Source organism: Schistocerca serialis, chromosome 1 (genome assembly GCF_023864345.2).
Source record: "Schistocerca serialis cubense isolate TAMUIC-IGC-003099 chromosome 1, iqSchSeri2.2, whole genome shotgun sequence".
NCBI classification, from domain to species: Eukaryota; Metazoa; Arthropoda; class Insecta; order Orthoptera; family Acrididae; genus Schistocerca; species Schistocerca serialis.
This window is the reverse complement of record NC_064638.1, coordinates 623,135,717-623,207,805: the sequence shown is the minus strand read 5'-3', so window position 1 is coordinate 623,207,805 and position 72,089 is coordinate 623,135,717.

The following is a 72,089-nucleotide window of genomic DNA, read 5'->3' as shown; positions in this document are numbered from 1 at the left end:
CGCCGCGGAATTTCCTCGCTGCTCCAGGCCAACCGACCAACTGCCCAGGACAGGAAACGGTGAAAGGATCACATATACGTCGGCCGATGAGACGACCAACCGAACGACCAACCAATGGTCGTCCCGCTCCAATATCCCTCCATTGGACAGTTCATGTGTCGCCAGCGGTCGGCGAGCACTGGCTGTCGGCGCCTCACCGGCTCTCTGTCCCCGACTTCACTGCTGCTGCGTCCCGGCTGCACTGCTAGCCAGTCTTCAACTGACTGCCAGACACACGACGACTCGCAAATACTATCGGTCGCTCCAGAGATGGTACGACAGTGCACTTATCGATACGCGCTGCTGCTGCCGCTCATGGGCAAGTAAGGCAGGAAGTTAGTGACGCCGGTAAGTGGAATAAGAAAACGAGGTGGCAGTACCGTAATAGATGATGACAAACAATAAATTGGATAAACGCGAGCCGTGTACGGCTTATATTGTTCGGCCAGCATTTCGCTCAGTGTAACCACTCAGAAGGTTCCATTGACAATAGCCTGAGAATCCTTCATAACGCACCTAAGGGTTTATTACTCAATACACTTGAGGAAATGGATATTTATGCACATCTGAACAATAAACCAGTATTGCTGTTGAACGAAAAGCTTTATTTAGAGAAAGATACTTTTTTGAACTTTTTGACGATTTACTTTAGGATTGCTGCAGCCTTTTCGTTATACTTTCATACTAAAATCGAGAGTTTAGTGATAGTTAACATTGGCAACAATAGTAGCTAAGAAGATTATGACTGTACGTACTACTATACCATAGTTATACACATGGATGGCCACTCCAATCTTTTTACTGTTAATGAAATACTAAGCAGTTTACTAATATATATATATATATATATATATATATATATATATATGTATGTATATATATATGTGTGTGTGTGTGTGTGTGTGTGTGTGTGTGTGTGTGTGTATATACTATAGAATTTGGCCAAATGTTTCCTCTAACAGTTATTTGCTATTTTACTGATATAACTGACACGTATTTTACAGATAATAATAGTGCTTTTTTCACGCGTTTACTGTCGCCAGTTGCTGTGGCGACAACTTTCATTTTATTGTTATTTTTAGATAACTTCACTTTCACTTGATATTGCGCATATTATTGTATGGTCAATGTATTATTTCATTATAAGAATATTCGTTAGTATTAAATCATACACAGACAGTAATGTGCAATCCATGCAAATGATCACTTAATCGGTTTATTCTGAGCGCTGGAGCCATATTGTGGCAGTCAGTCTTCGCTACTATCTTCGCTACAACTGTCAGCCACCAATGAGATGAGTGTGCAAGATTAAGAGAAGGACACGTGTTGTTCTCGGGGCGTGTTGGAATGCAGATCTTGCCAAATTCTTGCACATGAAACCACATACGAGTTGTGTTCAAAAAGTAACGAAAATTTTGCAATTTAGCCGTTTTATTAGTCTGTGTTGAAAACATGTCTCGAATCTGTCTGTACTGTGTTAGACACAACAGATATTTGTTTTCAGTTTTCAAAAATGTTACATGTTATAGAATTTTAGAATTTGTATTAAATTTTGCTATAAGAACGGAACAGAGTGAAGCAAAGTTTCGGAAATGTTAAGTGCTGCTGTTGTCGAGTCTTCTGTGAGAACAGCAACAGTTTACTTGAGGGCATAAGCGCTTCGAGGAAGCCCCTAAAGACGTTGAAAAGTGAAAGATTATTGGGAACGATGGGCGAAACACAGTCAGAGCGGTTGCTGATGTTGTCGGCATACAAACTGGCTCAGGACATGAGACTTTTTCTAAGTTTTAGGTATAAAAAGTATGTCGATAAGATCTTTTCCACTACTACTGAATTTCGAACAAAAACAGCGGCGAATTAATGTCACAGATTGAGAACTACTGACGTGTGTCATAAAACACGATGAAACATGGGTTGCCGGATAGCACATAGGAACGAAGGCTCAATCGTTCCAGCGGAGGCATTCTGGATCGCTGCGATCAAGTAAAGCGAGACAAGTACCGCAAAATGTGAAAGTTAAGTAAGCTGTGTTCTTCGATTTTAACAGCATAGTACTCCGTGAGTTCTTGCCATAATGTCGAACGATCAATAAGGAGTGCTACTTACAACTTCAACGCTGTTTGCGTGAAGCAATACAAACAAAAGACGCTCGGATAAGTGACGAAACAAACAACGGGTTTTGCATCACTAAACTGCACCTGCTCACACTTTTTTGCTTGTTCGTGAGTTTTTGGCCAAGACAGTACTGTAATGATGCCCCAGCCTCCACGTTCGCCAGACATGGCCCCAATGTGGCTTTTTTCAAGTTTCCAAAAATTAAGAAAATTAAACGGCCGTTTATTTACAAACAAACATGATATAAACGCATCGCTGAGAGAGCTACAGGCTATCCCAGGTATCGAGTTCCAGAAGCGTTTCAGTAATTATAAAAGAAAAAGTTATCGTAAGTTTATACTATCTAAAGGGGACTGCTTTGAAGGGAATAACACTGATGTACATGAATAAAGCAACTGTTCTTTTCCAAAAACGAAATTAGACGTTATTTTGTTAATAGATCGAAAATCATGATAAATCTATTGGTTGAAACACCATTGTTTCTCATCTACAGGTTGGACCACTGTTTTTCTTCATCTGTTTCTACAGCTATGGTAATTGGCTCGTTAAGAAGAATCCAAAGACGGTACCGATTCTTTAGAGACATGAAGTCAGTACTTCCTTAGACTGAAAGAACTAATGTACATATTACCAAATAATTTCATCGTCACTTACATTTTCCTGAGTCCATTATTGGTACCATCTGTGCCTTGACCACATATGTACTAACAAGAACATAAATTATACGGAATATCCGTGGTGCAAGGCAAGGTTGGTTGATAAAAGAAAGGTAGACGGAGAACAAACAGCTGCATACAACAAGCCAAGATCATTACAAGGATCCCTTTAAAGCTTATCATATCAAGAATCGTTTAGTGGCGTGACCCCAGAACTGAAATACAAGCCCTAAACCATGGGGTAAAGCGGTTAGTAATGAGTAGAACAACAGAACGGAGGGTGCATGACGCTGCGACGAATTGAAATTGCTCATTTCGCCGATTCAACTATAGGTAAAGAAATGTGTCTACAGAAAGTAACTTTGTTCACAGATGACTTATCCCGTCACATCACTTTCAAAGATACCCAATGCCATTAAGCGTTTGATATGTAATGGCTTCGAGAGTCCGTATGTTTGCAGGCTCTATTGTACGATTTCGTCTTTGATGTGGACGCTTCGCATAAGTACACAAAATGGTTCAAATGGCTCTGAGCACTATGGGACTCAATATCTGAGGTCATCAGTCCCCTAGAACTTAGAACTACTTAAACCTAACTAACCTAAAGACATCACACACATCTGGGCCCGAGGCAGTACTTCATGTACATTGCAACAATTTCGTATGTCTATCAGATGGTTTCTGTAACATAAATGACCTTTTTGCTCAAGAAAATGATTCATCTAGTTGCATAAAAAGTTCTCGGTTTACGTGCCGCGTCAAATTTGGATAAAATCCCAAGCTTTCGATGACTGCCTCAGTCATCTTCGTCAGGGGTAAAACTGACCGATTTATCTAGTTGTTCATCGCCGTTCATGTTAACAAATGATTCAACTATTACACTATGAGGCTGAGTTATAGGAGGGTAAGTCATAAAACAAGTCGCAAATTGTGATAGAGACATCAGGGCTGTGTGTACCAGCCTGCAATTTATTTTTCTGTTCATCACACTCCCCGTGTAAACTTAAGTATCCCATCGCTAGAAAAACGTTAAAAGCCTGCATCGTAAATTTCTTGCCGCAGCGTTCGCATCTAACGAGTTAACCCTCGGGATATAATCGGTTTATTTGGTTCCCTGATTTGCTGCAACCCGCAAGACCGATGTGCCCTGTGGAAAACGAAATTACCCTACAAGTTGAAACAATGTGCCATCACTGGATAATCAGGGCGCTCAGGACGCTCAGGACGCTCCTTGTTTGTGTTTTTTTTTTTTTTTTTTGTCCTCCGCTGAATTCCTAAATCGAATTCAACAAATATTTCCCTGAAATACAGGTCTAACCGTACTCTGGACGAATTTCGCTACGGACGTGCTCTGCATACAGTCTCTCTGCTCACAAAAATCACCTTGTCCTAGGCGAGTACAAACTCATAGCATATATACCATCTTGATCTGACTGCAATGTAAATGAAGTTCTATGTATCGGCTACCTTCCACGTGACATATGCTGACAGTGGACAATTGAAATGCAGCATATTGTGATGTTACATATACAGGTCAGACGGGAAGAAAGTTCGGAACCCGCTTTAGAGAACACATTAACGATTCCAGCTTGAAGTCGGCACTAAGCGCACTTTTGCGCGAAACACGTCACCGACATCCGAAATAAGATGCAAATACTACGTTTCGAAAGCACGGGCAACACCCTTGCGTTTTAGAAGTCGAGATTTACCGTGCCCTAGAAAGATTCCCTGATTCTACCTTGGATCCGCAGACAGATCTGCAACACAAGGGTCTTGTGGCGAATTCTGGCTCTATAAATAGATAGGCATTATACCTATAGCTCACAACGCTCTTATCACACCTTTTTAGTTTCCTAGACTAGCCGTTTACGTCTGTCAACAATTACAGCAGTGTAACTGTGAACGAGGGAATTTGTACTACCACTCGGACTTTACTAATATTTTAAATTTTAAAATAGCCACTTTCAGTATTTTATAAATTGTATTTTTGAAAGAGAGGTTTTATTAAAATGTTGCCTTTTAATTGTCCACTTCCAATACTTTTATAATTGGGACTCAATCTTTTAACATACTTTTTATGTAGTTGGCACACGTTCAGCTCCCCCCCCCCCCCCCCCCCCCCCACCCTCCGCCTTCCACCGCTGTCATTCACGCCCTCTATAGCGCCGGTTTTGCTGGCATCGCCTCATCTCCTCTGACGCACCTGTAAACATCTTCCCCATTGCATAGCCGGCCGCGGTGGCCTTGCGGTTCTAGGCACTACAGTCCGGAACCGCAGGACTGCTACGGTCGCAGGTTCGAATCCTGCCTCGGGCATGGATGTGTGTGATGTCCTTAGGTTAGTTAGGTTTAAGTAGTTCTAAGTTCTAGGGGACTGATGACCTAAGATGCTAAGTCCCATAGTGCTCAGAGCCATTTGAACCATTTTGAACGCATTGCATAGCGGTCAGTACCGCCTTGCCTGCTGGCACTCAACTTCCTTCTCGCTTGTGGCGCGCGGTAAGGCTGTTCTGGTGTATTGGGTTCAGAGTTTCTCTCGATACATTACTAGTTTACAGGTTGGCTTGATCCGTTTAGTTTTTATCCGAATTTAATTTTTATAGGTTCTGCTGCTTCTTTCGTTTTAAATAAGTTCTACCGGTTTTAGCGTGGTGATTGTTTACACTATGACGCGAATGATGGGGAGTGGCTCTAAGGAAGTTACCTTTCGGCGATGACGTATTAAAAAGAAACTTAGAGAGTACCCTTCAAGCACGGCTCTCAAATACTACTTTTCAATATACGTTTGTTCTTTACACCAATGTTTAGGATTCTTCGTAAAAGAACTTTTCCTTATTATTTATACACGTCACATTCCAGTGGGGCGAAAACGGTCGTGACTTTTTACAAAAAGTATTCTACGGCTAAAGCGGATTATTTATTTTAAAAAACCTCGTCAAGAAGGTCCACCAGGATAGCACACCTTCCTCTTCGAAGTGCCGGACTAACCTCACTCGTCTTTTCGAATTTCATTATCTTGTTCTTTAACCATTTAATGACATCGGGCCTCTCCTCATACCTTTCAGTCGGCAATAGTCTCTCAAACCAGCACTGTAGTTGCTGCCTGTTTCATAAAATTTTCACTGACACTGCACGGTCTCTCTTTTCGATAACCATGCTGTTCACTCATGTTAGGTCTTGTCAAATGTCAGCGTAGATGTCATATCGTCTTACAGACAGTGTGCAGCGCCATATTTCCACCTGGTGGCCAAAATTGGAGCTATTTCCTCCCTCCCCCCCCCCCCCCCCCCCGCGTAAATAGGCTCCACGTTAACGCAATAGCGTATCTGCCAAAATTCGCTGCCAATCATAGCTCTCACTGAACAGCCGTAGGCAGCTGAACTTTAATTAAAACCAACAGGTACTTATACTGTGGCCCTGGACACGGTACTACCAGGCCACAGGCCGTCATAAAATAAGGCAATAAACACTGACTTCACGAACATAGTCTTTCGATAGTGTACGTTAAATTGGAGTTTACAAAAATTGTTGTTTTCTGCAGTCTGTCAGGCCCGTGACCTCCTCACACTGACAGGGAAACGGTTGCCAAAACCTGTGTTTATCACAGACCACTACAAGTGAGAGGCGTTGCGGAGTGCCATCCGGGGCGGCCAGCTGCCGGCTGCCGGCGGCCGGGGTCTTTGGCCAGAGCCGCAGATTTATGTGCGACCGCGCGCCGTGTTAAATTGCACGCAGCGCCGATTGGCGACTGGCGGCAGCAGCGGCAGCAGCGCCAGCGCCTTGACGCATGGCTTTTAATAAATCGGAGCGGGAACGGCCTGCGCCGGCCGGCTGACGGATGGCCGCCCGGGCGGCCAGCGGCCGCGCCGACACTCGTTCGTCGCGACGCTCCTCGCCTGCTGCAACATGGATTCGTCACTGCAGCTGCCGGACTGTTTGAAGAGTCTAAATATCAAAACGTTCTCAACGCCGTTTTTTCACAGGACAGGTTTTCAGTGCTACTGTGCACACTGTACTCTGTTGCTGCGGGTCCCTGGACTGATTCCAAGCACTAAATCAAAGAGAGAAAATGTTTCATTCTTTCTTACTTGGCGCATGGTCACTGTGAGGTGCACGCTGTCCCTTGAAGTTACGAGTGCCTTACGTCAACGTGTCCTCCATTCAGCTTTTCACTACGTTTCCGATAAGACTCGGACGGTTTGAAGAGATACAGTCTGTCAAGTAAGAGTTTGGTTGGCATTACGCATTAAACGATACTACCTTAGTCCTTTCACAACCCAACGGATGGAACCATTGTCCATCATGCAATGTCCATAAAGCATATTTGATGGTGTTTCTCAAAATTTGGTTTCGGCAATTTGCACGTGTTTACCGACAATTTCGATGCACGAGAGATGTCACAGATTTATCGAACATTTTTTATGCAGACTACCAAACGTTAGTTCATCGACAATAATGAAGACTTGATACTGAAGCATCGCAGAAGGCTTTGCAGCGACTGGAAATGGAAATTTTGGAAATTTGTGGTAAGGTACTATGGGACCAATCTGCTGAGGTCATCGGTCCCTATTCAACTGGAAGAAAAGAGAAAGGTTCACAGGTACTGGATTGGTCCTCACAGTCACCTATTGAAAACGTGTTGTCTTACATCAAAAGGAAGTTCCAAGGGAAGTAGATATTTACTTTTAAACAGCTGTCAGCGTAAATTCGACGCATGTGGATGTCTCTTCCTCGTGAACACATGGAAACCTTGGATTCAAGTATGTCTCGGAGACGCCAGGCAATTATCGACGCTCCGTGTGACTGAACGTACTATTGTAATTGCATTTTTCCGTTGTTCGTATGTGATGTATGTATATCTTTCAGTTTGTTGTCAAATGCATTTTTCTGACTAACCCGACGACCATCTTATTAACAGACTGTAACACATAGGTTTCTGGTGAGTACGCACAGCTTTTTTAGCTGCGACAGAGACTTTTTAGTAATAGAAAAGCGACGAAAAATGAAATTTACCCAAGATCATTGAGGAAGCTGAAGTTATGACTTCGTCGATTTTATGGATGCTGCTGGAACACTGTTGTCAATCCAAGCGTGTAAGATTTCCCATTGCGCTATCTTCAAAGCATCTCATCTTCATCCACCTCAAATTGCTATTATAAATTCTTACCCTGAAATAGAAGAATGGGAAAATCTATTCCAAAGAGGACACACTACGTATGATTTATGCCATGCCGTACTTCATCTAAGTGACCAGGTATGTTTATTAGTTGCAAAACACAGAGAAGTGTTGACAATGCTGCCATTTCTTCCTCAACGTAACAGAGCGCCCTACAGTAGATCCTACATAAATAGGGTTGTTTAAGAAACACTACTCAGTACTGAGAGAATTTTTCTTAAATTTGATTTTGCTATTCTCTTGTAAAATAATTAAAAGGTAGGAGAAATGGTTATTTGTTGGCTACAGTTCTACTAGTTAAAAATTATTGCTGTTATTTCTGTACTTGCATTATCACAAGGAGAGAGAAAGAGAGAGGGAGGGGAGGGGGCAAGGAGAGAGACAACATTTTTAGTCTCCGTTCTTACGTCAAATGCGAGTTTATTGGTAGTGGAGCACAAACTCGGGTTGAAACCAATAGTGCAAAATACAAACAATTTGTGTTTATTTATTTATCAGGTTCCGTGTAGTCATGACAACAAAAGCTGTTTAGCCATAGAACGAGTGAGTATAAAGTTTGAAGAATGCTGGCTAGAACCTTTATGAGTGAAAAGAAAGAAAGTAAGTATTAATTGAGTGTACCAATAAATAAACCACTGGTATTTTATACTCACGGAGGACAATGATTTTCGCCTGACGAGTCACTGGCAAATAACATAGCTAGACTATACTTTGACCATACTTGGTAATAAGTGCAACAGTACAGTACAGTACAGTAGAGAAGGCAACCGAAAGAAATATGCAATGAAACGAACAGATACCGCACTTTCATTCAAAGACAATGGTCTTCAATTCAAAAAATGTTCCCTTGAACTTTGCTAAACAGCGGAACATGGTTCGTAATAGGGTATACTTTGCAACGTACTCCCATGGCGGCCACAAGGACGGTAAGGAGTTCCTGTGGTAGGGCGTTCCACTCCTCCACCAGCGCTGTTAATAACTGCTGGACGGTCTTCGGTGCACGTGGACCTGCTGCAGTACAATTCCCCAACGCGTCCCACACGTGCTCGTTCCCAGGGCTCCTCCTGCGCATGCGCTGTTCGATGGTGTCGCTAATTGGCATCCACAACAATGTCAGGGCCGAATTCATCCCTGGAAAGACGCACATGGGAAAGGAGCACAGTGTCTCGATAACGTTGACTGGTGAATTCACCATGTTCTAAGGATTGGAGGCCATGCATCATTACGCCTCCCCACACCATAACCTCTGGTACACCACACATATTACACAGAGCAATACGTACCCTAATATGAGTCACGGATGATCCATGTACTACAGGGTCGATACAGGTATACATAAAACTATTCCCTGTAAATACATCACAGAAAAACGAACGCTTCAACCACATAACAGATCTTATTTATTCTGAATGTTCTGTGAAGCAGTATCGCCTGTGGTGTACTTATGCATTATATCGGCAACAACATGGAAACGAAATGCGTTCATCGAGATCAAGGATGGAAAGGTATTTCTTTGAGATATTGACTGCCTGTTACAGTCATCGCTTGGGTGAAAGCGAAAATTAGAAAACAACTTTGATTAACGAATCCTAGTGAACAGACAAGAAATAAACTTAACGAAGTAAAACTAAAGCTTAGTGTCTCTTCATTACGTATGGATAAAATCACATAGTAAAAGCTGGAGGATTCAAGACACTTGAGTTTGTTATGAACTGCTGCCTGTTTGGCATGGGTATGTGTAGAAAATCGGTGTGCGAATTCAGGACAGGGTTTACTCTTTCGTAAGACCACAGCGAGAAGTCCACTTGACACATGTCGGGCTCCGTTGGCCTAAATGTCCGACTTTTTCACTGTCTGCTGCTACATTCGACACGACATAATGCAAATTTATTATTTCTGGACATATTTCACCAATATCACTTCATGTCGTTTTATCTCAATGATTTCTACCGAAATGATTTTATTCATTTCAGTGAAAATAAGTTAATTTTTATATACTCCTAAGGCAAGCTTAGACTTGGTGCTCCAACAAATCTGTTCCTCCAGCGATGTTATTCCCTCACATCCCGCGTGATAACCCCCGTTTATAATATCTGAATACAATAGAAGAAAAAGTCAGGGATAAGAGGTGGATCTGGATACGTGATCTGATAGCTTACTTTAAGGTCGCTCCTTATGCTAAGCAGAAGTTTGCATTTCAACTTCCGACCTGTCGCAAATTTTCATTTATAACAACGTATTCCTTTCAGAGAGTGTATGAACTCATTCAGGCTCTGAGATTTAATCACATTGAAACTAGAAATCGCTTAAAACTTGCCATTTAATTCACGATACATTTGTAGTACAATAATTAATCCTGCGATCGCCGTAATTTATCTGTGTTTGATGTATTTCTAGTGTTGTAGTAATGCCTTCAATATCAATCGGATGCCTTGTAATAAGGACTCTTCAGGTCGAGAAGTGAACCCCGTAATCTCACTCACTATTACCGTAAAGCCACACTCGTAACTTACCTACTGAGCATTAATTTTAGCTCTTGAAGCACAGGTACTCGACCTCACCCACGACCGACTTGGTAATAACCTCGCAGTTTGGCTGTTCAAGCTGTAACTCTATGTTCACGCCAATGCCCGTAATCGCTAGCGCTACAGACGCACTGCCGAAGTCAAAGCGAACAGTGTTTCCATGGGAAAAGCGTGACATGTAGAAACAAGCATAGCTCCGCAATACGGGGAGGACGTTCAACCACATTTGTTACACGTTTTACTTACTGGCAGGAAATAAATGCTACGGGGGTAAAGCAGCAGCCGAATGGGTGGAAACTGTAGGAGAAAGAAGACGATGTGTAACGACAAGACAAAATAAATATTCGTGCAGAAACTACAGAAGTCGTTAGGTGACTGTTTACCGTCGCGATGACGCCAAATTTCAGTTTTAGTTGAACAGAACGAAGATAACATTGTAGAACCTGAAGCTTCCTGAAATTTAAACTGTGTGCCGTATAGGGGGCCGATCTCAGAATGTTATGTTTTGTTGACAATGCTATTACCGATTGAGTTACCCAGTCACGAATCACTACGACACCTCAGAGGTTCAATTCAGAAACTCTCTCATTTTCTAAACACCACAGATTTTCTGCATAGCTTGCGGGACCAGCACTACAGGAGGAAATGATATTGCGGAGAACTGGCTTAGCCTTAGCCTAGGACATCGTTTGTAAATTAGGAGATGCAAAGCTGTGATGGTGGGACACTACCCATTCCAGGATAACTCAGGCAGTAAGAGCACTACCACCGAAGGCAAGGTCCCGGGATCGAGTCCTGGTCCGGTACACAGGCTGTCAGAAAGCTTCCGAAACAGCACATATCCCACTGTAAAGTGAAATACTTGTTCCCTGGGTCTTTCTAGAAAGAATTCGTCTTGTAAAAAAACCGCTTTCCGTGCCATTATGTTATGACATATCACTTCAAAAATGGTTCAAATGGCTCTGAGTACTATGGGACTCAACTGCTGAGGTCATTAGTCCCCTAGAACTTAGAACTAGTTAAACCTAACTAACCTAAGGACATCACAAACATCCATGCCCGAGGCAGGATTCGAACCTGCAACCGTAGCGGTCTTGCGGTTCCAGACTGCAGCGCCTTTAACCGCACGGCCACTTCGGCCGGCGACATATCACTCATAACACTATACACATACCTAAACATACACAGTTATAAAATGTTCATGATCGATGACAGTGATCCGAACTTTCAGGGACAATGTAGAAGGGACGTATGCTCTATCAGACCAAAAGTATCCGGACGCCTATTACAGGAAATATGATCTGTGGAAAAAACGACATTTTTGTCTATGGAGTGCGTCACTGATACTTACGTAAAATTTTTTTTGTTTACTCATAGACACAATCACATCTTCATGACACAGTCATAACCGGTTTCGGCCATACAATGACCATCTTCAGATGCTAAAACAATACAAAAGAAAATTTATATTAAAACCTAAAAACAAGTGCAATATTTAACCACGCTTATTAGTGATCTAACTAAATTTATGCGAAATACATAACGTTCATACCTAAAGGCAGCATACACTGAAAACAGGTTCGTGCATTGTCAAACTAGCTATAAAATGTAAAACACCGGTCTTATATAGATATAAAAATTTTTTAGATTTTGTTCGCCCTCTCTGCGCTAGACGCGTGCGTCCTCTATAAGATAGTCTTAATTTTTCAAAAGTCTAAACTATACAATTTTATTATTAATTTTTAGGTCAAATGTACAATCTTAGACATAAAAACTGACCGCCGGCCGGCCGCCACAGAGACTAAGTCCTAGTTGTTCACTTAAGGTGGCCAATGAAACTGACCGCCCCTGACAACTTTAAGTCCGGCCATCTGCACAATCTGGCAACACTGTAAGATGTGGAAGTGTCACGAGGAAGTGTTGTCTACTTCTTAGATATTGTCCGATTGTGTTGGCCCGTGGTATAGTTGTAATCGACGTGCATTCTAAACTTACGGTCGTCTGTTCGCGTCCAACTGCATTATTCTTTTTTTTACCACATTTCGGCCCTCGTCTAAAGTTATGAGTTTGATTTAACATCAAAGATAAATCGCTTCACGTTCTACCCATCAGCAATAACAAGTACTTCCACAAACAATTCCGCAGGACAGCTCGTGGCTGCGTCGCGATGAGAACAGCTTACGCTCGAGCGTTTCCTCGCGCTGCAGCGGCTACCGGCCACCGGCCAGACGCCACGCGCCGCCTGAAATCCGGCGCCGCCCAGGTGAACGTGGCGCGACGCTGTCATTGTATGTATCAACTATCATTTTCGAATTTGAAGTTCTATTTATCATCTTACAGTTATGCATCGGATTTTGCATACATGAAAATCGTGAACTACTGTCAAGAATTGTAAAATTGAGTCGCAAGTGGAAAAAGGTGTAACATCAGCAACACAACATTTACTTTTGGTATAACAGAGGGGTGAATGCAGAGGAGGCAGCTAGTAAGATTTGAACTGTGTGTGGAACGAGTGCTTTTCGGAAAAATACCCCAGAAGAAGATATTCTTGTTTCAACAAAGATCGTTCTGGCATGAGTGATTTTCCACATTAAGGAAGTCTCGACTGCCGATATATGTGATGGATTACCATTTAACCATCATGCGACATTTGCATTCAACATGCAAAGTTCAGAAGTCTGGTTCAAATTGGCTCTGAGCACTATGGGACTTAACTTGTGAGGTCATCAGTCCCCTAGAACTTAGAACTACTTAAACCTAACTAACCTAAGGACATCACACACATCCATTCCCGAGGCAGGATTCGAACCTGCGACTGTAGCGGTCGCCCGGTTCCAAACTGTAGCGCCTAGAACCGCTCGTACACTCTGGCCGGCAGAAGTCTAGTGTAGGGGTACTGCATGCTCTAATTCGAAACAACAAAAATTAACCGAGTGACTATTATTGAACGTCATCAGGTCGCTCATTGAACATTCCTATGCATTACTGTTAGTGGTGACGAGTTATGATGCCTTTATCGTTAACTTCCTAAGAGGAAATGAAAGGCTGAGCCCCACCAAAAGACGTAAACTCGAGCAAAGGGTACTGTGAACATAATATTTTACATCTGATAGTGTTTTGGGCTACAATTCTGCCCCAAGGCGTGTGTACATAACAGCTGGAATTTGTAGCCAACAGCTGAAACACGTTTCGATCGCAGTGTAAGAAAATCGACCGACAAAACTACAACCCCTGTGCTACTGCATGATAAAGCACTCTGTTGATTTGAGAAACAAAACGATCCAGGAGATTGTTAGGAAAGTCGTCTCTCAGGCACTTGTATTGATAGGGAAGTCCTCTCTCTAGCACTTGTCCCTCTTGTCTTAAACTCGTAAAATTTTACCTTTCCCGCTCTTGATCGATGAACGTCAAGACAATTTATTTCTAGACGAAAATAATCTTCAAACTACACTGGTTTAATGACATCGTTAGAACCAGTAGGTTTCTGCAGGCGTTGAATTTGTAAACTACTTTAGCATTGTCAGATTGTTTTAGAAATCGTGAAAGAAAATTCTTCTGCTGATTAATTTCTCTTTGATGATTACTGTTGCGTTCAGTAAACTAACGGACAGAAACATCACGACGGCAGTCTATCTTAATAAAGCATTAAGTATCTGTAAGACGATTGAGCCTATTTTAACACGAATTAGAAGCATATTACCAACTTTTGACTTCGAAAATATCTGTATTTACTTCATTTCCTGTACCATTCGCAAGTATTATGAAAATGTGGCAGTTCATAGACAAAATTATTTGTTCACAACAACAAAAAATGTCAGCAGAAAACAAAAGTGTCATTATGAATTTGGCAGTACCGTAAGGGTTATTAAAGTAGCAAGACGAATTATGCTCGAGCGTTGTCTTACGATACCCTTATTGAGTTTGTATCTGCCTGCTTGTAGCTCTGCTACAAAAGAATTAAAAATCTGGTTTTCAGCGAGTCTCGAAAGGCAAACAAAGGCAACGTATACCTGACAGGCAAGCACGTTACCTCTGAGCTAGCGAACAGAGGAGGGGAGGGGGGGTGTTTGACTTACTTATTGAGCCATTAGCCGCTCTGGCAGATAAATCGCAACATAAGAGACGAGAGTAGTTTTATCCCCCGTGTGGAACGACTTTCATTGACTCAAAAGCATTAACTGATATCCTTATGTCATATTTCAAGACAATATCACATTATTCAATTGAAATGACACGATATTATCAAGTGAATTTAGCAGGTTAGTTCTGTGCCATCAAGGAAGTAACTCGTAGGTCACAGAGTTGCCAAACATATTCTGCTCTGTTGCCAAGTTTCAGTATACTGCCAGGAAGGTTACCAGCTGATGTGTTCTGTGAGTGACCTCAGAAGCGAATATAGCTTCGTCTCAAAGTTGCAGGTGGCAAGGGCCGCAATATCTTCATTATTTGTCAATGAGTCTTATTCGCTTTTCTGTAAGTAGGTTTAGGGGCTAGAGTGTAATTACTTGTAATAAATCGATGCGCTGAGTGCAAACTAAATGTCATAAATTAATAACTGGGACAATTATTTGTGTTTTACTGTCTTAACCGGGCCGAAACCTTGAAAGCGTATTTACCAGACGCGATTCACAATTTTGAAGCTTCTCCAATGGTTGAATTGACAACGTATCTTTGCTGTACAATATTGTTATTGAGATCACTGTCATTGGCACATCCGCCAGAAGACAGGCATGGCCTGGCTTTTTGTTGTCAGATTTTCTGACGGATATTCTGTCTTTTCTCGAAACATGGAGACTTAAGGTGAATTCGAATATTCGATATGGCGAAAATTTGATGTTTCTGTTCTTCCAGCTCTAACATTCAAAAAAACAGTTACAATAAGCGGCAGAGAAACGCGTGTGAACCAACAATTAATAATGCAGTCATAATTAGTGGAATCTTACAAATTCCATCTGTCATCTGATAATTGTGAAAAACTACTTTTTTCATCTGCACAGGACCGCATATGAACTCAAGCGTTTCATAGGATTCCTATACTTAATTTCGTTGTGATCGTTTTCAATGACGGCAGGGGAGGAGCAAAGCCATCTGACTTGAAACATACTTTACCGATGGGATTTGAATCTTGCAGTAGCACGTCCAGTGAGGTATCAAGAATGTGAGCACTCACTCATTGCTGTAGTATAGGCTAGGGCAGAAAGAAGCAGGTTTCCGACAAAGTAAACGATGAGAGTCACTGTCTCTGGCACTTATTAAAGAGGGATTGTTCAGAAAATTACAACTATATCTAATAAAATTAGTAGGCTGATGCAGCTCCAGTCCGACACCATCACTGAATTGCCAAACGTTTTCCGAATAGCACTTAAGATAAAAATGTGTGTGTGTGTGTGTGTGTGTGTCTGTGTGTGTGTGTGTGTGTGTGTGTGTGTGTGTGTCTGTTCTTTCGGCAATGTCCGAAAGAACAGACACACACACACACACACACACACACACACACACACACACACACACACATTATTATATGAAGTGCTATTCGGAAAACGTTTGGCAACTCAGTGATAGTGCCGGACTGGAGCTGCATCAGGTCTTCACGGGTCATCGAAAGTTTTCAGTGCTAGACGCACGTCACCGTCCGAACCCTCGCGGGAATACAGTGTGGCCGCGAGCGAGTGGAGTAATGGATGAGGGGGAGGGGAGGGGGGGAAGAGAGGGCGGGAGGTACCGTGCATGTGCACCAGACACTACGAATCGAAATAGCCAGCCTAGTTAATCAGTTAAATATCGAAGGACAGATGTCCAGGGTGTCATGGGCGTTAAAATAGAACAACGGCGTCAGATCAAAATTTGTGGCTGACCAGGTTCGAACCCGGATCCGTAATGTCTTTTCTTTCGGACATGTCAGAAAGAACAGACACCACATATATATCCATATTCAGGGCGTTTCAGGAAAAATAGTAGATATTTTAGCAGGTGGTAATACAAACGAATTGCATAAAAATTCCAAATAAATGCGTCCACTTTTAATTGAGTACATAGATACAGCTGTTAGTACGTAAACCTAACAAACTCAACGGAAAAGCAAATGAGGACGTTCAAAGCTGATTTTCAAAAATTCACCCACCAACTTCAATGAACATTTGACTTCTCTTTATAACACCACGTGTAGCTCTTCTGAGGTTATCTTTGCGTTATTTTATGAGGGCTGCACTATTCATAAACCGAACGATCAAATCGGCTCTTGGGTTTACTTTTTCTCTGTAGACTTCGCCTTTAACCATCCCTGCAGGCAGAATTCCAAAGAGATAAGGTCCGGGGACCTTGGTGGAGAAGAAAAGTGCCCGTATCTACTGATCCATCTTCCGGGAAATGTTAGGATTGGATAATGTGTCACCTGACGACTAGAATGTGCAGGAGCCCCGTCATGCTGGAGGAACATACGCATTCCTGTAGCCAAAGGAACCTCTTCCAATAACGTTGGAAGCTCATTTTCAAGGAAGTGTAGACAACTGGGTCCTGTAAGGACCAACATACGAAACGAAAATGAATTGAACCCAGCTATATGTACTCAATAAAAATTTGACACATGTTATATTGCATTTTTTTCTGCAATTTGTTTACACTACCACCTCCCACAGTATTTACTATTCTTCCTGAAACATCCGGTATAATTATTCAGGTCTCGACGGGCTATCGAAAGTTTTCAGTGCCAGACGCACGTCATCGTCCGAACCCTGGCGGGAATACGAAGAGCGTGTGTATAGAGAGGTGCTCCAGAGAGGTTGGCTGCTGTGCCCCGATAGTGCCCACCGTCGGAGGTTCGGGTCCTCCCTCGGGCATGGGTGTGTGTGTGTTGTCCTTAGCGTAAGTTAGTTTAAGTTAGATTAAGTAGTGAGTAAGCTTAGGGACCGATGACCTAAGCAGCTTGGTCCCATAAGATCTTACTACAAATTTACAAAATTTTTAATCCAAAATACTGCATCTCGGTTCTTAAAATAGTCCAATAGGTGAGCACTGGTTAGATGTAACTGAAACGAGACTCCAACTCGGATTGTGGTTAAAGGCGAATCCCAAGCGCATGGCTACGAACAATTGGGAGCGGAAACTTAATGTCATCGGAGCCTTGTTGAAGGACCACGACATGCGATCGTTAGACCGACTGAAGAAAGTTCAGTTTATAAATACATACATAGTTAGCAAAATATATCATGTCGCAGCAGTCTTACTGATACCGCAGGTCACCGCACATACAATATTAGCTGCAGCGTGTTGGTGTGTATGCAAACAAAATATCTTCAAAGTATCCTTCCACACGGCGACTTTGTAGAGTCAAAACGGAGGACTTGGAATTAAAGACGTTAAATCTAGATGTGACGCACTGTTTTTAACTCGTGCTTTTAAAGTAATACATGCCACTGAGACAGGCTTCACGAAACTTCTGTTCATCTCGTTAGATCCTGGGGATAGGAACGCTCCTGTTAATGTAGCACATATAGATGCCAGACTAGATTACGTCGAAAAGTACTATGTCGATTGCAGCTGTATAAGATCTCCACCAGCACGAACTAACACTACAACCGTCAATGATTATATTACCAGTCATCGTCTTTACAACCCAATTCAGGTAAATTAACCTACTAAAAACTGGATGAACGTCTGCATTTTTCTTTTCCGATAGCGCCTACGCTAAGAATCTGGTGTCCTATTATGCTTCAGAACCCAAAACTGTTTATTTTTTTGCTTCATACTAAAACAAAAGCTATGATATGAGAAGAGGAAATGACTTATATGCTTCTCGTGTTTTGTTTTCTCACTTCATACTAAAGTCCCTAAGCTTACACACTACTTAACCTAAATTATCCTAAGGACAAACACACACACCCGTGCCCGAGGGAGGACTCGAACCTCCTCCGGGACCAGCCGCACAGACCATGACTGCAGCGCCCGTAGACCACTCGGCTAATCCAGAGGCGCACTGTTATCTCGTTACTTTATATATTTATATTTAAATAACGTATTTGAAATAAGCACATTGTATTAGTATTTTCCATAGTGTTTAAGAATTCAGGCCCTGTCATAGATGAGTGATCTAGATTCAACAGTCCGATTAAGAATGTGGTTTACCCAGTCAGTCATATGATGAGAGCCGTAGTCGGATAATCACATAAGACTGACCGGCTGAATCCGATTAGAACGATCTGGTATCGAAATGAAATTGCAGAAATCGAAAAATTTGAACGTCTGAGTTGCAACAATGCTGCGGACATAATTCCTTTGATGGATTAACATTTAGCAACTGTCTAAGAAAAAGTGAGAAATATGTCTACTAGCAGCAATGCAACGTAATTATAACCCATATTTATGTGATGGAAATATTGAATCGAACAATACATATCTATTTCAGTGGCGGGAAGATACGCCATATCGGATTTGCTGATGACATAATAATAATAATAATAATAATAATAATAATAATCCCATGTGGCAGATAGGGGAAAGCCTCCCACATATGGGTGGTACCGAGGAAATCAAATACTTGAGGTGAACCAAATACTAACACAATCCTGAACGGCTACTCAATCCGCTGAACTCAAAATCCAGACACGTCTGAGTGAAAATCACCGGTACTCTGGTCACCGTCTGTTAGCTCAATGAGCTCGGCTGAAAATATTTGTTTCCAAAGGCTTCAACAACCTCTGGTCGTGTCTGGTCCTGGTATCACACAGGCCAAACCAATGAAATACAAGCAAACACAAACTGTGCAAGCAAAGTCAACTTTACCCCAGGTGGTACACAATCCACCCGTCGACAGGCGGCAGCTGGATTTTCGGATTCTGGGGAGTCCAGCCTAGCACGGCAGAGAATATCGGAGATCTCCGGTAAATTCCCTACAAGCAGAAAACATGCATTTGAAAACTAAACATCGGTACATTGATTCAAACACGAAAACTAAATAATCTCACATAAGAAATCGACCGACAAATAATTCTCATCCTTGCTCTTCAAGAACCACGACTAACTGACAATGAAACATTGCATTACGGAAACTATCGCATCTTCAAGAGCAAAACACAACAAAACGTAGCGAAATGCGCATCAATCTTCGGCATGGCATTTCTCGAACACAGATTTACAGCAACTCTGTCAAAGAAATCACACCCATCAACAATCGACTTATGACTATGCTCATTCGGAGCCCCAATTAAAAATATACACTCATCAATGCACATGCCCCCATCAACATCTAAAATAAGAAAAACACCGAAAATGTCGAAAAATTCTGGAACACACTCGCAAAAACTATGAGCAAAATTCACCAAGATGTCGTGAAAATACTAATGGGAGACTTCCACTCTGTATTGGGGACAGAAAAAACCTATAGAAAAATCGTTGGTACAAATTAAACACACTGAAACACTTACACCAACGGCACACGTCTCACTGACATTTGCCAACAATTCAACCTCAAAATGAAGTCTACCCACTTTATGAAAACACCAGTTCTTAGGTAACATGCTAGGCTACCAGGTCCAAGCTGCTTTCGTTCGCCTTTCGAGACTCGCTGAAAATCTGATTTTTAATTCTTTTGCAGCAGAGCCACAAGCAGGCAGATACAAACACAATAAGGTAATCGTAAGACAACGCTCGATTAAAATTCGTCTTGCTACTTTTAGTACCTCTTAGTGTCAGAGCAAAAACCTTACGGTACTGCCAAATTCATAATGCCACTTTTGTTTTCTGGTGACATATTTTTTGTCGTTGTGAATACATAATTTTATCTATTAACTGCCACATTTTCATAATACTTGCGAATGATGCAGGACATGAAGTAAATACAGACATTTTCGAAGTCAAAAGTCGGTAACATGCTACTACTTCGTGTTAAAATAGGCTCAATTGTCTTACAGATACTTAATACTTTATTACGGTAGACTGCCGTCGTGGTAATTCCGTAATAAGCTGAATTTGTATTAGTACAGTGAATATTTTAACTGAGTTTTCCATTAGTTTACTGAACGCAACAGTAATCATCAAAGAGAAATTAATCAGCAGCAGAATTTCCTTTAACGATATCCAAAACAGTCGGACAGTGCTAAAGTAGTTCACAAATTCTACGCCTGTAGAAACCTATTGGTTCTAACGATGTCCTTAAACCAGTGTAGTTTGAAGAGTATTTTCGACTAGAAATGAATTGTCCTGACGGTCGATCGATCAAGAGCGGGAGAGGTAAAATTTTACGACTTTTTGACGAGAAGGACAATTTGAAATGAAATGGCTCTGAGCACTATGGGACTTAACATCTATGGTCATCAGTCCCCTAGAACTTAGAACTACTTAAACCTAACTAACCTAAGGACATCACAAAACACCCAGTCATCAAAAGGCAGAGAAAATCCCTGACTCCGCCGGGAATCGAACCCGGGAACGCGGGCGCGGGACGCGAGAACGCTACCGCATGACCACGAGCTGCGGATGAGAGGGACAAATGCTTGAGAGAGGAATTCCCTATCAATACAAGTGCCTGAGAGACGACTTTCCAATCAATCTCCTGGATCGTTTTGTTTCTCAAATCAACAGAGTGCGTTATCACGCAGTAGCACAGGTAGTTTTGTCGGTAGATTTTCTTACATTGCGACCGAAAGGTGTCTCAGTTGTTGGCAACAAATTCCAGCTTTGATGCACTCACCCCTTGGGGCGGAATTCGTAGCCCAAAACACTTTTTTGGAGCTATCAGATGTAAAATATTATGTTCACACTACCCTTTGCTTGAGTTTACATCTTTTGGTGGGCCTCAGCCTTTCATTTCTTCTTTGGAAGCTTACAATAAAGGCATCATAACTCGTCACCACTAACAATAATGCATAGTAATTATTAATGAAAGCCCTGATGACGCTCAATAATAGTCACTCCGTTGATTTTTGTTGTTTCGAATTAGAGTATGCAGTACTCCTACACCAGACTTCTGAACTTTGCCTGTTGAATGCAAATGTCCCATGATGGTTAAATGGTAATCCATCACATATATCAGCAGTCGTGACTTAATGTGGAAAATCATTCATGCCAAAACGATCTTTGTTGAAACAAGAATATCTACTTCTGGGGTATTTTTCCCAAAATCACTCGTTCCACACACAGTTCAAATCTTTCTAGCTGCCTCCTCTGCATTAACCCTTCTGTTATACCAAAAGTAAATATTGTATTGCAGATGTTAGACGTTTTTTCCACTTGCGACTCAATTTTACAATTCTTGACAGTAGTTCACGATTTTCATGTATGCAAAATCCGATGCATAACCGTAAGATGATAAATAGAACTTCAAATTCGAAAATGACAGTTGATACATACACTGACAGCGACGCGCCGCGTTCACCTGGGCGGCGCCGGATTTCAGGCGGCGTGTGGCGTCTGGCCGGTGGCCGGTAGCCGCTACAGCGCGAGGAAACGCTCGAGCGTAAGCTGTAGGCCGGTTCCCACTAGAGCGCGGCAGCGCGGCGTGCGGAAACGGCAGCGGCAAGAGTTTTCCGCGTTGACGCGGCGGCTCGCGGAATTGGCGTTCCCACCTGGAAGCGGCAGACGTTAGCGGTAGCCAATGACGGACAGCCACTGAGGTACGGGGCAGGACCCACTGAAACGCGCGGTGCGTTTGATTAACTATATCTTACACCTACATGAAGGAAAGACGAAGTTGGGTGAAGACATACCAATTTTTCATTTTCTGTACGATGTACTCTTTCACATATTTCATTATTCATGTTTTCTCATTTCACCATGAACAGATTTCATGACTACCGTTCACGATTGTTCACTATCTCCTAACACATTGAAACAATGTACGGCAAAAGAAATTATTCAGATAGTTAAGCGAGACAAAAATTTAAAATGTGATACGGTAGCAGGTACACGAAACAGTAAGAACACAAAGGCTAGGTGGAAGGGATGAAAGTGGAAGCCACCTGATAGAACTTCCCACAGAGCATAATGTAATCATCGCCAGCACCTTGCTTAAGAATCACGAAAGAATAATATATATTTCGAACAGTTTTCGAAACCAGATTTTAAATTGTAAAGCATTTCCTGGTGCAGACGCAAGCCTGACTGAAGACTGTCAATAGCAACAAAAGCGTTCTGAAAAAGAAAATTTGTTCACGCCGAATATAAATTCTAATGGTTGGATACTATTTTACAAAGGTATTTGTGTGGAGTGCAGCCTTTTACGTAAGTGAAACGTGGACGATGAACAGTTCTGTCAAGAAGACAATGGACGCTTTCAAAACGTGGTGATCCATAAGAATGCTGAACATTAGATACGACGATCGTGTGACTAAAGAAGAGGTACAGAATTAAATAGAGGAGGAAGAGGAAATTACGGCACAACTTTGACAACAATAGGGGTTAGTTGACAGGACGTATTATGGGGCGTCAAAGAGTGAGGACAAAGGGGTTGGGTGATACTATTCTGATAATAATCATCTGTTGAAATACTATTCTACTATTTTATCTATTAATGTAAGCAGTGAATTTACTCTTCCATGCACTCCTCCACAAAACATTTAAACCAAAACTGAAATCAGCTGAACACCAAATCTTTCAACCACTGTCTGACAACTACTGGATTCAGTTTCAACTTTCTATAACTATCACCGGCTAGCCACACACACATACAGATGTAAGGAGAACGAAAATAAACAAACATTAGTTTTCAGCATATAATTCTGCAGTTTGGCAACATGTACATAAACAAACCAGACAGGAAGGGACATGAGGTGAACACACGGTAGTTACGACTTCAAATCAGAGTTTTCGGTAAAACGTCTACTGCTAGTGACAGAAGAAAAAAGAGCGAACATGAAAATGCGCTTATGTTCCATAATCTAAGTTTTAGTTCAACCTCCAGCATGTGACCAGGTGAGGGGAAACGTATATGTCCGCCAAAAACTCGATTCACTGTAAGTAATCAGTCATTCACGTAAAAAAAGATGTGAACTGTTTTATAATCTGCAAGTATCATTCTAGATTCCACGAAGATGCCTTAAAGTAAAAGGCGAAACGCGTCTTCAATCAGTGAAGTACACTGGATAAAGAAAAAAAAGTTTTTTACTTACCAAAGGGAATAATCAATAGCTGTAGATATTGAAAGTCCCCTTTAAACAATTTATACAAGACTGTGCTTAACCTGACACACAATATTTTGTTAGCGCAACGCAATCTGACTTTCAAAATTCCCTACAAAATAATGGCCCTGACTAACATTAAACTATACCTTTCACAAATCACTAAATCACTTACCTCACAATAATCTTCGTTTCTCCCACTACTGCAATACAGCAAGCGAATCGGGAATGACAGGGCACAATTTTGCGAATACTGTAGACTCAGGTTTTGGGTTCTCGCCGTTTTCTCAAATAAGTCAAGACACATTTTCTGCATGTCAAAATGTCAATGTTGCCGGTGCAAATTCACTGCCGAAAAGCACTGAGGAACATGTTTCAGACACCAGTGCATTGTTATTACAGTTAATGCAACAAATGGGACAAAAGCTACAAAAGTTAGACACAACACTTGAACAAAATCAGAGACAAACACAGCAAAAGCTTGAAAAGTTAGACACAGTGGAACAAAATCTCAAAAAGTTAGACACAATGGAACAAAATCTTCAAAAGTTAGACACCACACTTGAACAAACACGTGAAGATTTAACTAGTGAGTTACATAACATTGAATCGAAATGTCAAAAAGTCTGTAATGACGTAAAATCACAAATTTGTGAGCATTTCCAACCTATTTTTTCGCGGCATGAAAATGCATTACAGAATCATGAAGCAGCCATAAAAGAACTGCAAACTATCTTTCATGAAAATCACAACACCTTGCAAGCTAAATTTGACTCAGTTGCATCTACCGATTCGGTTACGCAACTTGCAAAAACTCAGGAAAACTTTAAGGACACAGTAGATACTCTGAAACTTGGTTCAGAAAAACACACTGAAGAAATAAGTACACTATCGGAGAAAGTAGCCGAACTTTCGGATCAGGTCACTAACTTATCTACAAAGGTAGATGATGATCTGAATGACACAAGACCCGTAGCCTTCACTGACACAGAAGAGTATGAACAAATAAGAAAATTCAAACAAAATCAGAATCAAATTAATACACAACACCAAAGAGAAATCCGGGAAGTACAAGATCAGCTGACACAGGTAATACAAGAATTACGTATTTCAGAGGACACTCGCGCTCCAACACGGGAAGAGGGACTTAGAAACACGGAAAAGCCGCAAAATAATAACACAGGGCATTTCGGAAATTATGAAAGAAATTGGCAATGTGCACCGAATTTTGAGATGGAACGGCCGACACGACCTAACAATGACCGATATGCGACTCGCCGACATGACGATTTTGACTATAAGCTGTTCATTACTACACGTAAATTCAAAACATTTAAGAATTCTGGCAACGACATTCATCCACAAGCATGGCTCCATCAATTTTCTCATTGTTTTCCTCCCAACTGGTCATTGGAGCACAGATTAGAATTTATGTGTGGCTACTTAGAGAATGAACCAGCTGTAAGAATGCGATCGGTAATTCACGATTGCCACAGTGAAGGAGAATTTTACCATGCCTTCCTCTCAGCATATTGGTCGCAAGCTACACAAGACCGTGTAAAACATGGCATCATAATGATGAAACATTTCGAACAATCTGAATTCTCCAGTCTTGCGAAATATTTTGAAGACATGTTGCACAAGAATCAGTATCTTTCAAACCCATACAGCCCCTCAGAACTCATCCGCATTTGCTTAATCAAACTGCCTGAACATTTACGACATATTATTTTGGCAGGACGTTGCAAAGACGACATTGAAGCATTTCAGGGACTGTTACAAGAATTAGAAATTGACACTGACAATCGCGGAACGCGAAACCAGGAACACAACAATTACAGGTCACATCCGTCGCAATTCCGCGATGAAAGAAGTAATAACTTGACACGACAAGGCTATTCTCACAACACAAATCGTGACCAAAACAGACACCACCCGTACGACAACCGTTGGCAGAGTAGTAATAACTACAGGGAAAGATCACCTCTCCGTGGTAATGATTATCACAGAGACAATAAGAGAAACAGACAATATGGGAACCAAAATAAATACTATCAAGGGAGACAGAATAACTTTAGACGCAACGGACCAGCGCGTAGTTACGATTCAGGGAGAAATTCTCCACCATGTGACCGACAAGAAAGAAACTATGGAATCTACCGACATGACGACAGACGATATGATCGTAACGACAGACCTGAATTGCATCAGAACTGGCGGGATTCAAACAGAGCAGGGCCCTCTCGTCACGGTGAATTTGTAGAAGTTAGGTCTCCAAACCCCAATAACGACGCGCGCCAACAAAGAGACAATAGGCAATGACTCACACCGCTGGCAGCCACAAAACGTTCTTATGACACTAACGACGCAGCTGCCGTAGCTAGTAATTACGTAAAAATGGAAGATATTAGGGACATCTTACTCCAAGAACACGACATAAAACATAACAACGTTGCATATCCTGTGATTTGCATTACAGTAAATGACGTAAAATTTACGGCAGTACTTGACTCTGGCAGTCCCATTTCAGTAATCAGTGAAACAGCCTTTAGCAAATGCAACAAATCGAACGATTGCCCCACACTTCCGTTACGTAAGATTAAATTACAAGGTGCAATCTTTGGAAAAAGTGTAGATGTACGCCAACAAACCAACCTAGAATTCTTTTGTCAAAGCCACAGCTTCTCTACGAACTTCCTTATTGTTCCATTATTGTCGACGGAAATTATACTGGGAGTAGACTTTTTGAATGAATACAAAGCAATCTTAAACTTTCACGATGCTGAAATAACTTTAGAAAAAGAAGGTAAGTCAATAGCTTTGAAATTTGAAGATTGGCTCTCAAACCATGATGAGGAAATTAATCGGCTTTACGTTCTGTTAGACAACAGTTCGGAATTTTCTACGGAACTAGACACTAACAATCACTCTGCAAGTACTGACAGGGATGATATCGACGGCGCATTTGACACTAATAGGTTAATTCAGAATAAAATTCAAGCAATTGAGAATTGTAATGACACTGATAGGCAGGACCTTTTTGAGATTTTACAAGCACATTCCACAGTTTTTACTCATAAAACAGGAACAATCAAGGGATTTCAATACCAATTTCGTGTTCGTGAGCATACTAAATTTTGTGTTAGACCATATGTAATTCCAGCACATTATAGGGACCGTGTTAGAACAGAAATACAATCTATGCTCGATGAGGGCATTATTGAGCCTGCAGTAAGCTCATACAACAATCCATTACATGTTGTTGAGAAGAAAAATGGATCGATCAGGCTTGTCTTAGATTCGAGACAAATCAATACGATCATTATTCCTGAAACAGACAGGCCGCAAACGTTAGAAGAACTTCTTCAAAATTTTAATGGTGTAAAAGTGTTGTCTTCCATTGATCTCAGATCCAGCTTTTATCAGATCGAACTTCATCCAGAATGTAGAAAATACACAGCTTTCCTTTGTTTCGGCGTTTGTTATCAGTTTCGGAAACTTCCTTTTGGTTTGAACATTTCTTCGGCAGCATTCATTCGTGGGTTAAATTCCATATTACCTGAGTTCTTAAAACGTCACATCACCTTGTATGTGGACGATATTCTGATAGCAGAAGCTTCATGGGAACAACATAATCGCATCCTCAACAGTTTGTTACGTATTTTTGCAGAATCTGGAATTACAGTTAACTTGGAAAAGTCTGAATTCGGTAGGACAAAGGTGAAGTTTTTGGGACATATTATTTCTTCTGAAGGGATTCAGCCGGATCCTGAAAAGTTAGAAGCAATCAGAGCCATTCCAGTTCCATCCACAAAAAGACAAGTCCGCAGTTTTCTAGGTCTCGTAAATTTTTACCGTCGTTTTCTGAATATGCAAATTCTTGTTACACCAAAACTTTGTTCTCTCACTGGAAAAAATACTATTTGGAACTGGGACGAACAAGCACAATTGGAATTCAATTCTTTGAAAGAAGCGTTACTTCACGCGCCAATCTTAGCTCATCCAGATCTGTCACAAGATTTCTGCCTTAGCACGGATTCTTCTAAAGTCGGTCTTGGTGCCCATTTATTTCAAGAAGCCATAGAAAATGACACTACCGTTCAGAAAACCATTGCTTTTGCTAGCCGAGTGCTAACAAAATCTGAAAAAAATTATTCCGTTACTGAATTAGAAGCTTTAGCTATCGTTTGGGCATTTAACAAATTCCGTTTCTTTCTTTCTGGTAAGCACGTAAAAGTATACAGTGATCATCGTGCATTACAATTTCTTATGTCTTCAAAATTAAATAATGACAGGTTAAAACGTTGGGCATTGTTTCTGCAAGAATTCCGCTTCACAATAGTCTACATTCCCGGCAAGGAGAACATTGTTGCGGACGCACTGTCACGCGCACCGGCTGGGCTTGAGAAAAGTAACAAAGAAGGCAACCTCGAGAAAAATTTCAGTATTCTTTACATTCAGAAAGTCGCCTTTGAAAACTTCATCACCACATCTTTAAAGGACATTGCTCATGAACAAGATAAAGATCCGATTTGGAAAGACATCAAGAGCAAATGGCATGAAAGGACACACACACAGATTCGGCATTATTATCTGGTTAGAAACAACATACTGTTCAAACGCTGCACTGTTGATGACAAGCTATGGGTACTTTGCATTCCTGACGATTTTGTTAATAAGCTCATTTGGTACATTCATTTCAGTTACGCACATTTTGGCCCACGAAAATGTTATCATATTCTTCGAACGACTTGTTATTTTAACAATATGGAAAAGCGAATTCGAAGAGTCTTGTCTATTTGTAAACTTTGTCAAAAGGCGAAACCATCTACTATCTCACATCGTGCTCCGCTGTTTCCTATCATTCCTTCTAAATTAAAAGAATTTGCTGCTGTTGATCTCTTGGGACCCCTTGTCAGAACATCCAATGGATTTTCGTACGTTCTAGTCGCTGTTGAACTTACTTCAAAATTTGTTTCTTTCACTCCGTTACGTAAAGCCACTGGACGATCTGTATCCAACGCCTTTGTTAAAAATTTCTTACGTGAAGTTGGCCACGTTGCTAAAGTCATTTCAGATAACGGACCGCAATTCAGATCTGCTGTTTGGTCACGCATGCTTCGCAACCGTAAAATCAAACCTGTTTTTATTTCATTGTACTCACCACATTGTAACCCGTCTGAACGGATTATGAAAGAAATCAATAAGCTTTGCAGACTTTATTGTCACAGAAAGCATCAGCATTGGGACAGATATTTACACTTATTTCAAAATGTGCTGAATGAAATGCCTCATGATTCCACTGCTTTACCACCCACTCTTGTACTAAAGAATGAAGAACCACCGAACAGAATCAGAGAGCTTGTACCTTTCCCAAATACACGTAAACTTCGACACAAAGACATAATTGATTTGGCTCTTAAAAATATAAAATCTGCAGCAGACAAAAGGAGAAAACTACACGGTAAAGCAAATACAAAGAAATTGTATATTGGTCAGAAAGTTCTCATTAAAGCTCATTCATTGTCACATAAGAAGAAACACTTGAGTCACAAATTCTTTCTAGTTTACAATGGACCTTACAGAATCCGACGTATACCACATGATAATTGCGTTGAAGTTGAAACTCTGCGTACTAGGAAGAGTAAAGGTTTACACCACATTTCTCATGTAAAACCATTTATTGACAGATAATCTGCCTTTTAACTTTGTCTTTGCCATAAAACGTTTCACTTCACGTTACTAGTATGCTTTAGAAACTGTTACCATGCAACAATGTTTGAAGTTAAATATCCAGCCAAGAACCATGAGAACTTATTTAAACAGAAATTACGAATGCATTGTTATAGTGAACAGACGACACAGTGTTGTATTTGTACGTTCTTGCTTGCTAGTTGCACGATTACGTAACGACTATCAAGCTTACATACATAGAACATGTACTGGTACTGCTCATGAGATTTTAATGCAATATTTTGGTTTACTTGAAAATACATTCCGGATTTAAAGTACTTTCTGAGAGATACCAGATGACACAGAGGTTAGTTTATGTGACAGCTACACGATTTTTATCACGACGCTACTAATGAGTGACAATTTACAATGTTGCTTTTGCAGTGTATTTGTTTTATATCTGCACAGTTTTCTGAATTCTTCTGCAAAGTAAAATATGTTTTAGTAGTAACTTTTGTGGTATAGCAACAATGAGACAGCCTTTTTCGTGGCATAACAATACGTTACTGTACAGTACTTTCCTCATCACGGCAATAAGCGTAATAACTAAGATATCTATACGCAAAGCATTTCACTTTTGTGTTTCATGAGGTAAGTACATTGACTTTAGCAGAACCTTGCTTACAGAGGACGATAACTACGACAGTTCCACAGAATTATCTTACAGCAAGACGCGCATTTAGCGCTACAGGACACGCATTTGAGTGATTAATCTTATACTTAAAACACTTATTTTCAAAGATTTTTTAATTACAAAGAAAGTTTTCCGTGATACATTTCATTCCATTGCTGTAATTTGTAACACCTGAGGGTATAATTACATTTATCCTCAGGGGGGTACACGCTTACTTTGTGTACCATGTGTGTGGCAACCACAAGGAACCCTAGCTAATATGGTATTTGCTTATACAACTTTACACATCGGTACCATATTTCTCTAACACACAAATTACACAGCTATCTGATCATTTAACTGAGAGAGACAAACATTTATTTTTGCTATATCAGTGACAGATGTTTACGTAATTACACTGTTGGATAACTTCACACTTATGAAACTGTATTTTGTCTGTACTTTGTAAACTGTTCATATTTTTTCGAAATCATTGTGATACTATGAGAGCTTTGAATGATATATTTGGTAAGGGAGCATGATTTTAAAGTACGTTTGAGGTAGATGAAACTATTGAAATGAGCAGAGAATTTTTTTACGCTTTGAAATTATTGGAGGAAGTTACGACGATTTTAAGATTTGACTGAAGTGTTATGATGTTATTATTACGACGACGATGTGTACTATGCTGTTGAGGTATGTTTATGATAAATAAGCTGATGCTATATGAGGAATCTGATTATGCTATGTAGCTATTATGATGAAATATTGAAGACGTGTTGATGAATATGAATATGTATATGTGTAATAAGGTAAGGAATAAGGAGTAGGGGTTAGGGACTCTGATTTATGAAAAGGTTGTTGGAAACCAAGAATCGTACTTTAAGAGTTATGAAATGTGTGAGTCATGTGTGAATGTATCACAATGCCACTAAAAATTTTTTTTGGACACTGTTATATTCATAGGATTTTGTTTCTACAGATTTGCAACGCTAATTCTTGACCTGTGAAATATTTTTATATGAGACTACCACGGTAGTGCTGTCGTAAATATTTCCGTACGAAAGTTAAGTGACCACCTGCACGTAATGCGTCGCGGGCACCCAGCTGTGTCAGACGCCTGGAGAAAAAGCCATTATTGCGAGCCCTTTTCAGCGGCACAGGTAGAAAAAAAAAGGGGACGTGGGACGTGTCAAACACCTGGAGAACAAGCCATTAGGGTGTGCCTTTCATCGCTAATGCGACACACTCGTTACTTGAAAACATATGATTACTCGCACTTTGTGCTAATTACTGAAATGCTTATGAATTGATGGGAAATATTCGTACATCTGCACACCTGATTACGACAAGCGTCTTTCTACGAGAGTTGAGAGCTACTAACTTATGAAATGTCACATGACTACTGAATGATATTTTTATACTTTGCTTTTCGTAGTTGCTTATTTCACTTGATATCTGGTTTCCAGCTGTGTTGCAGCATTGCTTTTATAAAATGAAATGCATTTGCTAATGTGAACACTTTCTGTCAACAGATCTATTAAATAATTATTTTATGATCCACATTCTTTAAAAAAGGAGCACTTGGAAAGGAAAGAACAATAAGAAGGGACTAATACCAGTAACTGCATCTATAATTTTCTTTTCAAGTACATGGTAATATTTCTTTTTACAATCAGTTGTTGTGGTGCACCACTTTAATTACATAGACATTAAGATGTGAATATACATTTCCCTTATCTGCATTGTTGTTTAGTGTAATATTTTTTCTGCTTGCGCTATGTCATGTTTAGGTATAAGTTCCTGATGTTTGCCAGGCATAGTGTTATTGAATTTGACTTTTGCTCATTTATGCTGCTAGTTTTGCCAATTTGCATTTTTTGCATTGCTGTTTGTGTTGATTTGTTATGTGATGCTGCATTGCCTCGTCCCTTAGTTTAGCATCTGAGCTCAGTAGATTTAAGTTAGCTTAAGAGGGGGTAGCCTCTAAGAGAATGAGTTGCGATGAATTGGAAGAAATGCATTGAGAAAACAGGTTTAGGTAGGATTTTCTTGGAAATAAATGTTGAGGTAAGAAATGTGTGAACATATAAATACAGAAAGCATGCTTAGATAGAATTTTTTTTGGTGGAAACAAAGGATGAAATAAGAGGAAAGATATATGAAGTTTTGGGTTGGACTGCAGTACCAAAGGTTACACTGAAAACGAACCCTGTCCTTTCCTATTGGTGTTTTCCCACTATGTGTTTGTGTACCCTTGAGTATTTGTTTTCTTCCTGTCTCTGTGTACTGTTTCATAGAATTTTTTTTCTCTTCTAATACTAAGCTATATTCACTATGAGGAGGAATACTGTTATCCTCAAATATAAGTTGCATTAATAATATGTTATTTTCTTTGTAAAGTTGTTTACAATTCTGTTCTGTTTCAATGTTCATGTGTGAAATTAATGTTTCGAAAACTATTCTCATTATTTTATGTATGTACTTATGTCACTATTTTTGTAACACTGATGTATATGTTTATTTCTATTCTTTTGTAAAGCCTGTACTACAAATGTTATCTGTACTATTATGTTCTTTAATGATGTATTTTGTACCTTTGTAATTGTATTTTCATGTTGTAAATTTATAACATTGTAATTGACACCAGTTCATCTTATTATTAACTTGTAAGTTACATTTCACTGCACACGTTTCTGTTGGTCATAGTATATGGACAATATGTGAGAAGTAGGGACTGTTAGTGTTTGCACGTGTGTTAATAATTCTGCAAGGGACTGGATAACAGCATTGCTGGTTCTAAGGACAATTCCAAAAACTTTGTGAGTGCACAAGTGGTGGTTTATGGACTTGCTATATTATCCGCAAGACTCTTCAATGGTGATTGTGCACCTGCACAGTCACAACAGATGGCTGCTGGCCATCTCTACAAGGACTACAGTGGGTCTGCATCTTTGATGGCCCACCAATACCGTAATCTCTACAAGGACTACAGTGGGTCTGCACCTCTGGTGGCCCACCAATACCACAATCTCTACCAGGACTCCAGTGGGTCTGCTCTGTGATGACCTACCTACCAATATTCTTCAAAACTTCGAATGACTCTGCTGTGGGTTTGCTCCATTGTGACCCAATACTTGTCTGCATGTCGAGAGTCAGCACTGTTTTTCCGTTGGAAGGACAACACTACTTCTTCAAGACTGCATGGAAATCCACTACTTCTGTGTGCAATTTCTTTTACTAATGAGACTTTGTGGAAAAAAACCTGTGATTACCGTAATGAATGATCAGGACTGTCTTTATGGACTGTGAGAAATTTTTAGCTTTTGACCAACATTGTATCAATAAGTGTGTGCATTTGATTTCTTTGTTATTGTAATTATGAAAAATTTTATCAAATCATTATTGGCCACTGCCCAAAAAAAAATTTTGTAAAATTTTTTGTGGGGAGCATGGGGGCTATGTAAGTAGGCTGTTTATGTTTTCTTATTGGCAACGTTACGTAGCGCTCAATATGAAAATCACTGGCTGTGCTGTGTGCAGTCTGTGGCTAGTTTGCATTGTTGTCTGCCATTGTAGTGTTGGGCAGCGGCAGCTGGCTGAGAACAGCGCGTAGCGTTGCGCAGTTGGAGGTGAGCCGCCAGCAGTGGTGGATGTGGGGAGAGAGATGGCGGAGTTTTGAAATTTGTCATGAACTGATATATATATTATGACATGTGATGATATTAAGGTAAATACATTGTTTGTTCTCTATTAATATCTTTCATTTGCTAACTATCCCTATCAGTAGTTAGTGCCTTTAGTAGTTTGAATCTTTTATTAAGCTGGCAGTAGTGGCGCTTGCTGTATTGCAGTAGTGGGAGAAACGAAGATTATTGTGAGGTAAGTGATTTAGTGATTTGTGAAAGGTATAGTTTAATGTTAGTCAGGGCCATTATTTTGTAGGGAATTTTGAAAGTCAGATTGCGTTGCGCTAACAAAATATTGTGTGTCAGGTTAAGCACAGTCTTGTATAAATTGTTTAAAGGGGACTTTCAATATTTAGTAAATTACATCTTATGACATACCAGCAAATTAGTTTCGGTTTAACTTCTCATTCGACATGCTATTAATGCCGTTTAAAAAATTTCATCTATCCCTTCTGAAAAACTGTAGTTACTTTCATATCTCGGTACATAAACAGATTTAGGATATTTATCATGCGACGAAATACATGACTTTTCACAAGTTATCGTTTGCAAAAAAACACGTTTCGATTTCTTGAAACGTTTACGAAATTTGCGGTTGATACGACCACATGGTTTAAGACGAGCAGGACGAAGTATCGGTAGCGTCGCGAGCGAGCCGCACGCGGTCACGGCACAGCCCGTCCGCCGACATATCATTCAATATCTCGAGAACGGTGATAGCTATCGATCTGCTCTCAGCTTTAAAAACAATTTCGATATGTTGACTAAATTTCATACGCAATAATGTATAACCTAAAATGAACTGTACGCAAAGTCCACGCAATGCGATTTCACCTCTGCACACTCATTAAAATTTCGTGTAAAGGTTTACGTAAATGCGATACAGCAAGTAACTACGACGAATAACGAAAAGAAATTCGGTCCTTTATCGAGAGAAGATATCAGGCTATAACATGCCCAAGAATCAAATTTTTCTACCGAATAGTTTCCTTGGAATCGGATGATATGTTTTTCATAGCTGCCGCCGCGTCCGCGCCAGCGCTTCGGCGGAAGTTCGTGTTGCCCGGGGTGCCGTACCTGACGTCACGCTCAGCGCGTTCTGTGATTGGCGGCGCGCACCTGGAGCGCGTCACGCGGCAGCAGAAGCGGTTCGACATGGTCAAACCGCGACGCAGAGCCCGCCGCGCCGTGCCGCTGACGCCGTTTCCATGGCAACCACGCCGCTGACGCGCGGTTTTGACGCGCGGCAGCCCTAGTGGGAACCGGCCTTTATGATCGCGACGCAGCCACGAGCTGTCCTGCGGAATTGTTTCTGGAAGTACTTGTTATTGCTGGTGGGTAGAATGTGAAGCGATTTATCTTCGATGTTAAATCAAACTCATAACTTTGGACGAGGGCCGAAATGTGGTTAAAAAAAATACAGTTGGACGCGAACAGGCGACCATAAGTTTAGAATGCACGACGATTACCACTATACCATGGGCCAACACAATCAGACAATATCTAAGAAGTAGACAACACTTCCTCCTGACACTTCCGCATCTTACAGTGTTGCCAGATTGTGCAGATGGCCGGACTTATGTTGTCAGGGGCGGTCAGTTTTATTGGCCACCTTAAGTGAACAACTAGGACTTAGTCTCTGTGGCGGCCGGCCGGCGGTCAGTTTTTATGTCTAAGACTGTACATAAAATTTAAGATTACAGAACAGATCACTAAATCAGTAAAATAATATTTCAGAACAAGGAGAAAACATTGCTATAGATGAAAATAGTAGTAGCACTTGTAGAGTGTATTTCTGACCTCTAAGGCGGAGGAGCGTGCCATCCACCTGCAGCGGAGCACTACACTCGTCGTCCTGCCCGTGTCGTCCCTCTCGTACCAATGGACGACGGCATAAACAGGCAATATCCAGAAACACAGAGCCATCGGGACTGTCCGGTATTCGTCAACAGCCACAACCAGAGAAGGTACTGATGTCGGACGCTGGTGTCTGGAGCGAAGGGATAAAAGTGATAAGAATATTATACTTTTAATTTCAGCTTTTTTGTTTCTGGCTGAGTAAATTTGGTTTGTAAACAACAAATTTATATGCTTAAATAGTAAAACTATAGTTAGTCTTAGTAAAGAATAAATAATAAAATATAGTTCTGAAGCCGGCCGCGGTGGTCTAGTGGTTCTGGCGCTGCAGTCCGGAACCGCGGGACTGCTACGGTCGCAGGTTCGAATCCTGCCTCGGGCATGGGTGTGTGTGATGTCCTTAGGTTAGTTAGGTTTAAGTAGTTCTAAGTTCTAGGGGACTTATGACCTAAGATGTTGAGTCCCATAGTGCTCAGAGCCATTTGAACCATTTTTTATAGTTCTGAAGTGTTTTCTCTAAGTCCACGTTCAACTCATCACAAAGGTCTTCCTTTTGGGTCAGGTCGGGGTTATGGGTAGGCCAGTTCATTTCAAGAATGTTATTGTTTACAATTTCTGTTTCACTAGAGGCTGCATAGTCACATAGTCATGCAGATGACACGATCATTGGCTCCGAACCGTTCCTCTACTGTAAACAACACACACTATTGTAAGATATATTCATATCCTTCTGCATTTAACGTTTTCGTAAGCCCAATAAGCGGACCACAACCTAACCGCGAAAATCACTCCCATGCCGTAACATCGCCCCGTCTGTGCTAATGGCAATGTACGTGACGTAGGCAAAGTACTCCAAGCATTCACCAAACACAAACCTCCTCGTTAGGTTGCGACAGGGCGTAGTGTGATCCATCACTAAAATTCACTAGTCTCCAACCGTCGCTCTTTACGTCAAACATCGTGTATCATTGACGACATAAATGTGTGGCTTATGCAGAGCTGCTTGACCATTGTACCCCATTCTTTTTAATTTCCTTTGAAAAATCACTGGTTCACGCAATTTTTTACAATTACTTTCTGCAATGCTTGACGTTTCCAGTTCGTCAGTACATGAGGGCTTCTTGACTGTTTAGCTATGGTTGATCCTTTGCATACCCACTTCACAGTCACATCGCCGACAGTGGACTTGGGCAGCTTTGGAAGAAATGAAATGTCCATGATGCATTTGTTTCTCAGTTGATATCAACGATTAGCCATGTTAGAGGTCACTGAACTATTCCGACTGACACTTTCAGTTGTTACTCCTTCTCTACCGACAATACTGCCCGCCTCCATAAGGTGATGGGTTCACCTTTCGTGACATCTGATGGTCAGTTCCGCGTTACATAGGATCTGGATACTTTTCAACACACAGTGTGATAAAGAACCCTGCTCTACAAAATCTATACTCCTTATGGGGTATCTCTGCAGGGAACAAGATAATCCATGAATTTTATTCGTACGACGAGATCATTGTGTCATCACATATTTATAACAAGTCTGTTCCAGGGGCCATTTTCCGCAGCCGCTGTATAATTTGTGTCAAATAAAACACCTTACTGCATGCTGTAATTGAGTGTATTTAAGTATACAGAAGCATTATACCTTCATTAACAACACAACATCAATGAATGTCCTGGAATATTAAAGTACGTTGGTTTACAGATATTGGTTTCAGACTTGAAACAGTTGCTACGTAAATTTTAACATAAAATGCAACGGTATTTACAGTGGAAAGCGTCTCACTTCTTGAAGCTTGTACGTTTTCATTCTTTTGGTAACAGTTTGAAAGTCTTACTTTTCCGTTGTATTGCATGTTATTTACAAATTCAAATCAAAATTTCCGTGTTTCACTAAATTCTTTGCGTATACTGTGGTTGACACTATGGATTTACTGCAGTTTTAAAAGTAAACGGAATTTCATGCGTATTTCGTGGTGTTTGGGGTGTCATTTGTTTCTGTAAGTTGTGCCAAAGTTATCGATTTTATCACATTCTTCTTTCTGTGTGTACACAAGTGCATTTGTGTGTGTGTTTGATTTCATTTTTTACGGGACGGAGGTGAGTAAGACGGGTTAACAAGGTAGACATGGCATGGTGATGGGAAGTATATTGTACATTTTGTTGGCACGTGGGTTGTGAGAAATGTGTGAGTGAATTTTTTTGTTGAGGATGGGGGGGGGGGGGGGAGGGGGGGGAGTTTGAGAAGAGAAACAAGATACTTTTTTACTATGTTATCAGTTATTTTAAACAGCGAACTGCTGACATGTTTGTTTTCTGCCTTTGTTTTGTGTTAGAAGATGGATTTTATTCTTTGCTCTAATTATTCACACAGCCTTCTCTTTTGCAGTTGGTTTGTGATTTATTTCCCATAAATTCTCTGATACTTTGAGTGGTTCTCCCTTATTTCAAGAATCTGGTTTGTTCTTTGTATCAGATGTCGAATTCTCTACTGGTGTTTCACACACAACTCCAGTCACACGTATTGCTTTGTAATTACTATATCCCTGTTTTTGGTAAATGTCTCACTCGTCTATTATTTTTGGAATTCACTCCTGGCAGAATTGTCGGTTTGGAAAGCGTTGTTTATGTCTTGTCTTTCCAAAATTCTGCCCATGTTATGTGTAAATTTGTGTTTGTATGTCACAGTGTACCATGTTGTGTCTTCTTTCTTGTTGTCATATGAGTTTAGTTCGTTTTATCATTGTATGTACTTGGCTGTGTGGAGCTGTTTTTGTGGATGTTTGTCCTACGTTTACTGTTTTCTAAATTTTGCTGCTTAGTTTTAAGACTCAAGTATTATTGTAGCCATTATTTGTTGTTATTTATGTGATGGTGTCCGTTTTTTTTTAACTTTTCCTGTGTTGAGTGGTGCTGTGTTGAATCTACAGAGCAAGTATCGGAGTGCTGCAGGCTTCTGTAAGTGTGGATGATCTGAAGTTTGATGTATAATTGTGTTAGTTGTTGTGGGTTTAGGGCAAATTTCGAAATTGTGCTTGTTTTGTTTTACAACACTTACAGCTAAAAAGTTTAATTGATTGTTCTGTTCTTTTTCCATTGTGAATCAGATCTTTTATACATATTTTTATATACGAGTCGAGCGAGGTAGCGTATTGGCTAGCACACTGGACTTGCATTCGTTTGGACGACGGTTCAAACCCGCGTCTGGCCATCCTGATTAAGGTTTCCCCTTAATTTCCCTGAATCGCTTCAGCCAAATGCTGGTATGGTTCCTTTGAGAGAGCACGGCCAACTTCCTTCCCCATCCTTCCCTAATCCGATTCGGACCGATGACCTCGCTGTCTGATCCCCTCTCGCAAAACAATCATCAACCGACCAATACACTGAGTTTTGATTTGCATGTAGCTGACCAATGTTTGTTGACATTTCATCTGTTGGGTGTAGGACGCAATATAGTATACTGTATCTACTTGTAATTACGTTTTAAAAATAAATTGTTCTACATAGTTTACAAAAATATTTGCTAATTATCGTGAAACTGGAGTGCCAATTGGTAAATCATCTTCTTGTGAACAATGATCGATATTAAGCTGATATTAGTTTCGTTCTATTATTAGGGATATTAGACTGATGCTACCTGTAGCTCGACATGTGCGAGCAGCCCATAGCGGCTCGCCTTCCACGTATTCTACTTCAAAAATATTGTGACTAAAGCTTTATCGCTTGATATTTATTTTACACGTGACATGCCAGTTTGAATGTTTTACTTCTGATGAAATTACTCAGAGTAGCGCCGAAATCAGGTCAAATGACTTAATTTTTGCGACCGAGGGCTGTTATTGCTTTTATTTCACTGTGAATAAAGTAGTTTGAGTTGACAGTTGACGCGGAACATAACCAAAAGTAATTTATTCAGCGTAAGTAAGCGGAACGACCCTTTTTTGAATGACTTCACTTTCTCTAGATAGTCACAGGAAGTCGTACCATCTGTTTATAAGCACAGGGAGTGATTTCAAGCGTTGCTGTCTCCCGGAACTAATCATAGTCCAGGCACTCACTGAAAGAATTCTCAGAAAGTTTAGACCGGGCACGAATGAGCTAGTTTGCAAAACCGACGTTCGACAGATGCTTAAATGCAGCTCTCCAGTGTGAGAGACTTGATAGAATTGGTAACTAAGAGTAGGAAGACCCGACGAAGTGCAGTGCGCTTTGGCGCGGATTCGTTCAGTAGTTGCGATAGTGGCAGATGCTACAAGCGAGACGCGTGGTTTACTGTTAAAATTTTTAGAGCTATGTTCCTTTGACAGTAAACCAATATATTGGTTGCTACAATTTATAAGTCTACGAAAAGACATTGCAGGGAAAATTATCGAAAGTTTAGCCTACACAGAGGTTAACCAACAGTCGTTCTTCCCGTGTCCGTTTGCGACACGAACACTAAGTTGGAAGGGAGATAGTGGTACAGAAACTACTCTTCGCCACAGAAACTGGCTTGCGATTATACGCACGGTCCAGACATATTAATGTGAGCACCTGTCAGAAGCCTGAATAAACGTTCGCAGCGAGACGTGCAGGAAGAGAGTCAACGGGGTACTGGAGGGTATCGACGGGGATGTGGAGCCATGGCGACTCCACTGCCGTGGCCAGCTGCGCTAGCTTTCTCAGTTGACGATCCATGGCCCTAACAAACCGATCGATGTTGTCCCACAGATTCTATACTGGGTTCAAATGCGAAGAGTTTGGAGTTCATCGAACCATGCACGCACACTGCGAGCTCTGTGACACGTTGCATTGTCCTGCTGGTACATGCCATGGTGCCGAGGAAAAGCAGATTACATGCAGGGAGTAGACATTGTCACAAAGATAGATGTAAGCTTGAGTTGATCCGTTGTGCCTTCCAGAGAGACGTGATCACCCAAGGAATGAATGCCCAAACAATAACCCTCCCTCCTCCGGCCTGGACCCTTTACGACGATTGTTGCAGGATGTCTGCTCTCAGTCGTACCAAGCCGTACTTGCCTACGACCGTCTGTCATCTGAAAATGCCACCTGTCGCCATTCAGTGGATGTCAAGATACAGTAGTGGCGTGCAAATCCCAGCCTTCATAGTCGATGAACAACATTCAGCATGAGTACATGAAACAAGCGCCTGCCGCGGTGGCCAATAAGCAGCAACGTTGGCTGAAAGGTCTTCGAGGAGACAACGTTGGCAGCCTCTTTGTTCATCTGGGCAGTCAGTTACTCAACAGCTGTTCGCCTGTACGCAGCTCTGCAGCCGTCGTCCATCCTATGATATGTGGTCCTAGTGCACCACAGTTGCCCAAGCGCCGGTTTTGGTTGGGGTCATTTTGCCATGCACTGTATCCTTTAACCTCGGCTGCACGCGAACTGTTTACAAACTTCGTTGTTTCGGAAATACTTCCACCCTTTTGTCCGGGGGTTCAAAATGGCTCTGAGCACTATGAGACTTAACATATGAGGTCATCAGTCCCCTACACTGAACTACTTAAACCTGACTAACCTAAGGACATCACACACATCCATGCCCGAGGCAGGATTCGAATCTGTGGTTCCGGACTGAAGCGCCTAGAATCACTCGGCCACAACGGCCGGCTTTTGTCCGAAGGCCAATGAGGACGTGCTTCTGGACATCAGCTCCGTTTCCGCTTACGACAACAACTGCGCCGTTTTCCATGTCCCGGTCCCCCACCCACGACACACTTTGTATACCACACACTGCCAGTGCTGCGACCTGCCGTCTGTGAGTGGTAATTGCACATTGATGTCTAACATAGGCAGTGGTCACATTAATGCGTAGTTGATGTACCGGGTGATCAAAAAGTCAGTATAAATTTGAAAACTGAATAAATAACGTAGAGAGAGAGGTAAAAATTGACACACATGCTTGGAATGACATGGGGTTTTATTAGAACAAAAAAAAAAAGAAGAGGTACACAAAATGTCCGACAGATGGCGCTGCACAGCAAAACTGCTACCGTGACGGGTGAGAGGTAAGCCGATATGTTACAGAATCGCATCATCCCCAGCCTGGCTGATAAACACCTACTGGAACGTACGATGTTTATGCACGATGGCGCTCCACCCCATATTGCTAGACGCGTGAAAGATCACTTGCGCGCGTCGTTTGGTGATGATCGTGTGCTCAGCCGCCACTTTCGTCATGCTTGGCCTCTCATGTCCCCAGACCTCAGTCCGTGCGATTATTGGCTTTGGGGTTACCTGAAGTCGCAAGTGTATCGTGGTCGAGCGACGTCTCTAGGGATGCTGAAAGACAACATCCGACGCCAATGCCTCACCATAACTCCCGACATGCTTTGCAGTGCTGTTCACAACATTATTCCTCGACTACAGCTATTGTCGAGGAATTATGGTGGACATATTGAGCATTTCCTGTAAAGAACGTCATCTTTGCTTTGTCTTACTTTGTTACGCTAATTATTGCTATTCTGATCAGATGATGCGCCATCTGTCGGACATTTTTCAAACGTTTGTATTTTTTTGGTTCTAATAAAACCCCATGTCATTCCAAGCATGTGTGTCAATTTGTACCTCTCTATCTACATTATTCCGTGATTTATTCAGTTTTCAAATTTATACTGACTTTTTGATCACCCGGTAGATGTAGAGTAGATGTAGGACGTTCAGGAGATGCCTCGTGGCTGTCGACATGAATAAGGAGAAACTGTTGGAATAAATAAACATCAGTTTGAGTGGGGATTGTAAGCGATTAGGAGAACATGTACCTGTTGGTGCAGCAGCGCTAGACTTGCGGCAGGATTTATGCACAGACTGGCGACACACGGGCCACCATGTAAGGCAAGGTAGTGATTTTGGGTATAGTGGAGCGTTTCGTTCATCGCAGACCTAAGCTGGAGACGCTTGACAACGTCGCCGATCGCAGCTGCTGTATGGTTATGTTCGTCATCAGTTCGTTTAGAAGTTGACATTGCTGTGGTTGTCAGTAGTCATCGTTTTTTGTGTTAACTCGTGCGCTGCTTTAAAAAATAGCAGACGATAATTGGGCTCAAGAAGTTACATGGTGCAGAAAATAGTAAACGAACTGTTGAAGAAGCAGAATTGTCCAAGCTGAAAGATTAGAAGCAAAGATCGTTTTCTGTTTTAGAAGGAACTAAAAAGTTTTCTCCGAATGAGCAGTTTACAAGGAAGGCTCAGTGTATTATTATCTGTTCTTCAAATTAGAGGTGGAACAGTTAACAGGAGTAATTGTTATGACGTAATTGATTTCTTTGCCGAAAAGAAATAGTTGTAACGTTAAATCTGTGTGTTTTTATCAATTATTTCACATTAAAATACATTTACTTTATTATTTCTGTGCAAAATTCGCATCGATGCGACATGTCACGTTCTTATTACACAATGAGGTGACAAAAGTCATGGTATTCTTCCTAATATTATCATGTCGGACCCCCTTCTGCCCGGTGTGGTGGGCTCGCGCGTGCCTGGCCGAAAGGCGAAGGTGGGATCTGGCCGCGTGGCAGCTGCCTTACCCCTTTCCAACAGGTACGGGGTGCTTCCTAGTGGTGATGACATCGTTTCCGAGCCACCACAGGATGCCTCGCCTGTTGGGCCAGTGGCCGATTCTCCGGCAAGGTCCCGACAGTCACAGAGGGCAGGCCTATTAGTTATAGGGAGCTCCAACGTTAGGCGGGTTATGGAGCCCCTTAGGAAAATAGCGGGTAGGTCGGGGAAGAATGCCAGTGTGCACTCGGTGTGCTTGCCGGGGGGTCTCGTCCGTAATGTGGAGGAGGCCCTTCCGGCAGCTATTGAACGCACTGGGTGTGACCGGCTGCAGATAGTAGCACATGTCGGAACGAATGACGCCTGCCGCATGGGTTCTGAGGCCATCCTTGGTTCCTTCCGGCGGCTGGCTGATTTGGTGAAGACAACCAGCATCGCACGCGGAGTGCAAGCTGAGCTTAATATCTGCAGCATAGTGCCCAGAGTCGATCGCGGTCCTCTGGTTTGGAGCCGTGTGGAGGGTCTAAACCAGAGGCTCAGACGACTCTGCGACTATAATGGTTGCAAATTCATCGACCTCCGTTATTGGGTGGAGAACTGTAGGGCCCCCCTAGACAGGTCAGGCGTGCACTACACACCGGAAGCAGCTACTAGGGTAGCAGAGTACGTGTGGCGTGCACACGGGGGTTTTTTAGGTTAGAGGGACCCCCCCTTGGGCGAAACGATAAAATACCTGACGGCTTACCAGAGAGGACATTATCATCGATGATAAAGAACGTCCGTCCTCAGAGACCAAAAACAGGAAAAGTCAACGTAATATTGGTAAACTGCAGGAGTATCCAGGGCAAGGTTCCTGAATTAGTATCTCTTATTGAAGGAAATAGTGCGCATATAGTATTAGGAACGGAAAGTTGGTTAAAACCGGAAGTGAACAGTAACGAAATCCTAGACACAGAATGGAATATATACCGCAAGGATAGGATAAACGCCAATGGTGGAGGAGTATTTATAGCAGTAAAGAATTCAATAATATCCAGTGAAGTTATTAGCGAATGCGAATGTGAAATAATCTGGGTTAAGTTAAGTATCAAAGGTGGGTCAGATATGATAGTCGGATGCTTCTATAGACCACCTGCATCAGCAACCGTAGTAGTTGAGCGCCTCAGAGAGAACCTGCAGAACGTCGTGAAGAAGTTTCGTGATCATACTATTGTAATAGGGGGAGACTTCAATCTACCAGGTATAGAATGGGATAGTCACACAATCAGAACTGGAGCCAGGGACAGAGACTCTTGTGACATTATCCTGACTGCCTTGTCCGAGAATTACTTCGAGCAGATAGTTAGAGAACCAACTCGTGAAGCTAACGTTTTAGACCTCATAGCAACAAATAGACCGGAACTTTTCGACTCCGTGAATGTAGAAGAGGGTATCAGTGATCATAAGTCAGTGGTTGCATCAATGACTACAAGTGTAATAAGAAATGCCAAGAAAGGAAGGAAAATATATTTGCTTAACAAGAGTGATAGGGCACAAATCGCAGAATATCTGAGTGACCACCATCAAACGTTCATTTCTGAGGAAGAGGATGTGGAACAAAAATGGAAAAAATTCAGAAACATCGTCCAGTACGCCTTAGATAAGTTCGTACCGACTAAGGTCCAAAGCGAGGGGAAAGATCCACCGTGGTATAACAATCATGTACGAAAAGTACTACGGAAACAAAGAAAGCTTCATCATAGGTTTAAGAGTAGTCGAATCATAGCTGATAAGGAAAAGCTGAACGAAGCGAAAAAGAGCGTAAAGAGAGCAATGAGAGAAGCATTCAACGAATTCGAACATAAAACATTGGCAAACAATCTAAACAAGAATCCTAAAAAGTTTTGGTCATATGTAAAATCGGTAAGCGGATCTAAATCCCCTATTCAGTCACTCGTTGACCACGATGGCACCGAAACAGAGGACGACCGAAGAAAGGCAGAAATACTGAATTCAGTGTTCCGAAACTGTTTCACTGCGGAAAATCGTAACACGGTCCCTGACTTCAGCCGTCGCACGGACGCCAAAATGGAAAATATTGAAATAAACGATATCGGAATTGAAAATCAACTGCTATCACTTAGTAGCGGAAAAGCATCCGGACCAGACGAGATACCCTTAAGATTCTACAGTGATTATGCTAAAGAACTTGCCCCCTTTCTATCAGCAATTTATCGTAGATCGCTGGAAGAACGTAAAGTACCTAGCGACTGGAAGAAAGCGCAGGTCGTTCCCATTTTCAAGAAGGGTCATAAATCAGATGCGAATAATTATAGGCCTATTTCGCTTACGTCAATCTGTTGTAGAATAATGGAACATGTTTTGTGTTCTCGTATTATGACGTTCTTAGATAATACAAATCTCCTTCATCATAACCAACATGGATTCCGCAAACAGAGATCATGTGAAACTCAGCTCGCCCTATTTGTCCAAGAAATTCACAGTGCCGTAGACACTGGCGAGCAGATTGATGCCGTATTCCTGGACTTCAGGAAGGCATTTGATACGGTTCCGCACTTACGTTTAGTGAAAAAAATACGAGCTTACGGAATATCGGACCAGGTTTGTGATTGGATTCAGGATTTCCTAGAAGAAAGAACACAACATGTCATTCTTAACGGTTCAAAATCTGCAGATGTAGAGGTAATTTCGGGAGTACCGCAGGGAAGCGTGATAGGACCTTTATTGTTTACAATATACATAAATGACTTAGTTGACAACATCGGTAGCTCCGTGAGGCTATTTGCAGATGACACGGTTGTCTACAAGAAAGTAGCAACATCAGAAGACTCGTACGTACTCCAGGAGGACCTGCAGAGGATTAATGCATGGTGCGACAGCTGGCAGCTTTCCCTAAACGTAGATAAATGTAATATAATGCGCATACATAGGGGCAGAAATCCATTCCAGTACGATTATGCCATAGGTGGTAAATCATTGGAAGCGGTAACGACCGTAAAATACTTAGGAGTTACTATCCGGAGCGATCTGAAGTGGAATGATCACATAAAACAAATAGTGGGAAAAGCAGGCGCCAGGTTGAGATTCATAGGAAGAATTCTAAGAAAATGTGACTCATCGACGAAAGAAGTAGCTTACAAAACGCTTGTTCGTCCGATTCTTGAGTATTGCTCATCAGTATGGGACCCTTACCAGGTTGGATTAATAGAAGAGATAGACATGATCCAGCGAAAAGCAGCGCGATTCGTCATGGGGACATTTAGTCAGCGCGAGAGCGTTACGGAGATGCTGAACAAGCTCCAGTGGCGGACACTTCAAGAAAGGCGTTACGCAATACGGAGAGGTTTATTATCGAAATTACGAGAGAGCACATTCCGGGAAGAGATGGGCAACATATTACTACCGCCCACATATATCTCGCGTAATGATCACAACGAAAAGATCCGAGAAATTAGAGCAAATACGGAGACTTACAAGCAGTCGTTCTTCCCACGCACAATTCGTGAATGGAACAGGGAAGGGGGGATCAGATAGTGGTACAATAAGTACCCTCCGCCACACACCGTAAGGTGGCTCGCGGAGTATAGATGTAGATGTAGATGTAGATGTAGTGCAGCAACTCGATGTGACAACTTTGATCCATGGTTTCGTGGTGTGTGCGCAGCACTCGAGTCCTACCACCAGCTATTACCAACTGATGCCGAGACTCATCTGACTAGGCCACGGTTTCCCAGTTGTTTAGGGTCCAACCGATATGGCACCGAGCGTAGGAGAGCTGCAGGCGATGTCCTGCTGTTAGCAAAGGCATTCCCGTCGACCGTCTGCTGCCATAACCCATTTCACCGCACGTTCCTAACGGATACGTTCGTCGTACGTCCTACAATGATTTCTCGGCATTTCACGCAGTGCTGCTTGTCTGTTAGCACTGACAACTCTACTCAAAAGCCGGTGCTCTCGATCGGTAAATGAAGGCGCCGTCGGCACTGCGTTACCTGAATGAAATCTGGTATTCTAGCACACTCTTGACATTGTGGGTCTGGGAATATTAATTTCCCTAACGATTTCTGAAGCGGAATGTCCCATGCTTGTAGCTCCAACTATCATTTTGCGTTGAACCTGTCTTAATACTCATCGTGCGGCCGTAAGCATGTCGGAAACCTTTTCACATAAATGACCTGAGTACAAATGACAGCTTCAGCAATGCACAGCTCTCTTATATGTTGAGTGCGCGATACTGCTGTCACCTGTATAAGTGATGATGTCGTTTGGTTTATGGGGCGCTCAGCTGCGCGGTCATCAGCTCCCATACAAAGTCCCAATTTTGACACAGTCCAGTTTTCTTTTCACTGTCCAATATAGCCACTGTCACGAATGACGATGAAAAGTCCAATCTAGCCACTGATGACGATGATGATGATGATGATGATGAAATAATGAGGACAACACAAACACCCTGTCCCCGGGCAGAGAAAATCCGCAACCCGTGGGAAGTCGAACCGACAGATTCCAGAGGCAGCAACGCTAGCCACTAGACCACGAGCTGTGGACACCTGTATATCGCCTCAGCTCAGATTTCCCTCCCATAAAGCCCCTTCGCTTTCCCTGCTCCACTATAGCTTTCCTCTTCACATCAGAGAGATAACTGTACGTAGGAATGTTGTTGTGGTCTTCAGTCCTGAGACTGGTTTGATGCAGCTCTCCATGCTACTCTATCCTGTGCAAGGTTCTTCATCTCCCAATACCAACTGCGGCCTGCATCCTTCTGAATTTGCTTAGTGTATTCATCTCTTGGTCTCCCTCTACGATTTTTACCCTCCACGCTGCCCTCCAATACTAAACTGGTGATCCATCCCTTGATGCCTCAGAACATGTCCTATCAACCGATTCCTTCTTCTAGTCAAGGTGCCACAAATTTCTCTTCTCCCTAATTCTATTCAGTACCTCCTCATTAGTTATGTGATATACCCATCTAATCTTCAGCATTCTTCTGTAGCACCAGATTCTCTTCTTGTCCAAACTGTTTATCGCCCACGTTTCGCTTTCGTACATGGCTACACTCCATACAAATACTTTCAGAAACGACTTCCTGACACTTAAATCTATACTCGATGTATCAATTTTGTCTTCTTCAGAAACGCTTTCCTTTGCCAGTCTACATTTTATATCCTCTCTACTTTGACCATCATCAGTTATTTTGCTCCCCAAATAGCAAAACTCATTTACTACTTTAAGCGTCTCAGTTCCTAATTAATACCCTCAGCATCACCGGATTTAATTCTACTACATTCCATTATCCTCGTTTTGCTTTTGTTGATGTTCATCTTACACCCTCCTTTCGAGACACTGTCCATTCCGTTCAGCTGCTCTTCCAGGTCCTTTGCTGTCTCTGACATCATTACAATGTCATGGGCGAACCTCAAAGTTTTTATTTCTTCTCCATGGATTTTAATTCCTACTCCGAATTTTTCTTTGTGCCGGACGGTGTGGCCGAGCGGTTCTAGGCGCTACAGTCTGGAACCGCGTGACCGCTACGGTCGCAGGTTCGAATCCTGCCTCGGGCATGGATGTGTGTGATGTTAGTTAGGTTTAAGTAGTTCTAAGTTCTAGGGGACTGATGACCTCCGATGTTAAGTCCCATAGTGCTCAGAACCATTTGAACCATTTTTTTCTTTGTTGCCTTTACTGCTTGCTGAATATACAGATTGAATAACTTCGGGGATAGGTGAGATCCCTGTCTCACTCCCTTCCCAACCACTGTTTCCCTTTCGTGCCCCTCGACTCTTATAACTCCATCTGGTTTCTGTACAAATTGTAGATAGCCTTTCGCTCCCTGTATTTTACCCCTGCCACCTTCAGAATTTGAAAGAGAGTATTCCAGTCAACATTGTCAAAAGCTTTCTCTAAGTCTACAAATACTAGAAACGTACGTTTGCCTTTCCTTAATCTGTTTTCTAAGATAAGTCGTGGGGTCAGTATAGCCTCACGTGTTCCAACATTTCTACGGAATCGAAACTGATCTTCCCCGAGGTCGGCTTGTACGCAGAAAAACAAGGTTTAAATGTGGAGGTCACGATATATTTCATTCTTTTTTAATAATATTTTTGTAGTGTAAAATCTTAGTTTCGTAGGGCAACAAAAAGTATTGAAACTGAAAACGTCGCAAGTCGATTACAAACGAGAGATTAGTGTGAGAGTGAACGTGAGGGGGCCGCCGAAGTTTCTGTGGCCTCCGGCGCTGCCTCCTGCCTCGGGCGCTGTGGGAACACAGGTGGCGTGGGTGGCGCGCACTGATGGCATTATGCTGAGCGGCGGCGCGCCGCGCCACTCCACGCTGGGGTGGGGATCGATTCGTAGGCCCGCGGCGGGGCCGGCTACCGGCTGCTGGCTGCTGGCTGGCGGCTGGCGGCTGGCGTTTGACGCCGTGCCGCGGCAGCGCGAGCGGCAGGTGCCGCACTGCGACACCAGCCGCTAGCCTAGCCTAGCACTAGCAGCCGGCCAGCTGAGGATGCCTCTGTCGCGCGCCCACACTGCCACGTGTAGGAACTACGCGCAGCTCTCTGGTCGTCCAGGCTTTCCTGGCGCTAACACAGCGTCGTGGGGAGACAGAGACGACTTCTGCCTACCACGCACGGTTGTTAATGCCATACTCTCAAGGGCAGGGGGATTTATCACACAGTGAACAATTACAGAATTTAAAACATAGGAAGCCTATGAGGCCAAAAATAGTGAATAAACTTCTGTTTATTAAAATGTGATGAAATGTTATCATTTATTTTACTTCCGATACGAGGTCTAACTACAGACACCAAACAGCTAACGATGATGCGTAGGTGTACAGGGATGTTTTCATCAATTTTACGGGTCATTATTCCATCTCAGTAATAAATTAAGGCTATAGCTTGTATGAAAAATATAAAGAAAATATTAAGTGGTGCACTGTGAATCGCATCGTATGCTTTCAGAGAGGTGATCAAATTGTGGGGAGCGTCCAATAATTTATGCAATACATTTTTTCTTGGCCAATTTCGGTTGAAAAAAATATTGAACTTGTGCGTCAACGTGATTATTCCCGTTTCAGTCCCTGTAGTTTCATGAAATTTAGGTAGGTGGCGCCGCTATATGTATCCTTCAAAATGGCTTTATAACGGAGGTGCGTTCCAAGCAGAGAATTGGCCTTGAGTTTCCTTTAGCCGAAAATCAAAGGACCGCAGATACTCGTAGGCGCTTGCAGCATGTCTGCGGATTCCCGGCATCGAACAAAAGCACGATGAGCCGTTGGTCATCATTGCAACATGATCGCGCAAACCTGTCCAATCTTCCTTTCCGGCCGGCCGCATACGGCTGTGATTCCTGCAATTCTCAAACGTGCGGACGCTCTCATTCAAGGTGATCGATGGATCACAATCACCTCGCTACACAAAAAATCGTTCAAATGGCTCTGAGCACTATGGGACTTAACATCTGAGGTCATCAGTCCTCTTGAACTTAGAACTACTTAAACCTAACGAACCTAAGGACATCACAAATCCATGTCCGAGGGAGGATTCGAACCTGCGACCGTAGCGGTTGCTCGGTTCCAGACTGAAGCGCCTAAAACCGCTCGGCCACACCGGCCAGCCCTCGCTGCGCAACTGGACGTCTCTGTTGGTTGTGTTGACATACTCGTGGCAGTTGGGATACTCAAAAGCGTTTGCCTCTGGGTTCCTCGGCGCCTAGCACAAGACCATAAAGACTCCTTATCTGCATGACCCAATGAAGGATGGTCTCCGCGGGAATCACCAAGTGGATGATGGGGAGGTGATTGATGTAGCAAGACGTTGGCTTGAACGCGACCAGTACGGGTCCTCCCAGTAATGTGATGCTAGGCCGTCGCATTGAAAGAAGTTTATGTTGGAAAATACGTTTTGTAGCTAAAAGGGTGGGGATTAATACATTTATTGTAATCCTGAGTAAAATGAACCTGCTGTATTACTTACTGAAGACCATTCGTAATTGATCGTGCTCTGCCATATCTGCAAGTGCTTCTCCGGCTCCAGACAAAAGTTGAAATGAAAATCTTACCCAAAGAGGTGTCGCAGTAGATAGCTACCCGACTCACATCCGGGAGATCGGCGGTTCAAATCCGCATCTGGCCACCCACATGTAAGATTACAGTGATATTCCTACGTCGCTACAGGCAAATGCCGGGATAGTTCCTTTGAATAGGCACCGCACATTTCCTTCCCCGTTGTTGTGCTCCGTTTCTAATCTTCTCTCGAAGGAACGTTAAAACCTAGCCTTCCTTCTGAAGATCTTTTGTCTCCCTGACTGTAGCAGCATCGGAGACCGACTTACAGCAGTTTCTTCAGCCACATGAAACTTAGGAATAAAGGACAGGGGAAGGCCACAAACACGTAACACGAAGGAAAAAATCAACAGAATAATCACCTTTTAGGTCATAGCAGAATGCAACGTAGCTTTCCATGGGACGACATCAGTGCACAATTCTGGATTACCACGGGAATTAGAAGTTACAGGAGAAAAATTATTATACATTAAAATAAAATTCCATTTATGGTATTTTCCATCGGTTCTTGGAGGAACATAGACCCCCAAAACTTGAATATAACGTATTAATGCGCCACAGTAATATTTATTAGTTCGTTATGTTTTATACACTCACATAGTTTTAATATTTGAATACACTGTAATGTAACGTTCCTTTGTTCAGTGCCTCTTTAGGTATTACAACATGCTTGTGTTTTGTATCGATATAGTCATAAAACGTCACATATCTTTGTACAGCATTCTTCATACACCTATGAATTCTCGCCGAAGTTGTGTGGACTATCTGTTCAACAGTAAGTTATCTAACGATGGCCTAAGAAGCCGACAGCTGGTTCATAACAAACTAATAAATATTATTGTGAAACATTAATACGTTGTATTCAAGTTATTAACATTACATACAAGTTCGTCAATCTCCTAGACAATCCTAAAAAGGAAAACATGTGAAACCAGCTTGATAGGAAGATGGGACAGATAGGTATCCATGAGAGAATCGAGATTCGAATGCAAAGGGCAAGCTCTTCCAAGCAACATAGGTGGATGGCGTGGGCTCAGCTCACGGAGCAAACTGCGTCTGAATGTCACGTGATTCTCTTGTGGCGCGACCGGCTTACAGATTTAATTCTAAACACAACCGTCTAGAAAGCAGTGGAAACCAGTACATGTTAAGAAAAGGTGTCAGCAACTTCCGCACTAATTCTTTCTAGCGATTAACAATCAAACGTCACCGTCGAGGACGTACAACAGAATGGGTGCAGAGAGCGTATCTCGGTTGTTGTGTTGCCTCGATGGAGACACAGTGCACCGGTAAAAAGTAGTTTCTGCCGCCAACTTTACCGGGGAGGCTGCGCTGAACACTCGTGCTGCATCTTAGGTGGAGTATAGGAGGAAGGTCCCTGGCGCTTAGCTTGGCCGTTCTGAGGTGGTACCAGTTCTACACCCCTGCGAAAAAGAGGTCTTCCCTCATGGCAGCGGGTCTGTGAAGTCAATTTGAATGAAACGCCTATTTATTTAGTGATATGCGCCATCCTGGATCATTGTTAAACGATATTATTGGTGGATGTTAAAATTATTTTTACTTCAGCACCCGATGATCCTGTATCTCACCAACAAAGAATCTGAGATTTGAATGAATATTAATCGAGTAATTACTCGCTGATGCCTCTCCATATATGTGTGTGTGAAACATCGTGGGAAAGTCTCAAGTTTACACACCGTTTTTCCTCTAAAAACCTATTTGTAGGAACTTGAACGTCCTTCACATATTAATACATCACAGAGACGGCATCACCGGTTTGAAGACCGTGTTTGGCTATCTAAAAGCACTGCGTAGTCTTCCCGAGACCTCTAAACACAAACTTAGGATGGCGGTAATAAAACACAGGCCCTCTTTGTGCTCCCGAGATTTTGAATAGCACCCACCGCTAGCCTTGCTCTCAGTTTGGGGGACGATCTTCCACACGCAACACATGTATTCCACCGTTAGTGTAGTCAGTCTGCGGGCCTCATGCAGCTACAGCTTGGGCGCCATGTTGCTGTAGTTTAGCTGAGTGCATAACGCCTCAGAAGTTCTTGTAAGGCAAAGCAGTTTGCAGTTTCGTTCACCTTAAATCATACCGATTATATACTTGGATTTACTAACTCGCATTTATAATCGCACCTGACCCACCACCGACTCTTATCCGCAGCTACCTTTTAACGTTCTACTGACATTTAACATCACTACACAAACTCTCTCTCGCTCGCCCTCAATTTTTCGTATTTAATTTCCGTGTTCTTACTGTTCCATGGTTCTTTGTGTGTGATCTTCCTCTTATTTAAAGCTCACTCTGTGCTGTAGGGAAGCAGCCTACTCACGCTGTAGTAAATTCACATCAGTTTCCATTGTGTGCCAGCCAGTCTGCTGTAACTAGCTCTGACGTCATAAATGTTGCGCAATACCTTAAAAATCAAGCAAATGAACTAAAACTTTTCTAGCATGTCAGAAATAATACTAAATTAATGTGTGTTAAATATCAGTTCGATAACTTCAGCCATTTCCGAGATTTGGACGTTTTTCTGGAAAAATCATTGGCGCAACAGAACAGAGCTAGAGACTTCAAAATTTATATTTAGATTCATCTTTCATAATGATTTAATAAAAACAGTACTTTGGATTTCACAAATTAAAACTTTAGTGGAAATTCATGATCTTCTGGTTTTCGTCTCAAAACTGAAGGAAGCAAGATAGATTAAGTAGGCTAGTAAATAAGGCTAGGATGTTTAGATTTAAATAGGTTGGAGGTCCGCTATGATTATGAAGATGTGTAAAGTTTCTTTTTAATACCTATAAAATTTTAGCGATAGCGGATCTCAAAAGGGACAGTTCAGAGCTCATCTGCTGCGTGCAGGGTAATTAGATTAATTCTCTCGCCCAAAGTATTCAACTTAGCCACGTCAAAATTTTATTATCAATACTTACCTGCGTGCTGAATGCACGTTTAAATTAAGAGCTTCTTCGGCCATCGGCCAAAGAAGCTATAAATTATTATGTAACTTGAAGTGGTGCGTTGCTAGCCCAGCAGCTAGTCGAGAGAGCCGGAAAGATCAGGCGATCCCTCAGCCGTCCGCACCGCGGCTTTATATATAAGAACACTGCGCGAGGAAAAAAGGCCCCAGTTCTCTCCAGACGCTGAATGACACGCCATCTGTGTCGGTAGTCGCGTCGCATCAGTGTATCTGCTACAAACAGCCTCGGGTGCCGTATTAAGTTACTAGAGATACGCGGAACCATGAAAACATTATATGTGAAGTGTTAATTCTGGAATGATTTTCATTATCTAGCTTCAGTTTGCGTAGTGTCGTAATTTTCACGTGCCGTCGCGGGACAGACATTCTACCAAATATTTAGCGTGGCGTTTGATGAAATATTTTCATCAAATTATGGCGAGCATTCTTTTTAACATTTGATTCGGACATTTATAGTTGCATCAGCGCATTAGACTCTGAACTGTTCTGTTAGTTAGGTTGTAGGGATACTTGTGGTTTTTATTAGTGAATTTCAGAATATACTCAACTATTTTGGAAAACCGTTTTTGATTAGAAATCCCGGACAATCTCCTAATTCCTCAGAGTTATAAGCTGCAGCTATAAGAACATTCTCAGGTAAAGTGGGCACTAGGATATCTATTTACTGGCTCCAAGTTTTATTAAATCACTTTCTGGGGGTCACGGAGTAAATAGAGAGCCAGTGTTGAGAACGGCAAAAGACAGCAATAACAACATTCTAAAAGCTAGAAACTGATTCAACTTGCAAGCGTTTATCCAGCTATTAATTTTATTACTTGTTACAAACTTAAACATCCGCCGCCCCACAGTGCCACTCCCTTAGCCATTGATTATGTGCAGTAACAGCACTTTCGCCAGTTATTCCACAGTTTTCTAACTTATTAAATGCGGTAGCCTTCTTGAAATCTACCAATAAGTCCCTACGAGCAATGTATTTTTTAACTGAATCAATAGTCGAGTCGTTGTGAAGCAGGGATGTGCTATCCCCTCCTGTCCTTAATTTTAGACACTGTGATCAAGCTTGAGGCTAAGGCAAAAAATGGTTCAAATGGCTCTGAGCACTATGGGACTCAACTGCTGAGGTCATTAGTCCCCTAGAACTTAGAACTAGTTAAACCTAACTAACCTAAGGACATCACAAACATCCATGCCCGAGGCAGGATTCGAACCTGCGACCGTAGCGGTCTTGCGGTTCCAGACTGCAGCGCCTTTAACCGCACGGCCACTTCGGCCGGCCGGCTAAGGCAACAAACTAAGCATACAGTAGGAGGAGAGATTGATGCTTTCGGCAACGACAAGGACAGCGAACAACGGGTTTTATTGGCCGCCAACTAACAACACAGTATTCTTTGCCACACAGTATCGTAACTACGTCTGTGCGACAGCACAAGTGAGACGTGGGAGAAACGGAAGCTTAACATGATGTTCAGTTGAAACAGTCATCGGTCGTGCCCAGTTACCGGTTTCGTTCGTCAGACGTTGTTATTATCAGCTGATCATTGTCGTGTTGGCAGAACGTTAGGAGCACCACTCGGTGTCACAGTCAAACAGGCTAGTACGGATCGGAGCGTTTAAGTGGTGGCACCAAGGCAATGATTAGCTGATTATGCTTCGTCTGAAGAGTGAAAACTGTCGGGGTGAATTGCATTGTGCGCAGGTTGTCACTGTTTTGTCTGAACGTTAATGACAGCGATCACCCTATCCCTTTTTGGTGATGCCTGGGTTTCCTTTGAATGCTTAAATAACAGTTCATTTAGCCTGACGGTAGCACGTAAGTTAGATTGTTTTGGGTCTGTACTAACATCTTCAATTCTGTATAATATATAACAAAATCATTGTACCACGGAACAGAAAACTATTCCCTAAATGTAATTGTGAAGTATCCATTTTATCATAGATTTAAGCTTCAGAGGTGGAAGATCCTGTTCAGAACAATTGTTTGTTCTGTAAAACGAATAGAACAACATATAGAATTAAGTTTTCCAGTGCACCTCAACTTCGTTGACTTCAAAAAAGCATTTCACAGCGTACACCGAGTACTACTGTCGAGTATTGTGAGCCAATAAGGAATTCCTGGCTATCTTACTGACGTTTTCAGTAACCTGTATTTACATTCGACTTGCTCCAAAATTTGGCAATGCCCCTAACTTTAGTAATCTGACAAGCGTCAGACAAGAATGCATTTTGTGATAATTCCTTTGATTATTGGTCATACATTTTTCAGAGTGAGCATAAGTAGGAAAATTCCGACATGGGCATAAGTTTGAATGAGTGACCTGGGCTTACGGAATTGGATTTTGCTGACGCCGCTGACCTTCTGGTAGAAACATCATAAAGTTTACAACTACTGATCACCAAGCTGGATGTAATGGCCAGTTCTGGGGGCTAACAGTAAACTGTGATAAAACAAAAGCAATGTACATAAAACGTGGAAGTATGTGTACTCATCGTAGTGCAACTAAAGGCAATATAAGACGTCGACCGCTTTCCACATCTCGGCAGCCTTATCTGTACTAACAAGGACATCACGAGGAGTATTGGGAAAGATTCCGCAGTCTTCCAAAGAATACAATCCATACGGCAGTTGGACTCTATAAGTACGTCTACAAAGCTTCGGCTGTACCCCTCTACCATCTAACCCCCGGTCATATACGAGTGTAAGACCGGTAAAAGGAAACATTAGCACACAAGCTCAATGATTTCACTAACGATGCTCGCGGTGAATTTTGAAGATCAGCAATCGCAACCACATTTAAATTAAAATGTGCATGAAATCTTTGCTCACAGAATACTGATGTTTGTGGGGCATGTTCTAGCGTGACAGGCGGAAGAATTCTCAAATCAGCGCTGTCGTGGAAACCGGCGGATGAATACAGAAGTAGAGAAAGGCCTCGTAAATTGGAAATGAACTTTTGCAAAACATATTTAGCCCATGGACATGGACATGACCTGGGAGGAAGCTGGAGAAAATTTGTCACCCCATATGCTACACAGCTTTGGAGGACCTAAGACTAAGTAAGTCATCACAAAGAAGCAATTGTAGAAGAACTAGACCTAATACTCACTATTTGCATATTTATAGGGATGAACGAAAGCGGTAGAGTACAAGGATGGTGTGAAAGGAGATGATGATAAGTTCTTACATAAATTAAGTATATTATGGGTCTTTTATACAAGGGGTAGTCAATGCTTTAGTTGTCACCTTCAACAAAATAAGTTCTGTAATTAATTCTTTTTTAATTTCTCTAAGTTTTCTTCACGTACATTACACGTGTTATGTGTGGGAAGAAATGATGTGTTGTATACAAAAACCTTCAGCAGCTCCGTCCTTGTTAGTTTTAGGTTGTTTCAGAGGCAACTTATTATAGAGAATCTGCGATCGATATGTGGCGTAAAACAATCAGATTAAGCTATGAAACTTCCTGGCAGATTAAAACTATGTGCCGGAACGAGACTCGAACTCGGGACCTTTGCCTTTCGCGGGCAAGTGCTCTACATTTGAGCTACCCAGGCACGACTGGCCTCGTCCTCACAGCTGTACTTCTGCCAGTACCTCATCGCCTAACTTCAGACTTCACAGAAGCTCTCCTGTGAACCTAGCAGAATTAGCACTCCTTCCAGCAAGTTTCATATCAGCGCACACTCCGCTGCAAAGTGAAAATCTCACTCTGGAAACATCCCCCAGGTTATGGCTAAGCCATGGCTCCGCAATATCCTTTTTTCCAGGAGTACTAGTCCTGCTAGGTTCACTTGTAGCGTTATCCGGCATAACATAGATTACTGGAGTGTAGACAAACCCCACTGGTTACGGCAAGTTGACCATCAACGTCCTTGGTTGATTAACGTACAGTGCGTCACCATGGGGAACAAATCCATTGGTCTGTATTTTTTCGACGGCACTTTCAATGGACGCAAATATCGAACGTTTTTGAAACAGGAACTACCGGTACTACTGCAGAACGATGCCCGGGACATTCGGTAACGCATGTGGTTTCAGCATGACGGTTTCCCAGCGCATTACGCAACTGAAGCATGGGAGGTATTAGACCGTATTTATAAAATTCGGTGGGTCGGCAGCAGTGGCCCTATTAATTGGGCCACTATGTCGCCGGATTTGACGGCGTCGAATCTGTTCCTCTGGACATATTTAAAAGATAAGGTATGCCAGAAAGTGCCAATGCTGTAACTGGAACCGTAGAGTAGCGTACGCATCAAGCCACGGTCACTGTGGCGCGTCGGAGGAATACAGCCTTGCGAATCGAGTTTCCAATTAGAAGTTACGAAATACTGGCCTGTCCTAACCCCGCAGCATGGAGTTGGGCCCCCACCAACCATTGGGTATTCAAGAGTCAGGGAGTAGCAAGTCGTAAATTACAATTGTGTACCTATTTCTATTCCTACGATTACAATGCTATCTATGGCGAAACGAAGAAATTGCTTCAGGCAATACGTGCGTAGATTTTGTCGTAGAATCGTAAATGCAATAAAAACGAGAATTTCCATTGAATATTTCAAATTTGCACCCCCGCCACCCAAGCATGCATCTAGTCTTCAATTAAAATAAACACCCTGTATATGCCCTAGCCTGTAGGCGTCTCATAGACGCTGAAAACTGAAAAAAAAACAGACACAGCTTTTGCATAGAATTTTTTAGAAACCAACCACAAATATTTCGTAGATGTAGACATCAGGAAAGGGGAAGAGATAATTTGAAATACTAGGAAAAAATTATCAGAAGAGCCACTCATACTGAATGGTCAAGCAGATTCAGCTTTGCCCGCATCTCGTGGTCGTGCGGTAGCGTTCTCGCTTAACACGCCCGGGTTTCCGGGTTCGATTCCCGGCGGGGTCAGGGATTTTCTCTGCCTCGTGATGGCTGGGTGTTGTGTGATGTCCTTAGGTTAGTTAGGTTTAAGTAGTTCTAAGTTCTAGGGGACTGATGACCATACATGTTTAGTCTCATAGTGCTCAGAGCCATTTTTAGATTCAGCTTATCGTTTCAAGATATTACCAGAATAGCTGAAGGGAAATCACTTCCATTCGACCATCCAGAACGTGCTGTTTAGTTATGCAACTAGTGCAGCAATCACCATTGTTAACCGACTGTGAAAATTAGTGAAACAATGTTGACTCTCTATCATGCAGTAAAAAGTACCCCGATCATTTTATTCATCTGGAGTAAAACCATCGTATATCTGCTAAAAGACGTTTTAAAGGTATCCACATCGGCTGTTGTTCAGAAATATTCACTTTACTGTATCATGCGCTACTGCCCATTTTCAAGTTCAGGAGGCGTCAATATATTGTAAAATTATCCGATAGTAAAACGGTGGACATAGCCGATCTCAGAGTGAATGCATAACGAGCGAGCGTTAACGTTAAAACCAAGATGCCTGCTGAGTGTAGTAACAATATCTTCACAACTAATGACACGTCATAGGTCACTGCATGTACCCACCTTCGTTATTGAACGTCATCTGCCGGCTGTTGAGGCCGAGCGGTTCTAGGCGCTTCACTCCGGAACTGCGCTACTGCTGCGGTCGCAGGTTCAAATCCTGCCTCGGACATGGATGTGTGTGACGTTCTTAGGTTAGTTAGGTTTAAGTAGTTAAGGCTAGGGACTGATGACCTCAGATGTTAAGCCCCATAGTGCTTAGAGCCATTTGAACCATTTTTTTAACATCATCTGCCACTTTCGTCCACGCGGGAGAAAGCTACAGTGAATGTGCAACAATTTGAATTCAAACATACGCGAACAACTTAGCAGGGCTGCTCAGATTGTCTCTTATGTCGTTTATGGATACTGCGAATAGCAGAGGGTGCATAACACTTACTTGATGAACGGCAGATGATACTTCCGTACTACTACATGATTCATTGTTAATTTCTAGGAATTGTGGTGAATTTGAGAGAAGGACGAATCCACTCGCACAATTTAGACGATACTCTATAGGCAAGTCATTTGATTAGAAGCTACTTGTGGGAAACGGTATAAAAGGCCGTCTGGGTATCTAGAAATATAGAAACAATTTGAAAAGCCCTGTCGATAGCACTTGCTGCTTCGCCGGCCGATGTGGCCGAGCGGTTTTAGACGCTTCAATCTGGAATTGCGCGACCTCTACGGTTGCAGGTTCGAATCCTGCCTCGGGTTTGGATGTGTGTGATGTCCTTAGGTTCGTTAGCTTTAAGTAGTTTTAAGTTCTAGGGGACTGTGACCTCAGAAGTTAAGTCCCATAGTGCTCAGAGCCATTTGAACCATTTTGAACTTGCTACTTCGTGTGACTAAAGAGCTAGTTGCGTCCGGGAAACAATATTTTCTGCATCTGTGCTGGTTACGTTCCAATAGATTATTTTCTTCGAAGTATTTCATAACGCAGGAACACAGTTCATGATGATACTGCAAATCGATATCAGTGATACAGATCTGCCATTCAGCTGATTGGTTTTGTTTCCTTTCTTGTATTTTGATGCGATCTGTGCAATTTTCCAGGCTTTAGGTAAGGACCTTTTGTCGAGCGAGCGGTTGTACATGATTTCTAAAATGAAGCTATTCCATGAGCATACTCTGGAAAGAAGTTAATTGGTACATAATCTGTACCAAAAGACTTGCGTTTATTAAGTGACTTAAATTGCTTCGCTACACCGAAGGTATTTCTTTCGAAATTACTTACGACTTCAGTTGTTTTGGAAAATTTAATGCATCTTCTAAGTGTTGGAATTTCGGAAAAACTAATCTCCAGTTTAGTGGCAGTTTAGGGGCACTGTGCAGTGAAAGTATTGGCCGTTGCAGCAAAGGTAAACACAAAAACACGAGGATGTTTAGGACGGGGAGCCATTACTGAGAGCACTGGCTGCCGGCTATTACGGAACTCACTCTCGCTTCCGGCACAGCCCTCTGGCGGCGGCAGTCTTGTGACGATAATTAGCGCCACTCTGAACTCATTTCCCGTGTGAGGCGAGGAGGGCCCTGCTGCTGACGTCACGATCTGCGCGCAGAAGGCGCGACAAGGACATCGACCGACTGCCGGCAGCTGCAGCGCGCGTTGATGCGTGAGTTGCTCGTCTCCGGGCTCGGGGAGGGGCGGGGAAGAAGAGCTGCGGGCGGGAGAGAACCAGGGGAATACCTGTCTCTGTTGGGAGAAAATAGTGTGCTGCTGATATTCACCAATTGTAAAAATCCCTCCCGCAGAACTGACAGGAATACTTCCATATACACTATTGGCCATTAAAATTGCTACACCAAGAAGAAATGCAGATGATAAACGGGTATTCATTGGACTAGAACTGACATGTGATTACATTTTCACGCAATTTGGGTGCATAGATCCTCAGAAATCAGTACCCAGAACAACCACCTCTGGCCGTAATAACGGCCTTCATACGCCTGGGCATTGAGTCAGGCAGAGCTTGGATGGCGTGTACAGGTACAGCTGCCCATGCAGTTTCAACACGATACCACAGTTCATTAAGAGTAGTGACTGGCGTATTGTGACGAACAAGTTGCTCGGCCACCATTGATCAGACGTTTTCAATCGGTTAGAGATCTGGAGAATGTGCTGGCCAGTGCTGCAGTCGAACATTTTCTGTATCCAGAAAGGCCCGTGCAGGACCTGCAACATGCAGTCGTGCATTATCCTGCTGAAGTGTAGGGTTTCTCCGGGATGGAATGAAGGGTAGAGCCACAGGTCGTAACACTTCTGAATTGTAACGTCCATTGTTCAAAGTGCCGTCAATGCGAACTAGAGGTGACCGAGACGTGTAACCGATGGCACCCCGTACCATCACTCCAGGTGATACGCCAGTATGGCGATGACGAATACACGCTTCCAATGTGCGTTCACCGCGATGTCGTCAAACACGGATTCGACCATGATGATGCTGTAGATAGAACCTGGATTCATCCGAAAAAATGACGTTTTGCCATTCGTGCACCCACGTTGAGTACACCATCGCAGGCGCTCCTGTATATGATGGATCATCAAGGGTAGCCGCAGCCATGGTCTGCGAGCTGATGGTCCATGCTGCTGCAAACGTCGTCGAACTGTTCGTGCAGAAGGTTGTTGTCTTGCAAACGTCCCAATCTGCTGACTCAGGGATCGAGGCGTGGCTGCACGATCCGTTACAGCCATGGGGATAAGATGCCTCTCATCTCGATTGCTAGTGATACGAGGCCGTTGGGATCCAGCACGACGTTCCGTATTACCCTCCTGAATTCACAGATTCCATATTCTGCTAATAGTTATTGGGTCTCGACCAACGCGAGCAGCAATGTCGCGATTCGATAAACCGCAATCGCGATAGGCTACAATCCGACCTTTATCAAAGTCGGAAACGTGATGGTACGCATTTCTCCTCGTTACGAGAGACACCAAAACAACGTTTCACCAGTCAACGCCGGTCAACTGCTGTTTGTGTATGAGAAATCGGTTGGAAGCTTTCCTCATGTGCCGGCCGGTGTGGTCGAGAGGTTCTAGGCGCTACAGTCTGGAACCGCGTGACCGCTACGGTCGTAGGTTCGAATCCTGCCTCGGGCATGGTTGTGTGTGATGTCCTTAGGTTAGTTAGGTTTAAGTAGTTCTAAGTTCTAGGGGACTGATGACCTCAGAAGTTAAGGCCCATAGTGCTCAGAGCCATTTGAACCATTTTTTTTCCCCTCATGTCTGCACGTTGTAGGTGTCGCCACCGGCGCCAACCTTGTGTGAATGCTCTGAAAAGCTAATAATTTGCATATCACAGCATCTTCTTAATGTCAGTTAAATTTCGCATCTGTAGAACGTCACCTTCGTGGTGTAGCAATTTTAATGGCCAGTAGTGTATATCTACATGATCATCCCAAATTCTGATAATATTTCCGACGATGTTCAAGAATATTTTCTGAGTGTTTTCGTACAATGTAACCGTGCTCACCGATAGCCCGTTACAGACTGACTATGATTTATTCTATTTATTACACCAATTACTTTTGTTTCTGTGAAAATAAATTGACAACAGTGAAGAAGTCTTTTGTTGATGAGACGAATACAATAGTGTTTCTGTAAGCTTCTGAAAATAGTTATTAGTATTGTGTTCAAGGGTTATGTAATGCTCCAACAACTGGTGCCACAACTCTCAGAAATTAGGTGTAAAAACAGAAGAAAAAGTTCTCGGGTTTCTAGCCGTATCTAGTGATTGAAGCCATTTAAATAAAAATCACCGATAACACCCTAAATATCGGAGCTGCCCTGCAGCTCAGCACGGTATGGGATCTAGCGATCGCACAGTATAAGTAACATTTAAAGTAATAGGGTATCTAAACCTAGTTCATTAACTAATTTCACAGATTCATTAGAAGAGCCACAAAAAAATTTTAAAATATCACCTTGATTCAAGCGGGCACATCGAACGCCTAGTCAAAGTATGTCCGTGTATAGTGATACCGCGGCCACCATTGAGGTCAGAGCCGACAGCTAGTGTATATTTGGGGCCTACCACTTGACAATGGCCAGGGACTGCTTGGTCGAAAGCTGATGTAATTTTAATCACCCGACGCGGCTGGAAAAGCGAGAACTTTTTATTCAATGTTACCGCCACGAGATTCTGCACTCTTACAGATGTAACACAGTAATCTCCAGATCGGGTTAATACCCAGTATTAACATTCTGATACTCCAGCCCAAAACCAAGCCAAACTCAAAACAATATATCAATACAGCTGTGAGGAATTGCGTGGTGGTGGGCTGGGTCCATTTACACTCAGATTGCACTTACATTACACATTTATTTCATACAAAGTAACTTAACGTGAATTTTTCCTACTCACAGTGCATTAAGAATTCTTTGGTAAGGCCAAAATTTATTTTGGACCCAACATCCGTAAAAACGAAACAGCTTTGCAAAATGACAATAAAAGTAATTCGATTGCAAATTATTATTTCTGTCTTTTTGAGAAAAATTTTAAAAATTGATTAAGGCATTAATTTAAAAATGTTAGGGGTTCCAGAATCTCCTAGAAAAATGAAGAAATTGACATACCGGGTGACAATTATCAAACTATGTGAAACGAACGTAAATTAGTTCCAATATCCGGTGTGCACACATTTCATTCAACATGTCAACGTCACAACAGATATTCGGATTTAGGTAATGACATGTTCGATATGGCTGTCATCATTGGCGATGATGTCACCACATCATCGTCAACGAATAGTGAAATTCTACGTCATCCAGTGAACATGGATTCTGGCGATGACCTCCTGAATGGCTGTTTTCAGCTCATAAATGATTTTGGTGTTGTTGCTGTACACCTGACCTTAATACAGCCACACAAAAACGAGTCGTATGTGTTTAGATCTGGAGAATATGGCGGCCAATCGAGGCCCGTGCCAGTGGCCTCTGGGTACCCCAGAGCCAGAATGCGGTCCCCAAAAGTGCTCCTCCAGGACATCAAACACTCTCCTGCTGCGATGGGGTCGAGCTCCTTCTTGCATGAACCACGCCGAAATCAGCGTCACTTTGGATAATGGAACCGTTCCATCAAGGAATATCGCACCGATTATACCGTGACTGGACATTGCACACCACACAGTCACCTGTTGAGGGTGATCGCGAAATGCGGAGTCTCAGTCCCTCAAACGCCGCAATTTTCCTTATTTACGAACCCATCCAAATGAAAGTGGGCTTTGTCGCTAGACCAAACCATACCCCGCGTATTAATTCCCATCATGACCCGCGGCTAACCGTGCAGTTTGAACGTGCTAACGCAAGCCGTTCAGAAGTTACGACAGTTTTATTTCATATAGTGCAATAATTGTCACTCCGTAGCTCTGCATCTCAAATATGGGCTCGACATTAACCCACTGTAACAGATTCGAAGCACTGCCCAGAGTGTGGCTCAGCTTATTCCATTTCTAAACGAGACAAGGCATATTAACATTACACGGAACGTGCTAAAGTACTCGTGTTACTATGACACAGTAATCATATTAACCTTCAAAGGAAACAACTCGCGATGCAAGCAGCTGATGAGGCTTACACTTTAAGAACTTATCAAATAAACTCACTTAAACTAATAATTTACTAAATCAGCAATACAGTAGCTCTGCTGAAACTAACCCAGGGGCTTTCTTTTGTTTACCAAATAATCCTCTCGCTCACAGGCAATCAAAACCACCCAATCACATGTTCCTGTTACAGTTCGTTCACAGGAGGCACGATAGCTAAACTCAAATGTCGTACTAGCAGTTCACTTAAACGATACAAAACACTCTTACAGCCCACGTATATGCCAAAAGGGAAGGGAGGGGAGGGGGGCGGGGGGTGGCATTCAAGTAAACTCCAAACTACTGGCTGGAAGGAAGACCACCGCGATAAGACATACACTATACGGTCAAAAGTATTCGGACACTGGCTGAAAATGACTTACAAGTTCGTGGCGTCCTCCATCGGTAATGCTGGAATTCAGTATGGTGTTGGCCCACACTTAGCCATGATGATAGCTTCCACTTTCGCAGGCGTACTTTCAGTAAGGTGCTGGAAGGTTTCTTGGGGAAGGGCAGCCAAATCTTCACGGAGTGCTGCACTGAGGAGAATTAAAGATGTCGGTCGGTGAGGCCTGGCGCGAAGTCGGCGTTCCGAAACATCCCAACGGTGTTCTGCAGGATTCAGGTCAGGATTCTATGCAGGCCAGTCCACTACAGGGTTGTTAATGTTGTGTATCCACTCCGCCATAGGCCGTGCATTGTGAACAGGTGCTCGATCGTGTTGAAAGATGCAGTCGCCATCTCCGAATTGCTCCTCAACAGTGGGAAGGAAGAAGGAGCTTAAAACATCAATGTAGGTCGGTTCCGTGATAGTGGCTTGCAAGCCCCCTCCATGAAAAACACGACCACAACATAACACCACCGCCTCCGAATGTTACTATTGGCACTACACACACTGGCAGATGACGTTCACCGAGCATTCGCCATACCCACACCCTGCCATTGGATCGCCACATTGTGTACCGTGATTCGTCACTCCACTGTTCAATCGACCAATGTTTATGCTCCTTACCCCAAGCGAGGCGTCGTTTGGGAATTACCAGCGTGATGTGTGGATTATGAACAGCCGCTCGACCATGAAATCCAAGTTTTCTCACCTCCCGCTTAACTGTCATAGTGTTTTCTGTAGATCCTAATGCAGTTTAGAAATCCTGTGTGATGGTATGGATAGATGTCTGTCTATTACACACGAGATCCGCTTGTAGCGAACGGGAAGGTACATCAACAGTAACGAAGCAGCGTGGCGGATTTTCGGTTTTTCCATACGCGAATTAGAACCAACCGTGTAACATCTCTCAGTGCATTTGGAGAACGGGCAGAGAGTTTACTTAATGGAAGACACCGTCAGAAAAACTGCAGGTGAACCAACTTAGAACACAACATTAACATCTTACCAACTATGCCAAACGGATCGATTCGCGAAAACACAACTACATGTCTATGTCCCTATCTATTATGTGTGGGATACAACAACAAAAAATTTTAACGTTGAAAACAAGGAACTTCAGTAGAAGATCATCAAGGAATCGTGAAAACTGGCGCTCTAGGCCGAGTATACACCGTATATCCGAACAACGCCGAATGTTCCTATCACCGGATGTTGCTACACGAAATACGAGGCCATTAAGTTCCACAGGTCTCAAGACGTGACTTTTACCTATGCTAGACGCACAGAGAAGCATGGCAATGCTTAGAACCACTGAAAAATGAAACCGTAAGCCTAACAACATGTAACCCATCGAATCCAAAACAGCTATGGCACTCTTCGAAAAGAGTATGAGTGACGACATACAGTACCAAATCTGACAAACTCATGCTGAACTGACCATCGAATTAAACAACATCTTCAATGAAACATTCATTCGCAATGTTAGCAGTAAACAGCCAGATCTTAGTACAACTTGGGATGTAAGCAGTACGAAAAGATGCTATAGTATGCTAAACTTCGAAATCACGAAGAAAAAGAGCTACGACATCAACGCACTACTTCAGTACATTGCTCACAACAAACCACTCCCCAGTGACAATCAACAGGACATTTACAACGTTGTCACGGACCGAATCGATAACCACACTGGCAGAATCATTTGCTTGGACATACCAGATTGCACCGGAAAAACGTTTCTAATAAATCCATTGTTGGTGGAGCTTCGTGCTAAACAACACATCGCACTTGCACTGGTATCATCCGGCATTGCAGTCACACTTCATGGAATGAGGACCAACTCCCAGTTCCGCCCTACTACCACCTCTGAATAAAGCCGAAGAGTAATTGCCGGTATGTAAAAGCTCAAGAGCATCTGGACGGGGTGAACTTCTAAGCAAGCTAAAATTATCTTCTGGGGCGAATGCATAATAGCACATAAAAATCACTCGCCAACCGTGGACAGAACATTGGAAGACTTGAGAGGAAGCTCGGAAGTGACAGGAGGAGCTCTGCTCATACTGTCAGCAGATTTTCGACAAACACTTCCACTCATCCCCAAGTCAACACCAGCAGACGAGATCAACGCATGCTTGAAAAAATCATATCTTTGGCCACACATACAAATACTGCGATTAACAAAAAATATGAGAGTTGAACTATCGATAGATGAAACAACAGCGCATTTGCTCAACAACTTTTACAAATAGGCGAAGGAACATATCCTACTGACCATACGACCGGCCTCGTTAAACTGAACAGTGATTCCTGCAACACAGTCGCATCTGAAAACGAACTCATCGACCAAATTTATCCAAAAGTTGTTCACAACTATACCAATCCGGACTGGCTATTTGAAAGGGTAAGTACGGTAACTGAAAATAATATTGTTGACGATGTCAACTTTAATATTCAAAAGAAAATTCTCGGTGAAGAGAGAAATATATAAATCGATCGACACGATGGTAAACATTGAAGAAAGTGTGCCCTACAGAATTTATAAACTCTCGGCAAGTACCAGGAATACCATTACACCGCCTTCGACTAAAAATTGAATCTCCGATCATACTACTCGGAAATCTCAACTCACTAGTACTGTGTGATGGAACAAACACGATCGTCAAACAGGTATCGAATAACATCATGGAAGCTAAACATATGACTGGAAAGGACGAAGGACACACACTATTTATCACCAGAATACCAATGATCTCTACTGAACTTCCACTCCAGTTTAAAAGACTGCAATTTCCAATCTAATTAGCCTACAGTTTTACAATTAATAAAGCGCAAGGACAAATTTTACGGCATCAACCCAAAGGACTCGTGCTTCCCTCACGGTCGTCTATACGTAGCTAGCTCTCGAGCGGGAAGTTCGACAAATTTGTACATATAGAACCCGGGTAACAAAATGCCTTGACGAAACAGTGCTTTTCTTTTACAATCCTCTTAAAGTTTTCTCAGAGATCAACTCTGTACTGTGGCTCACAGGAATAGAATTGACTCACAGCCATAGGGCACTGCTGTACGCATAGCAACTATGCCGGAGCTACACATATACATACACTTCTGTCACTCGCAGCTAAATCACTCCAGTCTCTTACTCTGCCCGCTATTGTTTCGCTACTTTCCGTGCGTATTCTGAAGAGTTTCTTTTACCATTCAGAGAATATTGTCAACTTTATAAAAAACTACATTCCGGACATTCAAAGCGTATCTAGTTTACAAAACTTACAGAAACTTTGTTCAATAGTCTGCAAGTAATTAATGTCATGATAGTGGATTCAAACATACATAACGAAAGAAAGAGAAGTTTACATTTGTAAAAAGAAATATAATTTAATAAAATAAAAGTAACTGGGTGTCATAGAGTGACATACTGTGTTGCAGTGTCAAGTTCAGTTTCGCCCTGTAAAACAGCGGCTGAAGTCTTATTTTATGTGGTATCACAGGAGATTCTCCAGGTAAATACTTGCACTACTGTCCCACCACTACTTTTTCTTAATTTTTGTCAATATATTCTGCATCACGTTGTGGGAACGGTTATACCCACACTCATTTTTAGAAAGCACTGTAGAAGTAACACTGAAAACTCTCTTTCCCACTCTTACGATAAAAATATGCTTATGCCAATAAATGATACGTTTCAATATTGATACAGGAGGGAAAAAGACGTACTTTTCCTTTTTAAAGAAAAGGTCTCAGAGGCACAACTCTTATTTTCCCAATAGAAATCAATGAAAGAAATCACGACATCGCAGTTTAAGCGTTTCTGAACGGTTTTCTTGATAATATTTCATGTCACTCCATCTTCAGTGATTTTATTCACAGTTACTCCACACACTTTATTTCGGTAAATCTATTTATATCTGTATATTAGCTGGCATACATCTCTAAGGGAGTGCAAGCCACAGTCTCTCTCAGTTGTGAGGTTCCCGGAAATCCCTTGGGAGAACCTCTGATTGGAGTGTTCGAAAATAGTGGAAGAATACGTGTGTCAGAATGGAAGTGTGAGTGAGACCTCGAGTAGGCACGAAGGTAAGGCAGCTGTAAGTTGGAGATCCGGGTTCGAGTCCTGGTCTAGTGCAAATTATCATTTCTCACGTCATGTTCATTTATTACAGATTTCTGTATTGTATTCTATAAATCAAGAAAAAAAATTGTAGGGATAACTCAGAACTTGGAGCCGAGAGTGCGACGAAACTTAATTAAGATGGCAGGCCATCATAAAAAACTGACGTCACAGTTCAAACAATTTATGGTTCTTGGCATACGTTTAAAATGTACTGCTTAGTACATCGTAATGTTGTTTCAGACAGAGCCTATGGACATTGCAGAAAGTGAACGTGGTTTTTCCGGCAATGCTTGCTTAGCGCAGTGTCGATCAGGGAAGATACGCTGCGAGCAGCCAACGCGCATTCACGGTGAACTGCAAATGTGTGTTCTAAGTGGGAGGCGAGGTATATGCTGCGTTCACAGTTGTAAAACTATCATCGTCTATCTTAAGTAAAAGTTCGATAAGGTCGTACCTGCATTACATGATATTAAGTATATTGCGTACCTATCAGGCGTTACCTCATAAAGGTTGCTTTCTTTGCGTATATGATCGGCGTCTTAGTAGATTCCCATAAAAATCGGAAGCGGTGAACTGCCCAAAAAGTGAGTGAGACTATATAAAGGACCAGGTAACCTGTGGAATCTGTCCACTACTTAAACGTAAACAGTGTTTATAGCAAAACTGATACTGTCAATGCTTAATTCAGGTTTTATTCGAAAACTGTTCATTTGTAACATGAAAGAGAAGGATGTGATCAAAATAACGAAAACAGTATCATACAGAGCTATAAAACGCCGTTTCCCCAGCAAAAAGGTAAAATAGTAAAAAAGAACACAAAACAAAAATGTATGAGACATTGCGGTAATACTTCGTCGAACTTTCTTCAGTTATTCATACTTCAGTTACTTATAAGTAAGTTTCGCGTTTATCAATGATAACAGGAAACTCTTGCCTTTCACCTTGGTGGAGAACTTTCTATTGAGTACAAGATACCATCAATAGTTATGTATACGCATTTCATGTTTCTGCAAATAAACTGTACTTGCATCGAAAATAATTTCTTTGGTTAGACAGAAGCACAGAATTTATGCGATAAACTAATGTTTATCTGTGAGCGTGGCGCCATTGACTTAGTAGACAGTTGTGTCTGGCGCCACTGGCTCAGGTGTTATCGGCTATCCCTCTCGCGTCGACTGCAAGCAGCAGGCCAACATCCCGTCGCGTCCTGGTTGGCAACATTCGTGTCGGACGACCTCTCGCGGCCTGGCTGCCCTCTTTTGCCTGGCTTTCATCGGCACCACTCAGTAACCGCTGCGATGTGCCATGGATTCATGGAACTGCTTGCTGTTAAAGGGAAGTAACATTCTGTGATAGCCCGCCCGGTTAGCTGTGTCGTCAAACGCACTGCTGCCCGGGTGGGAAGGAAGGCGTGCCGGTCTGCGGTACGAATTCGTCCGGCGGATTAGTGTCGAGGTCCGGTGTACCGGCCAGTCTGTGGATGGTTTTTTAGGCGGTTTTCCATCTGCCTCGGCGAATGCGGGCTGGTTCCCTTATTCCCCCTCAGTTACACTAAGTCGGCGATTGCTGCGTAAACACCGTCTCCACGTACGCGTACACCATAATTACTCTACCACCCAAACATTGGGTTTACACTCGTCTGAAATGAGACGTTCCTGGTGAGGGGGGGGGGGGGGGGGGGGGGCGAACCGCACAGTAATCCTGGATTCGGTGTGGGGCGGAGTTGTGGGTGTGGACTGCTGTAGCCTGTTGTGGGGTTGTGAACCACTGAGGGCTATGGCGGGGACGAAGCCTCTCCGTCGTTCCTAGCTCCCCAGTTCCCAACAATACAACACAACATTCTGTAATCCTAGTGGTGATTTGTTTCATTGTCTACCTGCCCTCGTTATAATTTTCTGCTTTGTACCCTACCCTCCGAGTTTTACTCGGTCGGCGCTTTGGTCGTAAATATTGTATTGTATTGTATTGTATTGTATTGTACTAAGACACTAGTAGTCATTTGAAAATTTGTCCCGCTATTGTATGGCTTTTCCTTTCTGGTTTTTCCCCGATCATTAATGTTCTCTTTGTCGTAAATGCAGCCGGAACAATTGTACTAAGACACAGATTGCCGTTAAACAAAGAGGGATCTTGTGGTTAGATTTAGCTGTTAACCGGTTCAGTTCTTTGATTGTAATTGCATTCTCAGTCATTAATTATAATCTGAACAACGTGTCGTACTAAACTGTTCGTTTCTGTGTTTGAAAGACCGAGCCATTATTGGCGTATTTTTGCTGGATCTTGTGGTTTAGCCGAGAGAGTTCTCTTGTAATAAGTGTTGACAAGTAATGTTTTAAGATGTTCCTTCATAACGGTCTTAAATAACTGACAATCAATTTAACTTTGCAAATATTAACAGCCAATTGTCACCAGGGCTTTAGTCAAAATAAAATTGTCAGAAGGGACTGGTTGGGATCAAGTCGCACCTT